The sequence below is a fragment of the Denticeps clupeoides genome, unplaced genomic scaffold, assembly GCF_900700375.1.
Source record: "Denticeps clupeoides unplaced genomic scaffold, fDenClu1.1, whole genome shotgun sequence".
In the NCBI taxonomy this organism is placed as follows: Eukaryota; Metazoa; Chordata; class Actinopteri; order Clupeiformes; family Denticipitidae; genus Denticeps; species Denticeps clupeoides.
The window spans coordinates 222,331-275,386 of record NW_021630101.1 but is presented as its reverse complement, the minus strand read 5'-3'; the positions used below and the strand labels follow the sequence as shown (position 1 = coordinate 275,386).

At 47.9% G+C, this 53,056-nt stretch overlaps 4 protein-coding genes across 7 annotated transcripts; 2 read left to right on the top strand and 2 right to left on the bottom strand.

The window, feature by feature from the left end:
* Positions 1–20,290: 20,290 nt before the first annotated feature.
* Positions 20,291–26,928, bottom strand: LOC114783547 (E3 ubiquitin-protein ligase MARCH9-like). Its single transcript, XM_028969038.1, has 4 exons — positions 25,974–26,928; positions 23,742–23,897; positions 21,839–22,031; positions 20,291–21,448 (listed from the first exon to the last, which is right to left on the bottom strand). The coding sequence occupies exons 1-4, from the start codon at positions 26,316–26,318 to the stop codon at positions 21,114–21,116; spliced, it is 1,029 nt and encodes a 342-aa protein (XP_028824871.1). The 5' UTR covers positions 26,319–26,928; the 3' UTR covers positions 20,291–21,113.
* A 3,280-nt stretch (positions 26,929–30,208) lies between these two features.
* Positions 30,209–33,595, bottom strand: LOC114783540 (tetraspanin-31-like). The gene is made up of 6 exons (XM_028969028.1): positions 33,317–33,595; positions 31,742–31,909; positions 31,506–31,586; positions 31,234–31,365; positions 30,696–30,806; positions 30,209–30,612 (listed from the first exon to the last, which is right to left on the bottom strand). The coding sequence occupies exons 1-6, from the start codon at positions 33,377–33,379 to the stop codon at positions 30,538–30,540; spliced, it is 630 nt and encodes a 209-aa protein (XP_028824861.1). The 5' UTR covers positions 33,380–33,595; the 3' UTR covers positions 30,209–30,537.
* LOC114783538 (arf-GAP with GTPase, ANK repeat and PH domain-containing protein 1-like) lies at positions 32,991–45,257 on the top strand. 4 transcript variants are annotated; one of them, XM_028969025.1, is made up of 19 exons: positions 32,991–34,581; positions 39,552–39,610; positions 39,738–39,825; positions 39,918–40,003; positions 40,106–40,247; positions 40,336–40,470; positions 40,913–41,028; positions 41,109–41,240; positions 41,451–41,534; positions 41,644–41,748; positions 42,138–42,297; positions 42,398–42,514; positions 42,616–42,753; positions 43,034–43,093; positions 43,205–43,356; positions 43,466–43,556; positions 43,662–43,884; positions 44,291–44,558; positions 44,821–45,257. In XM_028969025.1, exons 1-19 carry the CDS (start codon positions 34,419–34,421, stop codon positions 45,028–45,030), a joined length of 2,529 nt encoding a protein of 842 aa, XP_028824858.1. In that variant the 5' UTR covers positions 32,991–34,418; the 3' UTR covers positions 45,031–45,257. The 4 variants fall into 4 exon arrangements, with proteins under 4 accessions (XP_028824858.1, XP_028824859.1, XP_028824856.1 ...); XM_028969023.1 differs by lacking the exon at positions 32,991–34,581 and adding an exon at positions 36,792–38,124; XM_028969026.1 differs by lacking the exon at positions 43,034–43,093.
* Positions 45,258–45,910: 653 nt separating this feature from the next.
* On the top strand, positions 45,911–52,832 carry LOC114783539 (zinc finger and BTB domain-containing protein 39-like). Its single transcript, XM_028969027.1, has 3 exons — positions 45,911–46,126; positions 48,560–50,009; positions 51,191–52,832. The coding sequence occupies exons 2-3, from the start codon at positions 48,588–48,590 to the stop codon at positions 52,121–52,123; spliced, it is 2,355 nt and encodes a 784-aa protein (XP_028824860.1). The 5' UTR covers positions 45,911–46,126; positions 48,560–48,587; the 3' UTR covers positions 52,124–52,832.
* The last annotated feature ends 224 nt before the right edge of the window (positions 52,833–53,056 follow it).

The following is a 53,056-nucleotide window of genomic DNA, read 5'->3' as shown; positions in this document are numbered from 1 at the left end:
GTGAAAGGTCAGCAACAATGTTTAGGTAGGTGGTACGTGAGAAAGTAGCATCTACATAAATGCAGGACCAAAGGTTTCTCAGCAGAACATTGGCTGAAGAACCATACCTTATTTCTGTAATGCACCATGTTGACATGGATGAGAACACATCAGGCCGTTCACATGAGTTTTATAATAAAAAAAATCAAGGTTAATATGGTTTGTTTTAAGTGATCTGAGTTCTTTAATATGGTCAAATCATTTAAATGTTGAGTTCTATAATAAAGCAAACGGAAATGTTCTATAATAAAGTAAACAGGTTCTTTAATAAAGCCAAATAAGGTATTCTGTGTTGAAGTCAGTGTTCTTTGCATTTAAACAGTATTTATATAAACCAAAGATTATGAAAGAGTGCACAAGAAACTATGAATGCTTTGAAAAGACACGACCAAATCCTGGAGTCCGAGCTGAAAAACGAAAATCTCAGCACCAAACGTCATATAGAGATGATGAAGCTCAAAGATACAGTGATAATGAAAATGGCAGAGGAACGGAACAAAGAATGTGAAACAATTTTTAATACAAAATGTGATTCCAACTCGCCCAAAGCTCAGCTGGAAAAGGTGCCATCAGAGAAGATTCCATTACGTAAGAAAATGAAAAGATTTTTTACTAACGGACATAAGCCTGATTCAAACTTGCTCAAACCTCAGACTGAAAAGGCGCCATCAAAGTAGATTCCATTACGTAAGAAAATGAAAAGATTTTTTACTAACGGAATCGAAAAGTTTGTCAGTGGAATTGACCCAGGAGTCACATATTGTTTCTGGGCGAGTCCATTTACAGTATTTGAAGCTTATAATAAACAATCATGATAAAATGGTATTTCTTTAAGTGATCTGGGTTCTTTAAGAAAGCCAAATAAAGTATTCTCTGTTGAAATCAATTAAACAGTATTATATATAAGCCAAAAAACAATGAGCAGTTTGAATTAGAAAAAAATTAATCCAATGAAAATGGAATATATTGATATATTTGCAGGTATTGACCTGTACAACTTGATTACCTATTTGATTTTCATTTGTGTAGAAATGAAACATATAATCCTGATCAGAAAATTAAGTGATGAAAATCGACAATACGCTGAGAAGCTATCTGAAATACAAATGGAACAGATACAGTCCAAAAAGATCATTACGGCACTGGAGGAACGTCTAGTGTGGGAGACACGATGGACCACAGCGTTCGAGTTGGAAATAAGGAGAGACTTTGAATGCATTCAACAAGTAATCAGAAGGAATGCAGCCCTTCAAGCTGAACGTGAGGAAAAGAGTGAGAGTGTGCATGGAAATATGAATACATTGAATAAATACAACAATCCTGAGGTCAGAGCTGCAAAACGAATAACTCAGAAAGAGAATAGAAACCATTGTGCTAGAAGTGGAGGTAAAAGCATATAAAATACGAAAAATGAAAATGGCAGAGAAACATGACAGGGAACGTGAAACAATTTTTATTACAAATAAAAATTTTGATTCAAACTCGACCAGACCAGAGACTAGAGCTGTAGAGATAGAGATTAATGTATCTCTATACATTAATAATGAAAACGGTAGAGGAACGTGACAAAGAACGTGAAACAATTTTTATTACAAAGTGTGATTCAAACTCTCCCGGATCTCAGAGAGAAAAGGTGCCATCAGAGAAGATTCGGTTTGGTAAGAAAATAAGATTTTTTACTAAAGGAATCAAAAGGTTTCAGAGCAGAATTGATCGAAGAACAACATCTTCTTCCTCTAATGCACCATGTTGACATGGATGAAAACACATCAGGTCGTTCACATGAGTTTTATAATAAAGAATCATGGTAAATACGGTTTGTCTTTAAGGGATCCGAGTTCTTTAATATGGTCAAATCATCTAATCGTTCTTTAGTAAAATAAACTGAACGGATCTGGGCTCTTTAATAAAGCCAAATAAAGTATTCTGTGTTGAAATAAGTGTTATTTGCATTAAACAGTAGTTATATAAACCAAAATCAATGAGCGGTTTTGAGTAAGTAAAAATTAATCAGATGAGGATGGAAAATATTGATTTATTTGCAGGTATTGACCTGTACAACTTCATTACCTATTTGATTTTCATTTGTGTAGCAATCACACATATAAGGGCAGAGTTCCTGATCAGAAAATTAAGTGATGAAAATCGACAACATATTGAGAGGCTATCTGATATACAAATGGAACAGATACGGGACAAATGGAACATTACGGAATTGGAGGAACGACTAGCGAGTGAGAGACAATGGAGCACAGCGTTAAAATAGAAAAAAAGGAGGGTCATTGACTGCATTATACAAGCATACAGAAGGAATGCAGACCTTCAAGCTGAACGTGAGGAAAAGAGCGAGAGTGTGCAGGAAAACATGAATACACCGGATAAACACGACAATCCTGAGGTCAGAGCTGAAAATTGAAAAACTCAGAAAGAGCATAGAAACCATCGTGCTAGAAGAGGAAGTAAAAAACATAAAATACGAAACAATCGTCATGTAGAGATGATGACGTGCATAGATGCAGTCAAAATGAAAATGGCAGAGAAAAGGGAAAATGAAAAGATTTTTTACTAAAGGAGATAAGTGTGATTCAAACTCGCCCCAAGACGGCAACAGAGAAGATTCAATTAGATTAGAAAATGAACAATTTTTTAAAATAAAGGATTAAAATCAAAAGGATTCCCAGCACAATTGATCGAAGAACCACACCTTCTTTCTGTAATGATCCCTGTAGACATGGATGAAAATTCACATCAGGCCGTCCACATGAGGTTTATAATAAAGAAATGTTGAGTTCTTTAATAAAGTAAATGGAAATGAGCTGGGTTCTTTAATAAAGCAAAATAAGGTATTCTGTGTTAAATAATGTGTTCTTTGCATTTAAACAGTAGTTATATAAACCAAAATCAATGACCGGTTGAGTAGTAAAAATTAATCAGATGAGAATGGAAAATATTGAGATATTTGCAGGTATTGACCGGTACCAAGCTTGATTATCTATTTGATTTTCATTTGTGTAGCAATCAGACATATAGGGCAGAGTTCCTGATCAGAAAATTAAGTGATGAGAAGCGACATATGTTGGGAAGTTATGTGAAATACTAACGGAAAAGATACAGTCCAAAAAGAAAGATTGCGGAACTGGAGGGAACAACTAGCGGAGGAAAAGACAATGGACCACAGCGATTTAGATTGGGGAATAAGTAGAGATATTTAATTCATTAAAAAAGCATACAGAAGGAATTCAGCCATTAAACGGAAGGTGAGGAAAAGAGCGAGAGTGTGCAGGAAAACATGAATACACTGGATAAACACGACAATCCTGAGGTCAGAGCTGAAAATTGAAAAACTCAGAAAGAGCATAGAAACCATCGTGCTAGAAGAGGAAGTAAAAAACATAAAATACGAAACAAACGTCATGTAGAGATGATGACGTGCATAGATGCAGTCAAAATGAAAATGGCAGAGAAACATGACAGAGAACGTGGAACAATATTTATTACAAAAAACCCCCCCCCCAAAAAAGATTGGTTTGAATAAGTAAAATTGAATCAGATGAAAATGGAAAATATTGATATACTTGCAGGTATTGTTGTACAACTTGGTTACCTATTTGATTTTCATTTGTGTAGCAATGAGACATATAAGGACAGAGTTCCTGATCAGAAATTAAGTGATGAAAATGGACAACATATTGAGAGGCTATCTGATATACAAATGGAACAGATACAGGCCAAAAAGAAGATTGCGGACTGGAGGAACAACTAGCGTAAGAAAGACAATGGACCAGAGGATTTAGATTGGGAATAAGTAGAGACCACAAGTAGAAGACTGGCAGCCGCTCAGTCATTGATTGACATGCGTCATTGAGACTCGGCTCCACTCTACTTTCTCACGAAGTTAGACTGTTTCTGCCGTTATCGCATCCTCTCTCCTGAACTCCTTCCTCTCGTCCTGTCCCGTACTATATTTGTACCCTAACCCTAAGTCAGAGGGAACTTACCTGCGTCCTTGTGTCCCACCGCAATGAGGTTCCTCGTCTCCTCCTACATGTGCTCACGTACATAATGAATGAGTCCACTGTGAATCCCTCTGATTTCAATGCTTTATGTGATCGGGTAGCCGTGCCAGGAAAAACATCAGTTGAATGAGTGTCTGTCGCAGGAGGTTCTCTCCACCTGAGGCAGCGTTAACATGGTGTCCACTGTGCACCGTGAGCATGAAGCGCGAATGCGGCGCAGGGTCTTCTCTTCTCCCTATTATGGAAGGACGGGCCCCACGAATCCGCAGCTCCCACTCCAAGCATGCACCGGGACTCCCCAACCTCTCACCACCTCGTACGACCACCACTCCTCCAGACAATCGGGCGGAACCCGTGCATCTTGGACGGACCCCTCACCATCAGGAGAAAACAGCGGCGTTTTTCTTCATAAGACTTCCTTCTCAACCAACGTTATTTATAAACAATCGAAAAGCGACAAATCGATGAACATGGAAAATTAAGACATAATTTTTGGGTGGTTCAGATTGATAAGCGATTTGTTTTTCTTCTTCATAGTAGTCTGTTAAACAAAGGAATGGATACATAAAAAATACATGAAAAATAAAAAACGGGAAAATGTCAAGAAATTACCCATATTGTAAATGGATAAATGTGAAGGCACTAAACATGGAAACGAATATTGATCTTGAATGAAAACCCGAAGAGGCAATCAAATTATCATAGAACTTCAGGTTGCAAGAGACTAAGACTAAGCAACGGAAAATGCGAATGCAATTAGTAAAAAACACGGCAGAATCCAGAGTCAGAGCTGAAAAACGCACTGGGAAAGAATACGGAAATCAAGGATACATAAGTACAAGAGAGCAAGGCTCTAGAAGAAGCGCAAAATAGAAGAACGTGAAGAAGAACGCAAACTGATTCTTATTGCAGAGGTTTCAATTAGGTAAGAAAATGTCTGTATCATTCTGAACACACCAGCTAGGAAAGTAGAATCACTCCAGCTTCGTCATAGGCGCCTGGACAAGGACACCAGAATGTTTTGTGTACGCTTGTTTGGAATAAATCTTCGCCTTGTACATCACCAAGGTTTAAAGTGAGATACGGTTGTTTTCTGACTGTTCCATGACCAAAGGTGAAACACGTGGAGTGTACACATTTCTTACCTCTACACTCCCTCCTTTTGATCATTTTAATGATCACCACTATAGGCACAAAATGTATATGACCTAAACGTAAGGTGAGGAGTACATAATTACATAATAACACAAAAATCAAAGAATAATAATGATAACTAGAAGCCAAAATTCCAGGGGAAATTTTGATGGGTCTGTCCGGGCATTGGTCACAGCAGCGGGCATGGAATTTGTAAAATGGGGCTTCTTTACTGTGGTAAGTTTTATTTTACAAATCCGTTGTTTCTTTACGTTTGACGGTCTTCGCGTGCGGTCTTTAAACGTTCTTTAATGTTCTTTTTTGCCATTCTCAGCACAATAATAAATGGTCTGTCTTCCTGACAGACCCAATAATAAAAAAACGAAAATATGGCAAGCAGGAAAAGAATGCAAAATAATGAAAACAATTAAAAAAAAAACAAAGCAATAAAGATATAGAATTATTATAATTATTGGAAATAAGACATCATTGTCATCAGGGGTCTGTTGGGGTTCTGTTGGGAATAGAGAAGGTGAGGAACTTTTAAATCTAACGCGGTATCAAGAATCCTGACTAACAATGCTCTAAGACAGGGGATGCAACAGAACCCACAGAGAATTAAAACAAAGGGGAATACAGCAAGGGCCGTGCAAATGGAGACGGATAGATTTTTATATTTGCCAAACATATTTTAGTGTTTTGATAAGTTGAATCAGGGGTATCAAACCCAAAAAAAAAGATCTTTCAGCTAACGAGAGTGAACATAGAAAAAAAGAGACTTCCGATGCAGCTACGGGAAAAAATAGATACAGGCAGATTATGTATGCACAATACCCAATGCACAATACCAACATGGAACAAAACATGTTAAATTGTTACTTCTTCGGCATCAAAAACAGGTTTAGGTCCTACATAGTTGGTGAACAATTAATCTAATCGCAATCGTAATGTGCGATTACATGAATGCAAAAAGCTGCGATTTAAATTATTAGTACATGGATTGAATCAGCAACATATTCATTCTCTTAAAGTTTGCGAGCTGACTGAAGTCTCACTTCAGTCGAATGTGACGTGTTTGGTCACATGACTTTCGATTCTGTTCAATGGAGACCTCAGATTCGTGACTCACATAGACATATGTGCATCGTACGTCAACGTCGCCATCATATTGCTCTGCTGTGGAGTGAAGCATATACATGTCTATGGAGAGAAGTGCATAAAAATGCCTCACTCTTGTGCTGTTTGGGGCTGTACAAACCGCTGTACGCTCCAAACCAGATCCCGGGGGATTACATTTCATAGGTAAGGCTGGACAATTGTTTTGAATATATTTGGCCATTATAAAATCCCGTTTACAAATCTTAACCTTAGCTAAACTAGCAAGCTAGGCTAAGCTAGCGAAGCTATGCATTCCTGAGTTCAAGTCAGCCTCCAAACACGTTTTTGGTTAAACGTAAGCACTATAATACGGGATTTTATAATGGCCAAATATAATCAAACCAGTTGTTTAGCCTTACCAGGGTTTGTCGTTCGACAGTAAGTAAAGAGTTTTTTGTGATTATTTAATTTGTAGAATATTGTATTTTGAAAGCACTGGGCATTTCAAGTTGTGTAAGTACTTTGTATGTTTCACTTTGAAATTAAACATTTCACTATTAGTAATTTGTATGCGACTTTTCATTGATATACAAGCAAGTGCCCTTTATCATATCGCAATCGCAATATATTGATCTCAATAATTGCAATATGTCTTTTTTCCCCAAATCTTGCAGCCCTAGTCCTACAGGTGAAAGGAAGATACCAAGAAGAGCAAAAAGAATCACAAGGTTATAAGTCATATGACAAGTAAAATTCAGTTCAGGTGGAGTGGGAGCCACCTTCAACAATGGTGAGGTTCCAAACATACTGTCAGGATTGGCTTCAGGTGATCACGACAGCTGAAGCCAATTCTGACCGCCTATAAAACACAGTAATTCGGCATTTTCGTGAACTTGACTTGGCGACGGTGTATGTGTATGTATTTTGAATTCTGGCAATCGCCACACGCCTCTCAGGGACCAACCATATATGCGAAAAGGGTGCCAGGGGCGAGGTTGATCCATGATGAGTTGCACGGGTTGGAGGGCTTTCTGGTGGCACTGGAACCCTCTTACAGTGGGACGTGTGGATCCACGTGGCTCTGTCTGCGATTTTGACTACTGTGTGAGTTGTCAGCAGGGTCCTGAAGTGTCCCGTTTAGCGTTGATGGTTGGGGCAAAGTCTCCTGGCTAGAATTGATGGAGTTGGATCTCGAATAGTTGTGGAAGGGCAGCAACAACTGGGAATGAATATCTGGGCATCACAGAATGCATACCCAATGCAAGAAGAACCATCAAGTAGGCGGAAAGCTGATCCATCCACAAAGAGAACAAAAATCAGGATAATCAAGTGGACTTTCAAGAGGTCAGGCCTAGTGTCAAAGAAAGTTCAGATATACAATTCCCCTTCGTGTTCTGTGAAGGGTCACTAGGTTAAGAGAGTTGAATGACCTTCGTGCTGCTAGAGCTGCCCGCAGATCATCTGTCCTTATCCTACTTGATCTATCTGCTGCCTTCGACACAGTTAAGCATGAAATTCTTCTCACCACACTCTCAGATTTACAGGAACCGTACGAAACTGGTTTACCTCTTATCTTCACGACAGGTCTTTCAAGGTATCATGGGGAGGTGAGAAATCTGTCCTCTCTAGGGTAACCACAGGGGTTCCACAAGGCTCTGTCCTTGGCCCCCTTCAATTCTCAATATACACTTGCTCACTTGGTCAAATCATCTGTCTTTCCCACCAGAAGATACCACTATAGCTGTCACGACTACGGACTTACGGGGGAAGGAAGCGCAGAGGTCTGACATGTTGGGAAGGGTTTTATTTATAAACAAACAATAAACTCAAAGAAACAATGGCGCGGTGGCCAAAAACAGTTTAACATAAATCAAGAACTGAAACAAACCCGTAGGCGTGTGGCGATTGCCAGAACTCAAAACACATAAAACTAAACCATGTCAAGTTCGTGCAGAGAGTTCACGAAAATGCCAGAGACCCAGAAAGGGCGGAAACTTCCGACATTTATGGGGCGTCAGGATTTGAGTCAGGTGTGGAGCCCAGCTGCAGGCAATCCTGACAGAGCCCCCCCTCCAAGGGCTACGTCCTCGGAGCCCCAACAGTACCATCAGTGGAGGCGGCGGGGCGGACGGCGGCAACCACAGGGCTCCTGCCCTGCTGTATCCTCCCCTTGGAGGACCCGGGCCCTCGGGCTGGCTCCCCGGCGTGGTCAGGCGTGGCGGCCCCGGTCCCTCGGGCTGGCTCCCCGGCGTGGTCAGGCGTGGCGGCCCCGGTCCCTCGGGCTGGCTCCCCGGCGTGGTCAGGCGTGGCGGCCCCGGATCCCTCGGGCTGGCTCCCCGGCGTGGTCAGGCGTGGCGGCCCCGGTCCCTCGGCCTGGCTCCCCGGCGTGGTCAGGCGTGGCGGGCCCCGGTCCCTCGGCCTGGCTCCCCGGCGTGGGTCCCGCTGGCGGCCCCGGACCCTCGGCCTGGCTCCCCGGCGTGGTCCCGCTTGGCGGCCCCGGACTCTCGTACCTGCACACAATAATCAGGGCCGATCCATCTGGGTATGTGTGGGCCCTGTCTCCACACGTCCCCTCTGACACTTCTTGTGTCACCCCCCTGCACCGCGCAGGGAGATTGTCCCAGAGCCTCCGGCGACTGTTCCAGGCACCCCAGGCTGGTGCCTTCTGGGACTATGCAGCCCCTCTCGCTGCACGGCCCTGGTGCCAAGGGGTGGGCATTGCCAGACCATCCGGCTAGCCCCTTCTGCGTCCGTTGGGACAAGCAGGCCCTCTTCCTGTCTGTCCCAGCTGGGTCCTCATGCCTACCCGGGGGCTCTATGGCGCTCCACCCCTCTGGAGGCAGACGCAGGCCCATGCCTGGCCCGCCCTCCTCACTGGCTACCGGAGGACCCAGCTCCATCGCTTCCCCACCTCCCCTCCCCTCAGGAGGAGTCCCCAACCCGAACTGCACCCCCCCAAAAATTCTTTGGGGGAGCACCCCCCCCGGCTGGACTTAGGGTACCTTGGGGCTTGTCCACCTCGCCTTGGACCAGCACATTCGGGTCGGGAAACCTCCTCCATGGGGTTCGGCTCCGTGGCTGGGTCGCCATCTGGTGGACACAAAGAGGTGAAGTGGGGGCGACATACGGACACATATGCCACGCACACACACACAGACAGAGACAGACAGAATAGAGGGTCGTCTAGTTCCCTCTCTGAGCACTCCGGGACCCTCCTCAGGGGGCACAGCCAGGATCTCGGGAGGCGCGACCTTCTCGTCGCCCCGCCAGTGCTTGGTCTTCTTGCCCCGGATCCTGACTGGTACTGGATGTGGTGGAGGGGCAGAGTTCGATCCCTGGCTCAGGCTCTGGCCGATCAAACTCTGCCCTCAGTCTCTGCTGGAAGTCCCGAAAACTGCTGTCTGTCTCTCCCTGCTGCCAGAGGGCTGCGCTCCAGCCCCATGCTGACCCAAGCAGACACAAGAGGATGGTGGTGGTCTTATCAGTGTCTGCTGCCCCACTGAAGGGTCTCGGGACAATTGGGCTGTCCCACACGGGGCTGGGCACGTCGCTGGAGATGGTGGTAGGTGTGTGGTGTGGAGGGGGGTGGACGTCTTCTCCAGCAGGTGTGGACGCTGGTGCTGCGCTGCCATTGCGCTGGGGAACGTCCGGGCAGAGGGAAGGCGGGTCGGCGACTGGAGCAGGAATGGAGGATTCCCTGCGAGGCAGTCCCGGCAGCGCAGTTGCTGGCTGGCGACATCCCGTCGCCCTCTTCCACCAGCTTTCCTCACACTGCTGGGAGGGACGTGGGTCTCCACGGACCTCGTGACGATCCTGGATGGGCGCGATGGGCGGAGCCATCCCGGCACCGACTGCCCAAACGGCGTCATCCTGGTCGTCGTCCGTGTCCACCTCGTACCCCCGGAAGTCACATGGGTCATCACGGACGCCGCGATGATCTCGGACGCGCACGCTGGGCGGAGCCATCCCGGCACCGACCGCCCACCGAAAATCCACGTCATCATCGCTTTCGTCATCCGTGTCCTCCCACCGGTGACTCCGAGGGTCGTCCACCCTGCGGACATCCTGGACCCATGGCGCGATAAGCTCCCATGGGCAGTACTCTGGCCATTCGGGCTGGAGGCTGCCCACCTCCTCGCTGGAGGAACGCCGCCGTTTTTGCCGCTTCTCACCCCCCTGGAAGTGACGTGGGTCCCCACGGACCTTGCGACGATCGCAGACTGGCGCGATGGGCGGGGCCCAACTCTCGTCTCCCGTGCTCTCGTCATCGTCTGTGTCGTCCCAGTCCACAGGGAGCCTTGCCAGCAGAGCGCAGAGTCTTGGCTCGACATGCCGAAGATCGTGGGGGGTCGCATCTTCTGCGCTCGCTGCCCAAGTCACTTCCCTCGCTGCTGCCGACGCCAACGTCCTCGCTCCGCCCACTCACCCGCCGACGTTGTCGCTTCCGGGTTTCGCGGAGTTTCCTGGGGGGTGACGTCATCACGCGGCGCCGCGTACCACGGCTTCTCGGGGAGAAAACGCTCCACCAGAACGGGCGGCGCGTCTCTCCCCTGGCGTCCGCGTTCGCCGCGCCGGGCTGCGTCCTTCGCGGCGTTTCTTCTCCTCTGCTTTCCACCTCTGCGCTTTTGGGGGGTCTCTGGCATTCTGTCACGACTACGGACTTACGGGGGAAGGAAGCGCAGAGGTCTGACATGCTGGGAAGGGGTTTTATTTATAAACAAACAATAAACTCAAAGAAACAATGGCGCGGTGGCCGAAAACAGTTTAACATAAATCAAGAACTGAAACTAACCCGTAGGCGTGTGGCGATTGCCAGAACTCAAAACACATAAAACTAAACCAGGTCAAGTTCGTGCAGAGAGTTCACGAAAATGCCAGAGACCCAGAAAGGGCGGAAACTTCCGGCATTTATGGGGCGTCAGGATTTGAGTCAGGTGTGGAGCCCAGCTGCAGGCAATCCTGACAATAGCAACATATTGGCATGGAGGTCTGAGCAACTCCTCCAACTCAACCTATCCAAAACTGAGATTCTGATCTTTCCGGGCAACAATTCCCCCTAGAAAAACCTCTCAATTCAAATAGTCTCGCTACTGTTAACACCCACGGCATCTGCAAAAAGCCTTGGAGTTTGGATTGACAACAAACTGAGTCTGAACCATCACGTTGCTGCGATCTTTAGATCCTGCATGTTCACTCTCTACAATATTCGCAAGATTCGGCCTTTGGAATCACACATCACACTTTCTTGCTCTGTTGCCGGGCCGTGCCGTGAGGTGGAGTGGGGGTGGTAGCAGCATGCTGTAAAGAGTGAGTTGGACCTGTGAGTGCCGTGAGTTTTTTTTGTCTATATACTTATATATACTTGATTACCTATTTGATTTTCATTTGTGTAGCAATCAGAAGTATAAGGGCAGAGTGCTGAGAAGCTATCTGAAGTACAAACAGAACAGATACAGTCCAAAAAGAACATTACAGAACTGGAGGAAAAACTAGTTTGGAAGACATACTTAACCACAGATTTTGAGTGGAAAATAAGGAAAAAACTTGAATGCATTCAACAAGCAATCAGAAGGAATGCAGCCCATCAAGCTGAACAACATGAGGAAAAGAGGTCGCTCTTGTGTGCATGAAAACATGAATACATTGGATAAGCACAACAATCCTGAGGTCCTGAGCATAGAAACCATCGTGCAAGAAGAGGCGGTAAAAAAAACATCAAATACGAAACAATCGTCATGGAGAGATGATGACGCGCATAGATGCAGTCAAAATGAAAATGGCAGAGAAACATGACAGAGAACGTGAAACAATTTTTATTACAAATAAAAATTGTTACTCAAACTCGCCCAAACCTCAGAGTGAAAAGGCGCCATCAGAGAAGATTCAATTTAGTAAGAAAATGAAAAGGTTTTTTACTAAAGGAGATAGATAAGTGTGATTCAAACTCTCCCAAATCTCACAGTGAAAAGGTGCCAACAGAGAAGATTTGTGTATATTCGAAAATGATTTATTTTTTTTTAATAAAGGAATCAAAAGGATTCCCAGCAGAATTGATCGAAGAACCACACAGTCAGTGTTCTTTGCATTTAAACAGTATTTATATAAACCAAAGATTATGAAAGAATGCACAAGAAACTATGAATGCATTGAAAAGACACGACCAAGTCCTGGAGTCCGAGCTGAAAAACGAAAATCTCAGAACCAAACGTCATATAGAGATGATAAAGTGCAAAGATACAGTGATAATGAAAACGGCAGAGGAACGGAACAAAGAACGTGAAACAATTTTTGATACAAAATGTGATTCCAACTTGCCCAAAGCTCAGCTGGAAAAGGTGCCATCAGAGAAGATTCCATTACGTAAGAAAATGAAAAGAATTTTTACTAACGGAATCGAAACGTTTGTCAGCGGAACTGACCCAGGAGTCACATATTCTTTCTGGGCGAGTCCATTTACAGTATTTGAAGCTTCTAATAAAGAATCATGATAAAACAGTATTTCTTTAAGTGATCTGAGTTCTTTAATATGGTCAAATCATCTAATCATTCTTTAGTAAAATAAGCAGAACGGATCTGGGCTCTTTAATAAGGCCAAATAAAGTATTCTGTGTTGAAATAAGTGTTCTTTGCAATTAAGGAGTAGTTATATAAACCAAAAACAATGAGTGGTTTGAATAAATTTTAAAAAAATCAATCCGATGAGAATGAAAAATATTGATATATTTGCAGGTCAATACCTGTACAACTTCATTACCTATTTGATTGTCATTTGTGTAGCAATCACACATATAAGGGCAGAGTTCCTGATCAGAAAATTAAGTGATGAAAATCGATATGCTGAGAAGCTATATAAAATACAAATGGAACAGATACAGGCCAAAAAGAATATTACGAAAATTAAGGTACGACTAGCATGGGAGAAACTATAGGACACAGCATTGAAGTTGGTAAATAAGGAGAGATTTTAAATACATTCAACAAGCAATCAGCAGGAATGCAGCCCTTCAAGCTGAACGTGAGGAAAAGAGTGAGAGTGTGCAGGAAAACATGAATACATTGTATAAACACGACAATCCTGATGTCAGAGCTGAAAAACGAAAAACTCAGAAAGAGCATAGAAACCATCGTGCTAGAAGAGGAGGTAAAAAACCATAAAATACGAAACAAACGTCATGTAGAGATGATGACGCGCATAGATGCAGTCAAAATGAAAATGGCAGAGAAAAGGGAAACTGTAAAATAAAATAAAATAAAATTGTGATTCAAATTCGACCAGGCGCCAAAAGAGGAGATTCAATTTGGTGTGAAATTAAAAAAGATTTTTTACTGAAAAAGAAAAGTGTGATTCAAACTGGCTCAAACCTCAGATTGAAATGGCTTCAGAGGAGATTCGATTAAATAAGAAAATTAAAAGGTTTTTTTTTTTTAAAAGAAAGAAGTGCGATTCAAACTCTTCAGAATCTTAGAGTGAATAGAAAATCTTGAGAGTGAATCAGAAAAGATTCGATTTGGTAAGAAAATGAAAAGATTTTTTACTACAAGAAATCAAAAGGTCTCTCAGTAGAATTGACCGAAGAACCACACCTTCTCGCTGTAATGCACTTTGTTGACATGGTGAAAACACATCAGGCCGTTCACATGAGGTTTATAATATAGAATCATGACAAAATGGTCTTTCTTTGATTGACCCGAGTCAAATCATCTAAATGTTGAGTTCTTTAATAAACTTAACGGGAATGATCTGAGTTCTTTAATAAAGCCACATAAGGTATTCTGGTAATCTGAAGTGCAGAAGCTGGAAAGAAGGAAAGACCTGGAAAAAAAGTGTGAACACTTGTGGTGGGAATTTTCCCCGTCTGGGGAGCTGCAATAAAGAAAGTCAATTGAATTGATTTTCCAAGTTTTATTTACCATGTACAGTGGTGTGAAAAACTATTTGCCCGCTTCCTGATTTCTTATTCTTTTGCATGTTTGTCACACTTAAATGTTCTGCTCATCAAAAACTGTTAACTATTAGTCAAAGATAACATAATTGAACACAAAATGCAGTTTTTAAGTGAAGGTTTACGTTATTAAGGGAGAAAAAAAACTCCAAATCATGTTACATGGCCCTGTGTGAAAAAGTGATTGACCCCCTTGTGAAAAAATAACTTAACTGTGGTTTATCACACCTGAGTTCAACTTCTGAAGTCACCCCCAGGCCTGATTACTGCCACGCCTGTTTCAATCAAGAAATCACTTAAATAGGAGCTACCTGACACAGAGAAGTAGACCAAAAGCACCTCAAAAGCTAGACATCATGCCAAGATCCAAAGAGATTCAGGAACAAATGAGAACAAAAGAAATTGAGATCTATCAGTCTGGTAAAGGTTATAAAGCCATCGCTTCAGCTTCAGTTGACTAACAGATGGACAGACATTCTCCTAAGGCTCATCTCAATTTTGCTAAAAAACATATCAACGATTGCCAATGATCTCAATGATTTTGGGAAAATACCTTGTGGACCAACGAGACAAAAGTTGAACTTTTTGGAAGGTGCGTGTCCCGTTACATCTGGCATAAAAGTAACACAGCATTTCAGAAAAAGAACATTATACCAACAGTAAAATATGGTGGTGGTAGTGTGATGGTCTGGGGTTGTTTTGCTGCTTCAGGACCTGGAAGGCTTGCTGATGGAACGATGAATTCTGCTGTCTACCAAAAAATCCTGAAGGAGACTGTCCGGCCATCTGTTAGTCAACTGAAGCTGAAGCGATCTTGGGTGCTGCAGCTTATTAGGTTCAGAGGGCAATTACTTTTTCACACAGGGCCATGTAGGTTTGGATTTTTTTTTTCTCTCTAAATAATAAAAACCATCATTTAAAAACTGCATTTTGTGTTTACTTGTGTTATCTTTGACTAATAGTTAAATGTGTTTGATGATCAGAAACATTTTGTGTGACAAACATTGTTACGTCCTGGTCTAGGTCAGGAACGTCACAACCATTGGAACGAAGTGATTTTTAATAAAACAAAACAATACAAGTCACGCCTTGACACACAGTCAGGCCACGACTGGCCATTCAGGCCATTCACATGAGGTTTATAATATAGAATCATGATAAAATAGTCTTTCTTTGAGTGATCTGAGTTCTTTAATATGGTCAAATTATAGAAATGTTGAGTTCTTTGATTAAGTAAACAGGAATTAAACAGTAATATATATAAACCAGAAGAACAATGAGCGGTTTGAATCAGTTGAAAATGGAAAATATTGATATATTTGCAGGTATTGACCTGTACAACTTGATTACCTATTTGATTTTAATTTTTGTAGCAATCAGAAGTATAAGGGCAGAGTTCCTGATCAGAAAATTAAGTGATGAAAAGCAACAACATGCTCAGAAGCTATCTGAAATACAAACAGAACAGATACAGTCCAAAAAGATAATTACGGCACTGGAGGAACGACTAGTGTGGGAAACATACTTAACCACAGAATTTGAGCGGAAAATAAGGAAAAAACTTGAATGCATTCAACAAGGAGAAGGAATGCAGCCCTTCCAGCTGAAAGTGATGAAAAGAGGTTGCTCTTGTGTGCATGAAAACATGAATACATTGGATAAACACAACAATCCTGAGGTCCTGAGCATAGAAACCATCGTGCAAGAAGAGGCGGTCAAAAAACATCAAATACGAAACAATCGTCATGTAGAGATGATGACGCGCATAGATGCAGTCAAAATGAAAATGGCAGAGGAACATGACAGAGAACGTGAAACAATTTTTATTACAAATAAAAATTGTGATTCAAACTCGACCAGACCAGACCAGACCAGAGTTATAAGTGGAAAGGCGGCATCACTTAAGTCTCAAATAAGTGAGAAAATGAAAATATTTTTTACTAAAGGAAATAAGTGTGATTCAAACTCGCCCAAACCTCAGAGAGAAAAGGCGCCATCAGAGAAAGTTCGATTAAGTAAGAAATTAAGTAAGATTTTTTACTAAAGGAATCACAAGGTTTCCCAGCAGAATTGATCGAAGAACCACACCTTCTTTCTGTAATGCACCCTGTTGACATGGATGAAAACACACCAGACCGTTCACATTAGTTTTATAATAAAAAATATTGGTAAATATTGTTTGTTTTTATGTGATCTGATTCTTTAATATGGTCAAATATTCTATTCCATCTTTAGTAAAGTAAACTTGAATGAGCTGAGTTACTTAATAAAGCCAAATAAAGTGTTCTGTATTGAAATCAGTGTTCTTTGCAATTAAAAAGTAGTTAAATAAACAAAAAAAAAATGACCGGTTTGAGTGTCTTGCTCATGGACACAATGGGAGAAAGTGGGATTTGAACCTGGGTCTTCTGGTTCATAGGTGAGTGTATTACCACCCAGTCTTGAGTTCGGGGACTAAAATCAGCAAAATCATGTAAATAGTCAAATCAGGATTTAAACCAGGATATCGTTTCTAAAGTAGCAAACTGCAGAATCTGACACCTGCTGGTCAGTGTGGGAACTGCAGAATCTGACACCTGCTGGTCAGTGTGGGAACTGCAGGTTCTGACGCCTGCTGGTCAGTGTGGGAACTGCAAGTTCTGACGCCTGCTGGTCAGTGTGGGAACTGCAACTTCTGACGCCTGCTGGTCAGTGTGGGAACTGCAACTTTTGACGCCTGCCCCCTTCTACTGTCAATATACACTCGCTTACTTGGTCACATCACCATATCACATGGCTTCTCTTATCACTCTTACGCTGATGACACCCAGCTCTATTTGTCTTTCCCACCAGAAGATGCCACTTTTGCGACAAAAATCTCGGCCTGTCTCTCAGACATATCGGCATGGATGTCTGAGCGACACCTCCAACTGAACCTATCCAAAACTGAGATTCTGATCTTTCCGGGCAACAACTCGCCTCAGCAAAACCTCTCAATTCAAATTGGCTCGCTACTGTTAACACCCACGGCATCTGTGTGACGTCCCGTGGCAGACTATGGGTGTGTTCTGTTTGTATATGTCTCTCTCTCTTTCTGTCTCTCTCTCTGTAATGTTGCAGGGAGGCTCCTCATCAGCCCATGATTGGACTCCTCCCCCTTCCTGCCATGATTGGTGGGCTGTAATAGGGATGTAAAATGGCGGCTGCTTTGGGACAAGAGGAGGATGTGGTGTGAGGAGAATGTTGTTGGCGGGAAAAAAAAAAAAAACAAACACAAACACTTCTCAATCAATTTATATGTGGCTTAGTCATAAATATATGTCTGACATTTGGTGAAGTGAAAAGAGTGTTGGTGTGAAGTGAAGGATTGTGACCAGAAGACAAGACTACCTTAGACCAGTTTTCTGTGTGTCTTGTTCTTTCAATGTCCTTGTTTGTAATAAACAATTAGCCATAAGTGTTGTCGCGTCGTTTTGGAGTTTCTGCTCCTATGTCCCATTTGTTATGTCCCTGACCCTAGACCGGGGACGTAACATCTGCAAAAAGCCTTGGAGTTTGGATTGACGACAAACTGAGTCTGAACCATCACGTTGCTGCGATCTCCAGATCCTGCAGGTTGACGCTCTACAACATTCGCAAGATTCGGCCTTTTCTCTCACAACGCAGCTGCTCGTCCAGGCAACGGTCATCTCTAAACTGGACTATTGTAACTCTCTCCTGGCTGGAGCTTCTGCAGTCACCATAAAACCCCTCCAGATGGTCCAAAATGTGGCAGCCCGCCTCATCTTCAATCAGCCAAAATACACCCACATCCCGCCTCTTCTCACCTCTCTCCACCGGCTCCCGGTAGCTGCTCGCATCGAGTTTAAATACTTCATGCTGGCTACAGGAAAGTCAATGGAAGGAACAAGTTGTCCTGCTCCATTCGACTAGCCGTGACTACCACCACCTTTAAGAAGCAGCTGAAAACCCACTTGTTCAAAAAGTATTTCAGACGAATATAACACTCACACACGCACGCACACACTCGCAAAAAATAAATAAATACATTTCTTCGTCCAGCACTTAACAATTCCCTGCATGTTCTCTTTCTGACATGTTCGGCCTTATCAGGGCTCTTAGTTTTGTAAACTCAAAATCTATAGAAACCGAATGAGAAGTAGCTTTGGATAAAAGCGTCTGCCAAGTAAAGTAAAGTAAGTCCAGATGCCTCTGTGTATGGACCCGTCCTATCTATAGTTGTTTCTTCCAAACAAGCAAGTAAATGGATGTTCATCTTTCATCATTGAGTCTTTTCTTGTGTACAAATCCATACAAATGCCTGTTGCTTTGGATAAAAGCGTAAATAAAAATGTATAAGTGGCTACAGGGCTTATCATGAAGATTGCCAGGGTCCTTCAGCGAACATCGCAGACCTTTTTGAGGTGTTGGTATTTGCATTGTTCTGCAAGTAGTAGAAGATATGCAGATGAAAAAAAAACGCTTCTCAATCAATTTATTTGTGGCTCAGTCATAAATATATGTCTGACATTTGAAATGAACCAAGACAATAAAAGTTGCTTCACAATTTTGCTGGTTTATGGTTCTTTAAAGACTATCATGATGATTCTGTACCTGAAGTCTCTTTCCGAAATTCAGCCGTGGTGCAGAATTACAGCAACTTTTATCCAGTCCCACAATGAGATTTCCCAGAGTGCCATTTCAGTGTCTATAGCTTTAAATGCTAATGAGGAGGAGAGAGGTGGGACGAGGAGGAGAGCGGCCTATAGAAGTTGAGCGAGCATTCGCGAAAGCATGAGAAACAGGATGTAACCTTTCCCCTTATGATGTCATAAGGGGACAAATTCCAGGTCTGACCAAAGCACTCTTTATCGCCATTTCTAGTGTAAGATTGGGCGTCGCAGGACCATGCTTTTGTCTTGCATAGCAGCTGTCTATAAGAAGAAATGTGACATTCCTGTGCAAATTGTTGTGCATGAAGATTCAGCACCTGTTTTTCATGCCTTTTGTCGGACGGCAACGTGTGAAGTGTCGGTCGTCAGGACCGCCCACTCTCTTTGTCTTCCCCAGATGGGAGGCACCGGGGGGCGTGACATCAGAAACAACAGGTTCTGATTGGTCTGTGACAACTTCCTGTAGGCCAATGACAACTTCCTGTAGGCCAGGGGTATAATGGTCTGCTCACATGTGGGGAGGGGACTCTTTTTCTTTTCTTTTCTTTCCCAGCTGTCTTTCCATCGAAACCGGATCTTCTGGTTTTCGAGCCTGCTCTATCATCTCATTATTTCCCATGACTCTGCCTCTTTCTCTTTCTCCCCTTTACTCTTTCTTCTCATTTTTGTTTTCTCTGTAACCTTGGTACCTTTTTTACATTCAATATTCACATGTAACTACAATAATTATTTACCGGCGTTAATAAATTAGAAACTGTTCATTTTTAACCTCTATTGTGCCATGCCTCTTTCTGCCAGGTAACATCAAGTTGGAGTGGTTGAATAAAGTGCTTTGGTTTGGAGGGAGAAGGAGTTTTCTACACTCTCTTCTCTCATACCACACCACGGTTGTTTTTACAAATTACTTCATGCACAACAATTTGCACAGGAACGTCACATTTCTTCTTGTAGACAGCTGCTATGCAAGACAAAAGCATGGTCCTGCGACGCCCAATCTTACACTAGCCACTGTGGGACCTCAGACAGGCTCTGGGAACTCGTATTAACATTACATTTTTTTTGTAAACATTATTTATTCCTCTTGTTTCTCCTTCTGCATTGAGCATGTTGTTGACAAAAGAATTTCCCTCGGGATAAATAAATCCTCTCACAAAGTCACATTTTCATGTCAGTGAACATGGACAATTCTGTATTCCACCTTGGCCCTGACAGATGCGCTACCCCGTTCCATGATGGCGACTCTGTTGATGTATTCGATCCCAGAGATTTTTCATGTTTAGTTTTTTATTTTTTTTTATTTTCTATGAACAAATGAGAATGAGAACTGTAGGGATGTATGTTTTTAAGTATAATTTTACTAATCACTAGATGGTACCAAATCATTTTCTGATTTTATTTTTGTGTTGGTGTTCTTTAGTCAGAATCATCAGTAATCAATACTTCAATCAAATGTCTCAAAGAAGTCTTAAAAAACGTGTTAACTGGTTGCTGGTTTCACACCAAGCGTCCCACAAGCACAGAATGCAGAATGCACAGTAGTATTTATTCAAACGAGCACCATTCGGAGAACAGACCTGCCATGACAATGAGTGGTGGAGGCATTTCAACGATACCCTCATGCAAAGTTCACTGTAAAATGCACAGACGTCTTTATTGCAGAGAACACAGCGGAAATCTTCCTGGTGGTTTTTATTGCACCCACTCCTGCCCTCGTGCACATCTCTACATAATCTCTGGGGTTTTTTTTTTTCTTCTTCTTTGTGCATGTAACAATGGATCGCTGTGTCAGCAGCAGTAAACATCATTCAGGTTCCCGGGGGCCGAATGAGTGGACCGCGACAACGTGGGACGTACGGGCTTCCGAGACCTCTTTCCTTACAAAATGAACGTAGTAGAAACTGCATTTAAAAAAGGAGGAGTAAAACAGAACGCAGTCAAGTCCTGTGGATCGGCCATGTTGCAGTGATAAACGCACTTTAAAGCATTTTTCAGAAATTGTTTCTTTTTTTTTTTCTCATGAGAATAACACTGACGTGTGTGTGTGTGTGTGTGTGTGTGTGTGTGTGTGTGTAAAAGAGAAGATCTGTGTGCGTGTGTGAACGCTCGTCACACTGTCCTCTGCTGCTGCTCCAGGCACTTTTAACAGCAGTTCTGAAGTGACATTCCCACGGGTGGCGGGAGGAGCGGGACGGCTCGGTGTCCCCTGCTGCCGCATCACCTCCTGTCCCCTTTCATACGGTGGTGACCCTCATGACCACCTCCCGGTTGGCGCCGCCCCCCAGCCGCGCGCCGCTGGGCCGCAGCTGGCTGAGGATGTGCAGGATGGTGTAGCCGCAGTGGTGGTTGAGGATAGTCCTTAACCTCTGGCGCCGCCGCCTGGCCCGGCCAACGCCGGACAAGCCGTGGGCACTGCCGCGTCCGGCCCGGCCCCCGGCCTTGCTGCTGGAGCTCAGCGGGTCGCCCAAGTCCTTCGCCTTCTCGTAGTTCAACACTTTCCACTGCTGGTTGACCGCCTGCCAGCGCTTGAAGATCCGGTACACCGACGAGCCCTCGTGGATTATGAGGCCTGTGGAGAAATATGGATTATTTGCTGCGGGGGTGCAGGGTCTCACATATAAACACACTCGCCTATGAGCCAGAAGACCCAGGTCCAAACCCCACTTACTACCATCGTGTCCCTGAGCAGGACACTTAACCCTGAGTGTCTCCAGGGGGGGACTGTCCCTGTAACTACTGACTGTGAGGGCGTCTGGTAAATTTATTACATAATGTGCAGCTATCTTCTCTGAATGTTTCACAGTAATAATATCGACATTTTGCATGTTCCCTTGGTCAGCTGTTTTTATCACAGCAATAGGATTCATCTGCAGGAACGTCTTCATCGGCCATTGTTTCCTGATTCCGGCATATTCCGGCATATTCCGGCGTATTCCGGCGTATTCCGTCAGGCCCTCACCTATGCACACGATGTCCATGAAGCCGTACATGCCATAGCAGATCTGGAAGAGCAGGTCCTGCCGCTGCCACTTGGCCGAGGGGCTGAGGGAGGACCAGATGAGCCAGGAGATACTGGCGATGAGGAACAGGGAGCCCAGGATGATGGCAGCTATCTGAACCTTCTCGATCACCGTGAGAGAAATGGCCTGCCACTGTGGGATGATGAAGAAGAGGCTGAGAGTCCACCAACCATCTGAGTCCTTCTACTTTTTACATCACTTCACATATTAAAATAAATGAACGGCGTTAACACAACTACGTCGTGAGTGCTGCACACACACGTATGCATCACGCCAACGGAGTGACAACACACAACTGGGCTTAATCAAGTAATGTTCTTGCAAATTCATCCAATAAACATAAAATAATTTAGTGTAATAACTCGATTTGAAGATTTTGTACACTAATTCGGTTAAAAAAATAAAATGTTGTAACGAATATGAAGGACGATTTATTGAGGTTAGCAGTGATCATCGGTCTGACTGTTTCATCATATCAGGTGGCCTAGCAGATACGGAAGGGGACCCGTAATCGCCAAGGTGCCACTGAGGTCCCCCTGATGAAGGTCCCGTCCCCCCACACTGCTCCCCGGGCCCCTGTCATGGCTGCGCACTGTCACCACTATCGCCATTTCTAAAAAAAAAAAAAGTGATTGTCAGATGTGATACACAGCAGCACAGCACACAGTGAAATTTGTCCTCTGCATTTAACCATCACCCTGAGTGAGCAGTGGCCACCATGACTGGCGCCCGGGGAGCAGTGTGTGGGGATGCTTTGCTTAGTGGCACGGATCGGGATTCGAACCGGCAACCTTCTGATTACGGGGCCACTTCCTTAACCGCCAGGCCACCACTGCCCCCTAGTTCTAGCCTCTCGGGGAACTCGTATTAATGTTAAATCATCTCACAAAGTCACATTCCTGAGCGTTTGAATAAATTAAAATGTTTTTCCCGGTAAAAACTCTACACTGCTTCTGTACAAGATGTTAACCGCAGTCGGGCGGTGCTGCCAGATAATGGGTTTGCTGGCGATTCGCCCCGAAAACTCTGCTTCCACCCAATCAGTCCGGCAGCCTTTCAGACTGTGTGAACGGGGAGTAAAAGAACTCTCCGGCCCACAAACCACACAATACACGCCACTTCAACATCGATCAGCACAGCGGGGTAAAAATGAGCGCGGGTCAAAGTTACGATCGGGCGTAATAATTATGGGGTTCTTATGGTGTGTCTTTCTTTGCAGGACTGAAGCTGCTGTCTCCAGCCCACACTGCCGTTCTAATCGATCACCCGAAGGATGACTAAATCAATAGAGCTTCCATCCAGCCTGAAACACAATAGTTAAGGTCAATTATCACCCAATTGTCAACGTTGAAGGGCCTGGTGGACAAAGACTTTCACAAGTTCATGTCCTGCGTTAATATTCTAGAAATTTTAATAAAGGTCAGACAATAAACTCATTCTTTTGAAATAAAGACTTTAAAACTTAAAAAATTTGCAAAGCATTTTTATGTTTTCTCAACTTCTACTCTGAAGTGAGTGTCACTGCAGCACAGCACACTGTGACACAACGAAATTTGTCCTCTGCATTGAACCATCACCCTTGGTGAGCAGTGGGCAGCCATGACAGGCGCCCGGGGAGCAGTGTGTGGGGACGGTGCTTTGCTCAGTGGCACCTTGGTGGATCGGGATTCGAACCGGCGACCTTCTGATTACGGGGCCACTTCCTTAGATGCTAGGCCACTTTGCACTAATGTAGTTGTTGAGAGGACTTTTTATTTATTTACAGTGTACAGTGTACGTACCGTTTCCATCACAGTTTCCATCTGACAGACGGAAAAGCACAGATTCGTCTGAAATTCGTACCTGCAGTGGGTTCTTGGTGCTGATGGCCAGAACCTGGTACTTGAAGTAGCAGAGCTCGCAGCTCCAGGATCCGCGCTCACTGATCCAGCGGATCAGGCAGGGCTGGTGGGTGCAGCGTACGGAGCCGGCGCAGCGACACGGACTCAGCAGCTCCCCCTGCAGGACGGACAAAGGCAGAAATACACTTGCTGTTAACTACGTACGCATGTACGTACAGTCGTGGTCCGTATCATGCGTTCTTTGCAGCGTTTTTAAATTAACGGAACGTGTACAGAGATGCAATACCTGCATAATTTTATAGGGCCAGCGTTGTGAGATCTGCACTCAACAGTTAAGATTTACTTTACTTTACTTTACTTTACTTTACTTTACTTTACTTTACTTTACTTGGCAGACACTTTTATCCAAAGTGACTTACAAGAGGACAACTCCAGCAATTCTCATTCGGTTTCTATAGATTTTGAGTTACAAAACTGATAAGGCCGAACATGTCGTAACTAGACAAATTTTTTATTTTATTTTGTGTGTGTGCACGTGTGTGTGTAAGTGTTAGATTCGTCTGAAATACTTTTTAAATGAGTGGGTTTTCAGCTGCTTCTTAAAGGTGGTGGTGGTCTCGGCTAGTCGAATGGAGCAGGACAAGTTGTCCCACCAGCCAGGGACAACGAAGGAGAACAGAGTCGATTGGGATCGGAGACCGCGTGAAGAGGGAATTTCCGTCTCGTATCGTGTGCAGATCTGAGAGGACGTGCAGGAGTGTAGCTGGCTAGTAGTGTGTTGGTGTAAGAGGTTGAACTTCCATTTACTTTCCTGTAGGCAGCATGAAGAATTTAAACTGGATGCGAGCAGCTACCGGGAGCCGGTGGAGAGAGGTGAGAAGAGGCGTAATATGGGTGCGTTTTGGCTGGTTGAAGATGAGGCGGGCTGCCATATTTTGGACCATCTGGAGGGGTTTTATGTTTAGAGATGACCACTGCCTGGAAGAGGAGCTGCGTAGTCTGTTGTGAAAGGAAAAGGTCTAATCTTACGAATGTTGACCATGACCATGTTTGAGAACCTGTTGAGTGAGCAAGTCGGTAAATATTTGGTTTGTGGCCTCGACACTGATGTCAGGGGGTAACATTTACATGCACAGCGTTTATATCCACAACGCCTTACAGTCAGTAGTGACAGGGACTGTCCCCGCCAGGAGACACTCGGTTAAGTGTCCTGCTCAGGGACACGATGGTAGTAAGTGGGGTTTGAACCTGGGTCTTCTGGTTCATAGTCGAGTGTGTTACCTGCTAGGCCACTAGCACCCTGTTCGTAACTGTTCGTAAACTGTAAACATAATGATCTGAAAATATGTATTCATACCTTCAGCCAATATTAATTCTTTACTTTTAAAGCACGTTTTAGGTATGAATTCAGCACTTACATTAGAGAAATTTTCTTTCGTCGACTGAATGCTGAGTTAAACCCGGGCCCGTCTGCCACCAGAGCGGTAAAGTTCGTCACGGCACCTCTAATTACCTCAAGTCCACCGTTCTGTAATGGGGGTCGTCCAGTACACGCAGTGCGCGGTTCTGGCCCGTCTGCCAGATCCTTCCTCGCCGCGCTAAACAGACACTGGAATTGGCCCTTTAAGACATGACGGCCTTTCTGATCGATCAATACTCTGCTTAATGGTTAAGAGTCCATCAGCGGCTCTAATGAGGCACGTGGCGAGACTTTAAAGTGTTTTTGTGTCATTTCATGTGCTAGTAGCCTTGTGTGTAACACACTCGCCTGTGAACCAGAAGACCCAGGTTCGAACCCCACTTACTACCATCGTGTCCCTGAGCAGGACACTTAACCCTGAGTGTCTTCCAGGGGGACTGTCCCTGTAACTACTGATTGTAAGGCTGGTGGGGTACTGAAAGTAGGGTGGTTGTAGCCTAGTGGGGTAACACACTCACCAATGAACCAGAAGACCCAGGTTCAAACCCCAGGTGGGGACTGTCCCTGTAACTACTGATTGTAAGTGGCTCTGGATCAGGACGTCTGGTAAATGCCGTAAACGTAAATGAAATTTCCCCACAGTTCTGTTGGCCGAGTTTAAATGGTTAATTAATGTGATCAGTCGGGCGAATTCTCATCACGAGAAGGTTGCACCAACAGCGTCGGACTCCAGCTCGCCTCTCAGCCATGGGGGTCGGAGACGAGTGAGAAGGTTCTAACGCGGCGTGATAAACAAGGAGGGTGAGGAGATACCTGCTCGGGCCCCTGGAAGCAGATCCGGCACTGGGGCGTGCGCATGCCGCTGCCGGTGCTGCTGCTGAGGGACACGGCGTCCAGGCCGGCCTGCGGCCTGGGCTCCTTCTCCTCGAAGGCCAGGCTCCGGGGCCGGGGGTCGCTGCCGTAGTAGTCCTCGTCGTCGTCCCGCGAGGAGCAGCCCACGAAGGGCGGCCACCCGCAGCCGCCCACGGCCAGGCCGCGCATGCCGGCGGGTCGGTGGAGGTCGAGGTCTATGTCCGAGTCGGGCTGGCGGGAACCAGATCGCATGAAAACCAGGACCTTCAGTTCGTTGAAAAACATGCGGATCCGGTATTTGAACATGTTTGGCGAATGAACAGTGAATGATTATTGATTATTAGGAATATTATTATTATTACGAGCGCTGGTGATGCTGGTGTGTTTGTTTTCCTTCTGATGCCATGTGTGTGTGTGTGTGTGTGTGTGTGTGTGAGCGTCTCAGTCAATGCAGATGAACGATTCCACCCTCAGCGGGCCAGCAGTCCTCCACCGATCCACGGCCCAGCTCCGCGGACATGGCCCTGCGTGGGGATCCTGGCGCTCCTGGTCTGGATCAGAGGATGAAAATCGAGGACGATGATTTTGGATGAGGAAGAGGAGGAGGAGGATAAAGGAGGCTACCACATCATCTCCACCGTCCTCCACCGCCGCCGCGGAATCCACGGATCTCTCATCTCCGTCGCGGGTCCATGGCGGCCGGGCTCGGCGGTGCGTGATGCTTTGTGAGAGTAAAAAAAAAAAAAAAAAACAGAAGGAAGAAGGACGGAGGACAGGAGAACGCTGCGAGGCTCCAGTCAGACGCTCGTCGTGACGGATCCACATCCGTTCCGGTCCAGGTGGGGTCTCCAGGTGGGATCGTTCGCAGTCCTGGCGCGTATTGACCAGCGTCGCTCTCCGAGGTGCTGATCGCCTCCGTGACGTCCGTGCCACGTGGAAACGACCCCGCCAAACCCGAGACGCCAGTGCGCCTGCGCGCATTTCTGGCGCTGCACAGTACAAACGGGGGCTGATCCAGTCATTCAGGACCGTGTCTCATCGATGCAACCTTAACCGAGGACCGGATCGATCAGGATGAGGGGTGGTAGTAGCCTAGCTGGTAACACACTCGCCTGTGAACCAGAAGACTCGGGTTCAAACCCCACTTACTACCATCGTGTCCCTGAGCAGGACACTTAACCCTGAGTGTCTCCAGGGGGGGACTGTCCCTGTAACTACTGACTGTGAACCAGAAGACCCGGGTTCAAACCCCACTTACTACCATCGTGTCCCTGAGCAGGACACTTAACCCTGAGTGTCTCCAGGGGGGGACTGTCCCTGTAACTACTGACTGTGAACCAGAAGACCCAGGTTCAAACCCCACTTACTACCATCATGTCCCTGAGCAGGACACTTAACCCTGAGTGTCTCCAGGGGGGGACTGTCTCTGTAACTACTGACTGTGAACCAGAAGACCCGGGTTCAAACCCCACTTACTACCATCGTGTCCCTGAGCAGGACACTTAACCGAGATTTGAAACCTTATACGACATGCAGCGCTGTCCGCTCACACCAGCTGCTCATTATCTTGTGCAAATAAAAACGAGTAAAGTTCATTTATTCAAAACGCAAGAACGAGGCGTGAGGCCAAAATGGTCAGGAAGACTGGAACTCTTCACGAAGAGCCTGCAGTGGAACTGTTACAGGGCTGTTCAGGGCTGTTCAGGGCCGTGGAACAGCTGCGGTGGAGCTGATTTATTATTACTGCACATTCCCGGCGTGCAGAAAGTGGGTCGGCCGAGCGCATTAATTATTGAATTGTTCCAAAGTCAGGACAGCCTCACCTTTACTGGCTTGCCTCTGCGCCTGGACCGAATTAGCCGGGCTATTGTTGCACATGGTGCATCCCTGAGGAATCACCACCATATCTGCTGCCGGGCCGAGAGGGGTCATTTACACCCAGGGTTCGACTTCAAATCGCGGCCTGTTCCATTATTTATGTCCACGTGGACGTGTCTCAGGCCCGTCCCGGGCCTCGCTCAGCGTCTTTCAGGCAACACAGCCAACGAGAGCATATTCAGGTAGCAACAGAGCCCGGCGACACCGCCTGCATATTTAACAGGCGGAGACAAGGGATCCATTACATCCTCCCAGCATGCACTGCACCACAGCTCAGCGTTGTGCATGGCGTCGCATCACGTCGGACCTTGTGGATATGAGGAGAGATATGACCACGACCTCCTCTCCAGCCATGTGATCCATCCCGAGTCCAGCATTTCCAAACTTCCTCAGGAAAACCACCACACAGCCTGGCATGGACTTTTTATGTAACAGCTCTTGGCCATTTGGCATCCCTTAGTGCTTCAGGAACACTTAATTATGCAAACGAAAGTGTATTTATTATAACAAGCAGTCTCTAACCATCCAAGAGAATATCTACCTTGGTTCCAGTGTTTTCTTCCCTCCATTTCAGCCTTTGGAGCAACTCATTCACAGCTCTGATATCTAATGTAGGTTATGCCATTACTATTTTAACTTTCCCCAAATTCAGCCTTGGAGCAGAATTACGGTCCCACAGCGAGATTTGGCAGGACGCTGTAGCTTTAAATGCTAATGAGGAGGAGAGGGGGAAATGACGTCATCGACGCCACTCACCAATCACAATGTTTGGCGCAGAAAGGAAGTAGCGTCGACGTTTTTCCAGAAAAACATAAATCCCCTCATGACGACAAATTCCAGACCCGACTGAGCTGCCGCTCTCAAGCAAAGTGAATGTCATTGTGATGCACAGCAGCACAGCACACGGTGTCATCTGCATTTAACCCATCACCCTGAGTGAGCGGTGGGCACCATGACAGGCGCCTGGGGAGCAGTGTGTGGGGACGGTGCTTTGCTCAGTGGCATCTTGGCGGATCGGGACCTTCTGATTACGGGGCCGCTTCCTTAACCGCTAGGCCACCCCTTCCCTCTGAACGGTGAAGCAGAATGACCACCGCGGGACCACAGACAGACTCGGGGAACTCGTATTAGCGTTAAATCATCTCACAAAGTCACATTTTCACGTCAAGTTATCCTTCTACAGAAAAGAAGTCAGACTGTCATTACTTTAAATGGCGATATTAAGAAAACTAACCAACATTTCGGTTTAACATCCAACTTTATTGTCCAATCATTTCGGTTTTCCAGAAACAAAAACGAGCATAAGATAACCAGTACAAATCAGCAGCATCGCTTTCTTTCATCACCGGGTTTCCAAATTAAAGAAATATCGTTTCTCAAAAAAAAACACAAGCAGGTGTTGAGGGAGCAGCACACGTCAAGTTAAAGGCTGGCGTACAAATCTCTCATAAATTAGTCTAAAAACACATCACACAAATGTATTAGAAACAGAGTACTTTTAAGGTCCGAGGGGGGAAAAAATGCATCAGATCAGACGGTACCCTGAAGAAAAAAAAAGCAATAAAAAGGAGTCCCTATGAACAAATATTACACATATTTTAAGGAGGAGTCACACATCAAGCAAACACGACACATTGGCAAAAAAAGAAAGATGGCAACCGTAACAGTGCATGTACATGACATAAATATACAAAAGCCCACTTGGTACTACTGGTTATTCCTAAAGTTCGACTGGAACACTGGTTTGTGGTTGAAAGGATCAGAAGGACAGTGTGTGTGTGTGTGTGTGTGTGTGTGTGTTAAAGGCAGCACGGGGGGGGAAATGGTAGAGGAACAGGTTGGCCGTTAACACTTATATATTAATGTGAGTGCATGTTCCTCAACCCCCTTTTAAGCAAGAAGTTCCAACCTTCTTTCATCCTTCCGTCTTACGGGGAGCAGTGAATAAAACACACAGGAAAAGGGGCTCATTTTACTTCTCGGTCCGTTGAAATGCACCCAAAGAACCACAAACCTGCCATCGGTGGGGCGTAATAACGCTCATCTAGAAAGCGGCCCAACTCCTCATTTAAAGAAAAGACGGCAGAAAGCAGAAAGAAACTGAAAGTGCGCGGGCGTCTCGCCCTCTTCGTGCGGCGCGAGGACTGCAGTCCGTTGGCAAATGAAGAAGTACATGGCTCAGCCGATGGCGGCGCCCCCTCCTGCGCGTTTACCGGGAAGCTCTACGCACACGAACACACACTTACTACACGCACCTCGCCGGAGGACTCGTGTTAGAAGATGCATCAGTAACAGGCATGTTTGTTGGTTTAAAATAATTTTTTTTTGTTATTAATGAGAGCCAGCGGCCACGCGCAGCCCGGCGGAATTCACTCAAGTCAAGGACGCCCCGCGCGAGGAAGGTGGAGCCCGAACCATCCTGCCATCCCATCATACATGAGGTCTCGGCGTGTGACCGAATCGAGCACGACTAACGGCGTGAAGGGGAAGTGTGACGGGCGAGGACGCTGCGAGACGCTCGGGCGCGTTCAGTCCTGCGAGATTCTCCAGAGCGACCGGCTGGCGGAAATTCAGGCTGGATCCGAGTCTGCTGCGGTGCACGTTATTCAGCTGGGGGAGCGGGCGATGGGAGCAGGGCGAACGGGGACTATAAGAAAGCGCTGGGGTTCGCTGCCGGGTCCTTCTGGTTCCTGTAGCGCATGGCCAGCCAGACGCCTAGAATCTGAAGGGGGGAGAGAAATAAACAGTTCACTTATTCGGTTCAACGTTTCTAAAGAAACGAGTCCAACAGACAGACAGACCAACCTCGGTAAAACTAAAGAAAAGTCCAACTCCTCCCAGGATCCGGAGCGCTTCGGAAGCGTGCTGCAGCATCAGGGTCCCACAGGTGCTACAGCTGCCTTTCGGTTTGCACTCCTGCGGCACAGCACCCAGAGAACGGGGCAGAAACGAGAGGGCGGGGCTCATTTTAAAACTCAACATGCGGCCACGTTTCACACAGAAGAATGTCGTAACTCATTATATATTCAAAATAATCTTCAGTCTGTATAAAACCAAATAAGAGGTATATTGGGACCTTCATCAGATCTCTGTTCTGTGTGTGTGAGATGTTACTTGAAGAGAAAATTGATACGTAGAGAACTGATAAGGTCGTCCCTTACTGATCTTCAGGGTGCTGATTCCTATGAAGGTTCATGAGTGTTCAAAAAGGGCTAAAGGTCTCCTCTGATATGGAACTTCAATCTATGTTCCTGTGAAGGGAACCTGCCTCCATGCTAAATGAAGTTCTGGTCTTCTGCAAGAAAAACAAACATTTGAGTGTTGAATAGACGAGCGGTCGTACCGCAGGACAGGCCGCCCAGTCCTTCTCGTACTGAGCTTGGGGCGTCTTGAGGAGGCCGCAGCAGTCGAGCTTGCTCTCCAGGTCTCGGGTGGAGTTGGCCATTAACTCCCAGGTGGAGTTCAGCAGCTTCAGCTGCGACAGTTCAGACACACATCCAAAAATCACACAGGTCCCCAACAGAAGACCTCCGAAAGACCCCAAAGACAGGTGGGACAAATCACTTGTAGCTTAGGCTGACAGACAAATTCATACGAAGCCATGAAAGACCCCACCTGCTGATTCTCGTTCATGGCCAAGCAGGAGCAGGAGACTCCAAACTGGAAGAGGAAGACTATGAACAAAATGACCATGTACTGCGGAGAAAGGGGTTAAGGGACAATCAACACACAGGAATTGTGGTTTAAGAAAAAAAAAAAAAAAAAAAAAAAAAAAAAAAAACATTTTAAGCCCTAATTCAGCCTACAAAAAGAAAAGAAAGAAAAGAAAAAGAGAAACAGATGGTGGATACGAAGAAAAGCATGACTTGGTGGTGATGGATGGCACCAATGAGCCCGACGATGGCGATAAGCAGGAGGAAGACGCCCACTGCGATCACGCCACCGATGATGTGGATGCTGGACACGATGCCAAAGCCCTTCCCCCACGCTGCCACGCCCACCAGCAGGAGCCCTACCAGCTGACACAGGAGAGAAAAAAAAAAAACAGCAGCTCAAACAATCATCTGGCACGTTCTGAAGCACCTTGGTCCTGAACTGAGAACTACGAGCGGCTTCCTATTAAACGTAATTTCCACCAATCACGAACCGTCTCACGGAAGCAGCCGTGAACTACATGAGCAGGAATATCCAAGCAAGTGGTGGCCTAGCGGGGAAGGAATTGGAAGGTTGCGGGTTCGAGTCCCGAACCGCCAGGGTGCCACCGAGGTCCCCTTGATGAAGGTACCGTTCCCACATGGTGCCCACTGGTCACCAAGGGTGTTGGTTAAAGAGAAGTGATTGTCATTGTGATACACAGCAGCACAGCACACGGTGCATGCAGTGAAACGAGTCCTCTGTATTTAACCAGCGCCCTGAGTGAGCAGTGGGCAGCCATGACAGGTGCCCGGGGAGCAGCAGGTGCGGACGGTGCTTTGCTCAGTGGCACCTTGGCGGCATCTTGGCGGTTCGGGACTCGAACCCTCAACCAACCTTCACCGCATCATAACGACAACGAGATTTATAAACCTCTTCGTCCTCACGGCCTGTTCAGAGCAACATTCTGGGCCACAACGTGAACGTTTCATCTGTTCCATCCATGACTAGTGGACGACCTGGTTATTTATCTCCAGCGCAGAGCAGCATGTCAGCAGTAAACAACGAAGGAGGAAGAGACCGACCACACCTAGTTCCAGGTGAGGTATTAAATGGCAGTAAGCTAATAATAATAATGATGATAAAAAAAATAAAAGAAAAATATATAGAAATCCTGCGTCGTTCAGCCAGCAGCTCGGTGTGCCACCATTTTCTACCTCCCCGTCAAATCCTGCTCACATGCAGCTATTCCCCCCCCCACACAACTCTCTCGATTTCCATCTATATGTGGACCGCAGCTCGATGGAAGTTCCCTCTTCGTGACCGGACGTGCTGAGGTGGGTTTTTTATTTTATTTTTAACCGTCCTCCGACAGAATGTGCTGCCCGGCTGCAGGTCGCTTCATCGGCCGACCGGACAGCGCTGGAGCCGGGCGGCACATTCTGTCGGAGGACGGTTAAAAATAAAATAAAATAAAACAAAAAAAACCCTCCGCCGATATTTCACGTTCGGGCGAAAGCAGGGACAATTAGTCACGTAAAAAAAAATACACTAAACTGCAGATAAATCGCAGAACTTCGCTCACCGAATGTTAGCCTGTTAGCCTAGCCAGCTACCGTGGCCGAGCGGAGGATAACGATCGGCCATTCTTACCGGTCGTGATATTTAATATTCATATCACTCCGCCAACATACTTTATTTCTCGCCAGAAACCGCCGCGACAGAAACACGCGTACGAGGGAGGATAATAATGCCGCGGCCGGCGTGGGGTGGCGTGGCGGTCCGCTCCTCACCATGTACACCACGTTGAGCGAACACAGTGCGTTTTTCGAGCAGGTGAAGCCGCCGCAAACCATCTTCGCGTTCCGGTGACCCGACGGGCCCGTCGTTTGTCGGTGTCGCTGCGTGTGGCGGCCGCTCGCCGTTTTTGCGAATAACAGCGACGCGCTGACGTCACCCGGGAGAGGCCTTTACGTCACCGGCCGGAGTCACGTGACGACGCCTCGTCCCTCGGCATGTGAACCCCGCTGCCGACCCGCGACCCACTAATGATGTCTGGTGACAACTGAGGTGCAGCGTACAGAAGGGGACAGTGATGATGATGATGATGATGATGATGCTGAATGCAAGGCAGGAAGTACGAACTGTTCACTATGGTGCTCTTAACGTGGAACAGGACGCGTTGTAAACGAGAGTGTTGACCAGCAGGGGCCGCCGTGGCGACAAGCTGCACCGAGAAGCGTGTAAAATGGTGCCCAGAGACACATGCAAAGACTCGTCAGTTTCACTGAACTCCCAGAACGAAAAAAAAACCCATTTACATGTTCGGCATTTACCAGACGCCCTTATCCAGAGCGACTTACAATCAGTAGTGATAGGGACAGTCCCCCCCTGGAGACACTCAGGGTTAAGTGTCCTGCTCAGGGACACGATGGTAGTAAGTGGAGTTCGAACCTGGGTCTTCTGGTCCATAGGCGAGTGTGTTACCCACTAGGCCACTACCGCCCTCATCCAGAGCGCCTTATAACATCTGAAAGTAAAACGGGCTTGTAAAAGCCTGAAATGAGACCCCCGCTAAAAAATATCACCCTTCTGCGATTGCTGAGTGCAAGAAGTGTCTTGCAGTCCCTATAGGCAGAGTGGCAAGTCGACTGACCCATTTTCAGCCGTTGGAGTCAATTTAACCACAAGATCCTGTTTGTGACAATGTCAAGCATTCAGAAACCGTGTCAAACCAGGAAGCAAATTCAAAAGCAGAGAGAGGAAATTGACACAAGCGCAGCAAGTGCACTTTTGCCGTCCTGCGCGCCACCTTCTGTTTCCTAGCATGGAGGGGGAGGCGGAGGGGACGAATGGTCATCAGGTGTGATTCGTGCGACTTGTGCGGGGAGCAGGATGAATAGCACCACTAAGGTGGCCCACTCGAGTGCCATTAGGGCAGAAGTGAGGCGCCACGAGAGCGTCCAGAACAACGTCAACCGGCTCCTGAAACTGCTGGAGAGGGTTGGGGATCCGCAGCTGAGGACCGGGCTGAAGCTCTACCTGCACAGCATCCAAGGTGAGCCACGCCGAGCCTGAATATTATTGCCATATTGTCCGTCTGCGGGCGTTTCTCCAGCAGAAGATCCTATGTTGGATGTTTAAACACGTTTTGCTGGTAAATGTGTCCGTCATCGTTGTATTTTGGAGCTCATTGCAATAGACACCATGGTGGTGAAGATGCTGAAGTCTGGGCTGTGTGTGAGGTAGGTGGTTCAAGATGGTCTCTGAGAAACAGCAGGTGGGACGAGGTTAAAGACACCACGAGACTTCCTGTCTCCGATGCGTGGGTTTCCCTAGAACAGGCCTCAGAGCTCCTGCCTCAGCTCAGCTCCGCTTCGGAGTTCCCGATGGCCATTTATTTCAGTTCCCGATGGCCATTTATTACAATTCAACTTGGCACGGCAGACAGAGGCTATAACGATGAAGCCTTGAACATGTCGTGTTGTTGTACTTCCTGTGTGACGCTCGGCGGCTGACCCAAAAAGCCACTTCCTGTCAGTCTGCCACCACCTGCCGGCAGAGTTTGTATCTATATTATGTCATTTACACAAAGTAGAAATGAAAATCACAAATTGTATCATGTTATACGTTTAAAGTCTCAGAACATTCAGTCTAACATCAGATATTAATAATAATTCATTCAAATAAAAACTATTACTGAAAAGTAATGGGGCAAAAAGGGTGCTGATTATACATTTTACAGCATTTACCAGACGTCCTTATCCAGAGAGACTTACAATCAGTAGTTACAGGGACAGTCCCCCCCTGGAGACACTCAGGGTTAAGTGTCCTGCTCAGGGACACAATGGTAGTAAGTGGGGTTTGAACCTGGGTCTTCTGGTTCACAGGCGAGTGTGTTACCCGCTAGGCCACTACCACCCTAAGATAAGATAAGATAAACCTTTATTAGTCCCACAAGTGGGAAATTTACACTGTATTTTTATGGAGGTCACTGGATAGCTCACTGGATATGAAGAAGGTCCAATCCATGCTCAGGATTGTGAAGTACACACATTTAAGATTGGTGGTACAAACCATCACCAACCCTGCACTGACACCATTTGCAGGCTCACTCTACCCGGGAAGGGGGTCCCTCTCTCTATCACTCCTTCCCAACGTTTCTTCATTTCTTTTTTCTCTCTCCTAGAGTTTTTTGTGTGGAGTTTTTCCTTGTGTGCAGAAGGGTCAAGTGTGGGGGGCGTCAACTGTAGGGCCTGTCAAAGCCCATTGAGACGTACTGTATGTGATTTTGGGCTATATAAGAAATAAATTTGTTGTTGTTGTTGTGGTGGACTGTCTCCTTGATCAAAGAAATATGAAGAAAATATGTAAAATACCTTATTGTGTCATTGTTGCACAAATCTATTCCATTGAAGTTTCTGTGTGTTTGAGTCAGAAGAGGGTGTGGAACAGTGCAGGAAGCACTGATTGTGTGTGTGTGTGTGTGTGTGTAGACTACAGCGTGATGACGCTGTAGTCTACGGTGTTACAATATCGGGACGACTGTTGATGAGTTAACAGGACTGGGACTCGAAATTCGGCCTCATTGATCTCTGTCCCCTCAATCACTCCGCTGCGAGCCACAACAACCTCCTCGATTGGACAGAAGCCCCCCCTCCCCCTTCTGGCGAGCTATTATTAGCATATCAATTACCCTCCACCAGATGTCCGCACAGACCTGCCTGGGGGTCATGGGGTTAGGAGTCATTTCCTTTTTTCCCCCCGAAGACAACGGGCTGAAATTCTCCACAATTCGAAAAAAAAAAAAGCAAGCAGGCTTGCAGTGAAATTCGCTCGGAGGTCTTCCATTAATCTTCACGCGCGTACGTCCGCGCTTTCGAATGTTTAACTAGCGCAGGAGCCGAGGCGCCGGGGCAATAAACCAGCCATTGTTCCCTCGGGTGGAGAGCAGGTGCCACAACCACCAGGCTGGGAGAGACGCACCGGAACCCACGCGAGGAGACAAGATGGAAAAATCATCTTCCTACGCCAGTTCCCGCTCAGAGTGAAATGATTTAAGACCTCAGTGTGGGGCGGCTGCGGTGCGTGAGTGAAGCAATCGGTCCGGTGACGATGCTGTTAAAGATAAAGGGGGGGGGGGGGGTTTCTATGAATCCTTCAATGGCCTGTTGAGGTGTTTGGGGGGGCTCGTCCCCGCCTTTTTCCCAGCGCACACGTGTGAGAGGGAAGGAGGGGCGGCGGCGGCGGCGGGGAGCGGTGTGTCTGGTGACGGCGGCAGAGCACCAGCGAGAGAGCGAGCAGGAGGGAGGGATGCAGGAGAGGCGAGGCGCGGCGGCGGCGGCGGCGACCCGCAGGAGGCTCCGCATTTTCGCCGGGGGCCGGCCCTGCTGACGCCGAGCGGGAATCTCACGGGGACCGCGTGGCTTCTTCCACAGGAGTCCTGCTCCGTTGTGACTTCATCTTGGAATGGATGAGGTCATATTTGCGCCGCTTGTTTCTGCGTTTCTGACGGCTGTCACCACTTGAGACTTTTCTTCTCGGCTGGTTTTCACGAGACTGCAGCTGTAAAATATGGAGATAGTGGAAGGACGTCGTAGACCAATCTGGATAATGGACTGGCAAGATTGCTGAAGATATTTCCAGATTTTACTCGTCTGTCCTCCAACATCTGACATGAGCCAAGGAGAAGAACTGCAGCCTCGGACCACCTACCTCATCTCTCTGACCCTGGTGAAGGTGGAGGCGGTGGGAGAACATGAGGTGGGGCAACCCAGACCAGCAGCTCAAGCCGTGGCCGCCGAGGTTGGGCAGAAGAGACCTGGGTCGCCAGTGGATGAAGGAAAGCCTCCTCTGATATTGGGCGTCGCAGAGGAAATGGAACAGGGGGCAGGAAAATGTATGAAGCTGAAAGAAGGGGAGAGGATCCCTTCCATTGCCCATCAAGACAGGGGACGGCTGACTTGCAGCAGCCATTTACAAGACCGGGACCAGAAAAATGTCACCACAGTCAGCGGAGATCAGGTTCACAGCCAGGAAGCCCAAGAGAAGAAGAAGAACACCCTGGAGTATGTTGGCCAGCGTCCATTGTCCCTGCTGAGTGTTCATGGTAGTGTCTCAGGTCACCGAGAACAGCGTGACAAATCTTCCAAGAGCCTGGAACGCAAGACCAGTAGGACCAGCCCACCTAAAGCCGGGCCCTGTCGAGCCTCCTGGGCTGAGAGTGGATCTGGCAGCTGCCCGGGCGGGGCAGGTGGCGAGGGCGGAGAGCAGGGAGATCGCATGGTGCCCGGGAGGCCCGGCGCCGCGGGGAGAGTGTTGACGGGCTCGGTGTCTCTGCCAGGTCCGGACACTCTGGCCCCCAGGGCGCTGCGGAAGGGGAAAAAGAGCCGAACGCTGGACAACAGTGACCTGCACCGCCTGTCCGAGGAGCTGTTCCAGACCAGGGACGACCCTTCTGCTCCCAACCACCCACGAGCCACCCAGACCCAGCGCAGCCGCGACCGCAAGATGCTCAAGTTCATCAGTGGCATTTTCACGAGGAGCACACCAGCCGGCCCACCACACAAGTCTGTGCAGAGACACTCCAGCGAGGACGAAGGTACAAGTTTGTGTTTGTACACGCGCGTGGTTTCCAACAGTAGATCGTGATCGCTGTAGCTATCGTTACATGAGCGGGGTCCCAAGAACTAGATTATCTACAATTGCATCAAGAGAACACTCCCACCCATCCTGCTTCTAATCCGGGACGCTCTTCTAACGGGATATAATCCAGTGAAACCCACGTCTAAGGCAGCAGCAGTTACGTCCGGTTGTCTAATCCCATCTTTGACGTCCCGCCCGCTGCCACTAGAGTAGCAGCTCTGGCCTGTTTTCCATCGGTGTTACACTTCTCATCACCGGCGCCTCGAGAATTTCCAATATGCAGGGGTGACACGGTGTTTACCAGAACGTCCACTGCTACATCCACTAGGTGCCGGACAATATATCATCGATGACGGGAACGTGAATAATTAACCAGACCTTAAATGAGCCTGCAGGGGAAAGATAACTAAGTGACTGAAGTTATTGTTCTCTATTTGCAATATTAAATATAGAACTATTATATAATAATGTAGTATACTATAATAGAATGAAAAAAATACATTGCAACTACAAGGGCACAAAAACATAGCATATAAAAAGCATATTTCGTGACATATTTTCATTCTTTTGTTTGTGTGTGTGTGTGTGTTTCATATGCTTGCATCTTGTGGTACATGTGCTCAGAATGTATTTGTGTGCATGCTCTGTGGACAGGAGCAAAAGCCGCGGTTGGAGGAAGGGTTGTTATGGCAACAGGAACGTGCCGGGAGGGATGGCGATTGTACAGGATACGTGACACTGGGTGGGGATCCACCAATGCGATGATGGGAAGAGCATTGATATGAGCTAATGAGGGGAAATTAGGAGCAAGTGCAGCCCAGGCAGCTGCATCGTTCTGATTGTTCTATGCTGTGCTGAAGTGTCTCCACGCAAGACAAAGAGATCCTTTTTACGGACAGAGCATTAGAAAGTTGAAAATTGGAAATGATGAATATGGGCTACATGTCTTATCTTCGGCAGCTTGTGAAGGTATTTAGACTAAAATAGCATCCCTCCTTTTTCTTCGGTAAAGAGCAGGTCTGATGTGCACAGATCGGGCCCGGCGGCCACGGGCTGCGTAATGGCGGCCTCCCGCAGCGTAGCTGCACCACGCCGAGACACATCTGCACTGGTGCAGACAACGCGGTCGGAGGGAGGGAGGGAGACAGCCTGCTGTGCCTGTGCCATCTCTGGCATCGCACGGCTGGTGCCACGACAGATGCCATGGAGCCACCTCTCCTCTCCTCGAACCTCCTCTGTCAGCACCGCCCCACCAGATGCTGCAAAAAAACACAAACTCTCTTTTGTACCACAATGTTGGGACATTTTTGCCCACGTTTGACGCCTCTGACATTGATAAAAAACGATAAAGTTATCCAACATTCTCTCTCTCTCTTTCCACAGTGGCTTGTGCAAATGGTCAAGAATGGACTCTAAACCGCACTATTCCGGAGCTGCGCTTGGTGAGAGAACCACTAACCTCAAAACTACAATCTTTCATATTTTATACTGAAGCCTAGGTTGGTTTTTGGAGACCTTTTCCATTTTAAACGCTTCTGTGAAAGCTTCTGGGCTTTTGTGCCTGCCCAGGGGGTGCTGGGAAGTCTTCGCAGTGGCAAGTCCGCACTGGTGTACAGATATGTGACAGGCAGCTACCTTCCACTGGAGTCCCCTGAGGGTACGGTCCTTAGGCACCCCAACTGCGTCTCATCCTGCCTAGGCTCCCTGCACCCCTGCTCACTTCCCTTTCCTCGTGTTTTTCATGCCCAGGGGGAAGGTATAAGAAGGAGGTGCTGGTGGATGGACAGAGTCACCTCTTTCTGATCAGAGATGAGTCTGGCCAGCCAGACGCTCAGGTATTTATGTCTGGACCACATGCATGAATTTCATACTTCTAATCGACCACAGTTCAAATGAATGTATTTACTGATCGCACCTCCCTGTCTGAATCCCTGCAGTTCTGTAACTGGGTGGATGCCGTCGTTTTTGTGTTCAGCCTGGAGAATGAGGGCAGTTTCCAAGATGTTTACAAGAACTACAAGGAGCTCAGCAGCCATCGTGGCGGTGCTGAGATTCCTCTGATTGTGGTGGGCACTCAAGGTAACCACAAAGACACCCAGTGGTCACGTGACGTGGCGCATTCAGAAGAGTCACAGAATTCTTGAGATCGATTCTGCTCACCTCTCAGATAAGATCAGCAACACAAATCCACGCGTGATCGAAGATAAACGGGCGCGGCAGCTGTGTGTGGACGTGCGGCGCTGTGCTTATTACGAGACCTGCGCCACCTATGGCCTGAACGTGGACCGGGTTTTTACAGAAGGTACGACTAGAAATGCATGAAAGCGTTGTACTAAATATTACTTCATTTGCTTTGGATGCAGTTCTATAGATGCAGTTGAAAGCGGCTGTCAGAGGTGCTGAAATGCACACGTCAGAGTTACATTTACATTTACAGCATTTACCAGACGCCCTTATCCAGGGCGACTTACAATCAGTAGTTACAGGGGACAGTCAGGGACACGATGGTAGTAAGTGGGATTTGAACCTGGGTCTTCTGGTTCATAGGCGAGTGTGTTACCCACTAGGCGACTAAGAGTTCTTGTTGCTGCGTTCATTTAGTGCCAGAAACAAGCACCACTTTATATGGATATTATGATTTAGAAATTGTGTTGGCTGCAGGACGCAGGAGTTTGGCCAGGGATGGTTTATGGCTTGACCACATATATTTATTTCACTTTTTTCCCCTCCTTTTCGGTCCTCAGCTGCCCAGAAAATAGCGACGGCTAAAAAGCAAGCGTCCCTCGCGGCCTCCTGTAAATCCCTACCGAACTCGCCCTGTCATTCTGGGGACTCGTCCACAGCGTCTGGACCCTACCAGGTACAGGTCAAGTCCAGCAGGGTCTGCAGGGGTCATAAAAGCAAGACTAACTAGCCGCTCCAAATCTCTCCACCCTCCAGGCCAGTAATGGAGGTCAGAGCAACGACTTCTCCTCGTCTTTGCCTTCCACGCCCGTGGTTGGCCACAAGGAGCTGCGGGGAGAGGGCGGCTCCCAAAGGAACCTCCCCCGCCGACGGACGTCCCTTTTTGCAGTGAGCTAGTCTGTTGTGTAAAAACCAGAAAACTCTGGATTTTAGGCTAGATGTCGAAAAGCATTGGGCTGTGGTCCAGAAACAGAAATGCAATTAGCATTCCTGTCCCAATCGGGCTTATTCCAACATTTCTCTTATTTCCTTTTATGATTGATCACCACCTTCTTTCCCTCACAGCTCTTGACCCCGTTTCCATCTGTTCCTTATCAGAATCGCAGAGGCAGCGACTCAGAGAAACGGACAGTCGATAATAAAGGTGACGCCGCGGGGGTCCGCTCAGCTCCCATCAAACAGGTTGGTGTGTGGCAAGAACCCCCCCCCTTTCTCATTAATGATGGATATAGTTGGATGATGGACCACATGCTCATGTGTGACCTGGATATTTGTTCTCCCGCCTTGCCAGGGCTTTTTGTGGAAACGGAGCGGGAGTTCCCTGAACAAGGACAGGAAGAAGAAATATGTGACACTAGCCAGCAATGGCATATTGTCCTATTATCCAAGTCTAATTGTGAGTTCAGTCATTATCTGGAGCAATGATGTGTCCTTTAGAACATTGACACGGCTGCAGAAAATGACACTTTGATTTATGTGAACCATTTCTGTCAGGTTTTCAGGACCTTCTAGAGTGTGTTCTAAAGTGTGTTTTAGAGATTTCTTTCTTTTTTGGGTGTAGCACTACACCAACACAAAGACACCTTGGGAAAGATCCCCTACTGCTCCTCTAGCTTATGGTGTCCCACATGGATCAATTAATGGTCCCCTACCTTTCTCAAGTATACTTGGCAGTGTCTTTCATTGTCATGTAAATGACATACGGCAAAACTACCAATGACACTTCACCTTAGATATCAGTACCATACCAGACCAATAGTATGGTGTTCTATGATGTGGTTTTAGGACTACACACAAAACGTTCATGGAAAAGAGATCAATCTGCTGCGAGTGACCGTGAAAGTGCCAGGAAAAAGGCCACCTCGCGCTGTCACCCCTGGTGGCCCCACGCTTGGCCTGAATGGATCAGTAAAGGATGGAACAGCTTCTGATGGGACTATGTCTGGTAAATAATGCACAAAGTTCTTGTCTTTCACAGCCATGAGAGGCCAAGTCTCTTACAACGTAGTCAATGATAATTACAGCAACATCTTCCCATTTCCTAGCTGCTTCCCCCAACTCAGCCAGCCTGTCAGTAATCGAGGGAGCCGGAACTGGCTTTTCTCCCATGGGGGGACTAAAACGCTGCCCGTCAACGGTGTCCAACAAGTCACAGACTCTGGGTGTGTGCATTCTTCGCGCTGCAATAACCGTCAAATTTCCATACTGCCTTGATTCTGGAGGACCTGCACCATTTGAACATATTTCCGTGTAACACTGGCAGACTTCAGCCCTGAAGGTGCAACCAGCTCTCCTCTGGGAAAAGAGAACGTCCCGTCCTCCCCACTCACCAACAGGAAGAAGCCTGGCAGGAAGAAGAGCTTCAACCCAAAAGGCGACGCAGCGATGGGGCAGGCTGAGGGTATGCTGAAATATACCATATTACAGCTTATTATCTAAGGCTGAAATGGAATATCTATTCACTCTAACTGCATAGCTGGCAATTTACACACAAACTTCCTTAAAATTAATATAGTTTTTGCTTTCACTTGATTGTTGCCTTTTGCTTTGGTTGCTCATTCCGTCTATAACTTTCCATTCTTCTTGCTTTCAATTTTTTGCGCTGAACATCTGTACTTTCCACATAACGACTTCTCCTCTTTCCCTCTCTGCTGCTGTGGCTTTTCCTTCTTCCTTCTCAGCCAAGCGCAAAATGTGGAAATTAAAAAGCTTTGGTAGCTTGAAAAATATTTACAAGGCAGGTAAAAAAAAAAAAAATTGTATAAAACCAGACAAGTAAAAATGTGCTAATAATCTTTTCTCCTGGTGTGGGTTCTGCATGTGTAACGGATGACCCTGTCGGAGTTTTACAGATGAGGACAACGCAGATTTCATAATCGTGTCGAGCTCTGGCCAGACCTGGTACTTTGAAGCCCAGTCGCAGGAGGAGAGGGACGCCTGGGTGTTGGGCATTGAGAGTCAGATTCTTGCCTCGCTGCAAGGTTGTGAAAGCAACAGAAATAAGGTACATCGAAGCAAATGTTGCAAATATTGTTTAATAGTCTGTCTGCACTCGTCGTGAAAGGATTTATCTGATACTGTGTTTTTATAAACCCCAAAAAATGAAATTTTAGGCTCGAAGGACCAGTCAGAGTGAGGCTGTGGCCCTACAAGCAATACGGAATGCAAAGGGCAATCATCTCTGTGTGGACTGCGGGGAACCAAGTAGAGATCCTCCTACATTTAACATCACATAATAATAATAATAAAAATAATAATAATAATAGTACTTTTTTTGCTATTATTTGACAGCAGTTTTTTTTCTTCTAGATCCAACGTGGGCGAGCCTTAACTTGGGAGCCCTGATTTGCATTGAATGCTCAGGAATCCACCGGAATCTGGGAACGCATCTGTCTCGTGTGCGATCTCTGGACCTGGACGACTTGTCTCCGGAGCTCACGCAGGTTCTGACCGCCATCGGGAACCACGTGGCCAACAGTGTGTGGGAAAGCCGCACTGAGGGACGGCAGAAGCCCACGCACGATGCATCAAGGTGAATGGTTGTCTTGATCATACACTCGAAATGTCATTGTGAGACGCTGCAGCAGCGCAGCACACGGTGCACACAGTGAAACGTGTCCTCTGTATTTAACCATCACCCTTGGTGAGCAGTGGGCACCATGACAGGCGCCCGGGGAGCAGTGTGTGGGGGCGGGACCTCAGTGGCAGTAACCCTCCAGTTACGAGTCCACTTGACCACCACTTTGTATTCTGTTTTGATAAATGTATTTAGGATACGTTTTGAAATGTGTAAAATGCTGCGTCATCGTCGTTTTATTCTCCTTTTGAAATACATCTGGGTGGCGAATGTCAGTTGCTTTTAGCATATCAGCATCAATGTGAATAAAACATCAGCCATTCATTACTGTTCACTTCCCGACTGCATGCTTGTATCCCAGAGAAGAGAGAGAGGCGTGGATCCGGGCCAAATACGAGCAGCGCCTGTTCGTAGCGCCCATCCCTCCCCAAGACGAGGGCGGCCTGATTGACATGTCAGCCTGGCTGCTCTCGGCGGTGACGGAGCGCAACCTGGCCCGGCTGATGCTGCTCCTCGCCCACAGCACCAAGGAAAAGGTCAACAGGCCGCCTGCCGGAGCGCCACCGCGGACGGCCCTGCACGCTGCCTGTCAGCTGGGAGACGTGGTCATGACCCAGCTGCTGGTGTGGGTACGTGGAAGCTCTGGTTTTAACAGTGAAAGTAAAGTGATTGTCACTTGTGATACACTGCAGCACAGAACACGGTGCACACCGTGAAATGTGTCCTCTGTATTTAACCATCACGCTTGGTGAGCGGTGGGCAGCCATGACAGGCACCCGGGGAGCCGTGTGTGGGGACGGTGCTTTGCTCGGTGCTATGCCACCACATCCCCACGTTTTTACTACTCCCGCATCATTCCTGCCTCACGACCACTGTCGTCTCCCTTCACAGTACGGCAGCGACGTCACAGCGAAGGACCCGCAGGGCAGGAGCGCCCTGGCCTTGGCTCGTGCCGCGGGCAGCAAGGAGTGTGCAGACATCCTGCTGCAGCATGGCTGCCCGAACGAGCTGTCGCCGACCAGGCCCACACCCAGCCTTTCACGTAAAAGCAGCACGGCCAGCCTGGGGCCGTCATGCTCCAGGCGAAGGGACAACTTCTGAAACCTCACGCACGGACATAAACTCCTCCAGTATTTAAATGTCTCAAGTAAAGAACAGTTCTAAGCACAAAACCGTGTTTGTGTATATGTACCTCTGTCTGTGTGTAAGGGAGACACAATTATTATCTGAAGGCATCAGGATCCACTTAAAATGGCTTTAAAAATGCATTAGGTCTATCATAATGAAAATAATTCCTCAAAAAATGAATAAAAGCTTGAATGGACAAACGCCCTGCCCTTGTTTTAAATAAGAAATGTTTACATATTGTAAACTTTTTTTTTTGTTGCTTTTCTGGTTTTTGTTTTGCTCCACGTGAAAAACAGACAACCAGCACACAGTATGTTCATGTTCATGAAGATACGTTCTTTAACCACCAGTCATTCAAGCTAATGAGCTATTATCACAGTGGTCAAAAGTTGTCCGTTACGCAACATCTACACATGACTTTATTTTTTTTAGAAACACACCATGCAATTTCCAAATTGCAAAATGTATCCTTTTTTTGCTTTTTTCTTTTTTTTGTTTCCAGCATTTTTTCAGACAGTGCTTCATTTATCTCCACTGACAGTTATCCAGTGTAATAGTGCATGTTAAAATGACAACTTTTAAAAGCGTCACCTTTTAGTATTTTTCTTAAATGCATTGCGCCCATGGATCATTCCAGACACATGGAGGGAATGCCATGACCATTATAATTAATACAGATTATTCTTTGTTAATCAAATGGGAATCTGATGTCTGATATATTAAATTAGGGCTCTGGACACAATCAAATCCCATTCTGCCTTTTCTGTTCGCAGAGAAAAAAATCGGTGTGTGCCTTGAAAACACGTTTAATACACGTTACACGTGTGTATTTTTAAACGAAAATGTTATTTTGTGAAGTGCCTGTGGATGAAAAGGTGGGGTGCGCCTGACCCACCTGCGGCACCTGCAGCCCGGGCGCGACCCGCAGACACCCCACCCCGGCCGGGCGAGGAGACGGAGCTTCGCGTCCCCACGCTGGCCGGCGGAGAGCGGCTTCCTCCGGCTCTCCCGCGAGTTCGCGGAGCGAGGACGGGAGAAAACGCGGCGGCGGACGAGAGCTCTTCTATGGGTAAATATCGGCGTCGCCGCGGCTAATGCTAATCGGCTAATGCTACATGCTATCCAGCCAGCTGTCTGCTCAACTGTTTTTTTTTTCTTCTTTTTTTGCTCTGCTATTTTTTGTAATAAACAGGCAATTTTGAGTTTGCCTGCGATAAATGCTCGTGTGACCGAACTTGCCGAAACCTCGACGATTATCCCCCTTTTTTTGTTTGTTTCTTGGCTTTTGTAGCCGAGTGCTAAGCTAGCCGCGGCTAACGCCGCAAACTTTTGATAAAAAAAAAAACCTCACAACCCGGAGTCATGCGTCCGGAGGCCGGCCAACACAACCGTACCACGGCCGCGGAGAGAGGTTTTCAACAGCCATTCCGGAGTATTTAACAAGCTCGCGTTGAATAAAGCCCACTGCTAACCGAGCTAGCCGGTGCTCTTGTTCTTTCTTTGAAAACAAAGCTTCATTCAAGCAATAATAGAATAGAATATAATACCTATAAGTATGGACAATGAGATTAAAACCATCTCCATCAGTGCAGACATGTATGTAGAAACGAATACAAGAACAATACGATAAAGTGTCAGAAATTACAAAACGAACATGCATGTGTTGAGAATAAATGGCTGAGTTTTATATACAGTGTGTGTGTTGGGATTGCACGTTATTGCACAGTAATGATGAACATGCAGGGCAGTGAGAATAATGATATTGTACAATATGCAGGCATTGCACAGTATTTCGGCGCTAAATAAACGTTAACGTTGCACCGCTGGAGGACCCAAAGAAGGTAGTCGGGGGTTCGACTGTGTATTCGGTGCGTGTGTTGAGTTAATGGCTTTTGGGGAAAAACCGACTAGTACTTGAGATATTGCAATAGCTTCTTTCCATGGGCCATCAGACACCTGAACACTCAGGAACTTTCCACTCTGGTCTGACACACACACACACTTCCTTTGTCATACTGAGTAGGGTGGTAGTAGCCTAGTGGGTAACACACTCGCCTATGAACCAGGAGACCCGGGTTCAAATCCCACTTACTACCATCGTGTCCCTGAGCAGGACACTTAACCCTAAATTGTTCCTGGGGGACTGTCCCTGTAACTACTGATTGTAAGTCGCTCTGGGTAAGGGCGTCTGGTAAATGCTGTAAATGAGTAATATTATCTACTAACGCACCGCTCCATTTTGCACAGCAACATTTGCACTATTTTTCCTTGCACGCCTATTATTCATTTCACTAGTTTAGCGCTGTCTGTCTCATTGTTGTCTAGGTTTTTTTGTTAAATGTTACTGGTGCACGGCCTCTGTTTGCACCTTACGTAGCCCAGTCTGTCGGTGTCGCACACGTGCACTTTTATGTCAGTACGTAACTTTGTGTAATCGTTCAAATGCTACACGTGGCACCAGGTTCCGGAGTATATAACATGTATATAGCTGGAACTTCCACTTTATTAATTTATTCAGTCGCTATTTGTTTATTGTCGTTCGAAGGTAAGCAGGCATATTTTTAAGACGTTAAGATGTTAAGTTATGATACTTTTGCATTTACATTTACGGCGTTTACCAGACGCCCTTATCCATAGCGACTTACAATCAGTAGTTACAGGGACAGTCCCCCCCTGGAGACACTCAGGGTTAAGTGTCCTGCTCAGGGACACGATGGTAGTAAGTGGGATTTGAACCTGGGTCTTCTGGTTCACAGTCAGTAGTTACAGGGACAGTCCCCCCCTGGAGACACTCAGGGTTAAGTGTCCTGCTCAGGGACACGATGGTAGTAAGTGGGATTTGAACCTGGGTCTTCTGGTTCACAGTCAGTAGTTACAGGGACAGTCCCCCCCTGGAGACACTCAGGGTTAAGTGTCCTGCTCAGGGACACGATGGTAGTAAGTGGGATTTGAACCTGGGTCTTCTGGTTCACAGTCAGTAGTTACAGGGACAGTCCCCCCCTGGAGACACTCAGGGTTAAGTGTCCTGCTCAGGGACACGATGGTAGTAAGTGGGATTTGAACCTGGGTCTTCTGGTTCACAGTCAGTAGTTACAGGGACAGTCCCCCCCTGGAGACACTCAGGGTTAAGTGTCCTGCTCAGGGACACGATGGTAGTAAGTGGGATTTGAACCTGGGTCTTCTGGTTCACAGTCAGTAGTTACAGGGACAGTCCCCCCCTGGAGACACTCAGGGTTAAGTGTCCTGCTCAGGGACACGATGGTAGTAAGTGGGATTTGAACCTGGGTCTTCTGGTTCACAGTCAGTAGTTACAGGGACAGTCCCCCCCCGGAGACACTCAGGGTTAAGTGTCCTGCTCAGGGACACGATGGTAGTAAGTGGGGTTTGAACCGAGTGTGTTACCCGCTAGGCCGCTACCCCCCATGGTTTGCGTGGTTGTTAATTATAAGTTGCAGTGCGGGAAATGTCCATATTTGTATATTTTTGCGCTCTGCTTGAACAGGATCCGCCTCTCAGACTGATCTCCAGGGATGCGGATTCGGCTGCAGGCTCCCAGCCATGCGGCGCACCTCCTCTCCGAGCTCAACCGCTGCCGCCTGTCCCGGCTGCTGTGCGACGTGGTGGTCCAGGTGGGCGGCCGCTCCTTCCCGGCGCACCGCGCCGTCCTCGCCTGCGCCGCCGCCCACTTCCGCAGCATGCTGTCCCGAGGGCCCGGCGGCAAACTGTCCCTGGACTTCGTCTCGCCGGCCAACTTCGAGAAGGTGCTCACCTTCATCTACACGGGCGAGATCTTCGCGGACCTGATCGACGTGGGGGTGCTGTACGAGCTGGCGGAGAGGCTGGGGGTGCGGGAGCTGGTGCGGGCGTGCCACGCCACGTTCCCCGACCTGCAGAGCTCCGACGGAGACCTGGACCCCGACGCCGCTGCGGCCGCCACCGCGGTGGCCTCGGTCTGCTCGTCCTCCGCCGCCTCGTGCTCCTCGCTTTCGTCCTCCGCCGCGCCCTCGGCCACTCCCACCCCGGCCGCGCCCTCGCCGGTCTCCCAGGGCAGGACGTCCCGGCAGTGTCGAGGACAGGTAGCCTCCGTCTCGGTCTCGCTGTCGCCCAAAGCTGAAGATGCGCGTTCCCTGGCGGCCGCCAACAAGCAGCAGCAATGCAGCCCGTCCTCGGACGGCCGCCGTCCCCAAGCCGCGCTGGAGGCGTGTCCAGGCCTCGCCCTGCAGCTGAAGACGGAGCAGGAGGAGGCGGGCGTGGCCAGAGAGGAGGCGGAGGTCAGCGGGGCGTCGCCCTCCTGCCTCGCGGACGCCAGCTCCTTCCCGGACTCCTCGGCCCCGCAGCTGGGCGGCGAGGCCTGCGCCCCGTCCTCGTCCTGCGCCGACCCTCTGGACGGACTGCAGATGGGCCCGGTGGAGGGGGGCGTGTTCGAGGACGAAGAGGAGGAGGAGGAGGAGGGCCGTCTCCGGGGGGCGGAGCCCCCGGAGGGAGGGGAGCAGTGGAGGAGGCTGGCCGAGGAGGTCATAGAGCTGAGCGACGAGGACGAGCACTACATCGAGGACGAGGACGACGAGGACCTGGTGTGCGTGGGGAACGGCAGCGACGCGGGCGCGGCGTGCAAAGTGTGCGGCCAGACGCTGCCCGCCGATGCCGGCGTCATCCAGGCCCACGCCGAGACGCACCTGACGGACGCCGGCACCTGCCGGGTGTGCGGCGCGGCGTTCCCCGAGCGCGGCGCCCGCGCCACACACGCCCTCTCGCACGTGGGCATCCTGCTGTTCTCCTGCGACATGTGCCAAACGCAGTTCTGCAGCCAGAGCAGGCTGGTGCGCCACCGGCGCCAGGCCGCCTCCCGCTACAGCATCCCCCCGCCCCACCAGCTCGCCGGCCCCGCCCGGGGGCCCGCAGGAGAACTACTGTGCGCCGTCTGCGGTGAGAGCATCGGCAAGGACTTCAAGGTGAGCGGCGCCACGCCGGCAACCCAACAGAAATACCAGCCGTTTCAGCCGCTAAAACGACCGTCTCCCTGTCGAAGGTGTGAACCTTCCTGGTCTCATGAGTTCATTCGATTTTGTTGCGATGAAAGTGAAGTGATCGTCATTGTGAGACACAGCAGCACAGCACACGGTGCACACAGTGAAATTTGTCCTCTGCATTTAACCCATCACCCTGAGTGAGCAGCGGGCAGCCATGACAGGCGCCCGGGGAGCAGTGTGTGGGGACGGTGCTTTGCTCAGCGGCACCTTGGCGGGTCGGGACTCGAACCGGCAACCTTCTGATTACGGGGCCGCTTCCTTACAGGCGCCCTGGGGCAGTGGTGGCCTAGCGGTTAAGGAAGCGGCCCCGTAACCAGAAGGTTGCCGGTTCAAATCCCGATCTGTCAAGGTACCACTGAGGTGCCACTGAGCAAAGCACCGTCCCCACACACTGCTCCCCGGGCGCCTGTCATGGCCGCCCACTGCTCAATCAGGGTGATGGTTAAATGCAGAGGACAAATTTCACTGTGTGCACCGTGTGCTGTGCTGCTGTGTATCACGTGACAATCACTTCACTTTTTTTTTTTTTTTTTTTATACACACGCTAGGCCACCGCTGCCCCCCTATCTTATTGGGGATAAATCGGTTCCCATGACTGAGTAGAGGTGTGAACCTTCGCTGGTCTCATGATTTCATTCGATTTTGTTGCCTCGGTTATTGACGCGTCCCGTCGCTTTTTCAAATACGTCTGAACCAGGCGTGCGACGTCTTTCTGGCCGTGAACATCTGCTGAAATCCTGACTAAAGTTAAGCAGCGTGTGGCGTTAAACCGTTAATCGAACGCGGCGCAGTAAAAACACGCCGATCGCTTCGAACCCCTATGCGGAGCAGCGCTGTACTCCGATCAGGCCGCCACGCCCGGCGCTCATTTACATTTCATTTACAGCATTTACCAGACGCCCTTATCCCCCCCTGGAGACACTCAGGGTTAAGTGTCCTGCTCAGGGACACGATGGTAGTAAGTGGGGTTTGAACCTGGGTCTTCTGGTACCCGCTAGGCTACTACCACCCGCGCACTCGTCATGTTATATGTATATAATAAATTTTTCTGCGTTGATTTTAGCGATTTTAACGGCTGCTGTACGTCTGGTTCTTCTTCTCAGGCCGTTCGAGAGCATCTCCTGACCCACGTGTGCGCCCAGTCGCTGCGCTGCGGCGTGTGCCAGCTGCCTCAGCCTTCGCTCTGTGCCCTGCTCTGGCACGCCTTGACCCACCTCTCCCTGGCGGCCTTCTCCTGCCCGCAGTGCGCCTGTGGCTTCCTGGAGCGCCCTCTGCTGGACCGGCACATGGCGCTGCACGCCGAGGCGGCCGCCGCCCCGGGCAGGACGGGCGAAGAAGGAACGAACGGCCTGGAGGAGGAGTTTTGCTGCTTCCTGTGCCCGCAGACGTTTAGCTCCGCCTCCGCCTTCCAGAACCACCTGAGCGCTCACACCGGAGGCGAGGCCCAGGGCGCGGCTCCGGGCTGGCAGGGGAGCAGGAAGCGCAAACTGGACCAGGCCCTGGAGTACTCGTCCTCGTGCTCGTCCTCGTCCCCTCTGGAGGCCGGCGCCGCGGGCGGCCTGAGCAAGCTCGGCGGCCTGGGTCTCGGCGTGGGCTTCGGGCTGCAGGGGCCGGTGTCCTGCTTCCAAGGGGGACTTGTCCCCAACGGCGGCTTCCCAGCAGGCATGGGCCCAGCTCTGGGCGCCGGCGGCGCCAAGCAGAAGTGGTACCGCTGCCGCTACTGCGGCAAGCGCTTCGCCCACTCCGGCGAGTTCACCTACCACCTGCGCATCCACACGGGCGAGAAGCCCTACCAGTGCAAGGTGTGCCTGCGCTACTTCCGCGGCCGCTCCACCATGATCTGCCACCTGAAGACGCACGCCGGCGCGCTCATGTACCGCTGCACCGTCTGCGGCCTCTACTTCTCCACGCTGAAGCTGGTCTCCTCGCACATGGAGCTCCACAAGGACCACCTGCCCCCGGACTTCAACATCGAGCAGACCTTCATGTACAACGACCATTCCAAAGAGCCCCTGCCCAACATGGACGCCACCTGAGGCTCCGCCTCCCTCTCGTGCCTCGGTTTTCTTCTCGTGGGGACCACAGCCGTTTAGGTATAGATTAGATGTAGAATATTGCCCCTGCGAATACTGTTCCGTGGCGTGCTGTTAGCGTGATATGGAGAGTCGGTAAGAACTCACATTTTTATGGTCCTGTTTGTTTTAAACCTGGTTCGTTTCTTGAGGGACGTCGATGATGATTTGGCCTTCATCTGCTCGGTAAAATGTACACGGTGGAGGCGACTACAGTGTCTGTTAAATTCCTCGTATTTATATTTTTAAAATATCTTCTTTTTTTTTTTTAGTTATCATCATCGTATGAAAAACATGTCGGTCAGTCAAATATAGAACTATATGTATTAAAACTACTAAACAAAATTACAAAAAAAGGTGACATTTTTGAACTATGTTGCTTTTGAATATGTTTTTCGAAAGCCATTAGTTTAGCTCCTCCTCCTTTAACGGTCCCCTGACATGACGTTTTTTTTTTTTTTATTTTATATTCGGTCTTGTTTGGAGGCCATGACGGTCGGTGGAGGGAATGTTTTAGGGGCAGGGCCGCAAAACCAGGTAACCTTTCCCCTTATGACGTCATAAGGGGACAAATTCCGGATCCGACCGCCTGAGGACTCCACCCCTGCAAATGAGCTCCTAATCATTTTGATGCTGAATAGTCATGGTGCGGCAGAATAAACGTCTTTATTTATCAAGTGTCCCCTGGTTTTCGCTGTGGGAATAGTAAATAGAATTGTATGTCCGGTATTAAGCCATGAATGGACCAAGTAGAACGCGTGTTGAGGATCACCGTGGTTTCCACACTGCCTACCAGTGTAAAGTAGTGGACGGGACAAGTGCCGCGTTGGAATATGGTTGTGTCGAATGCACAACGGAAAGCTTTAAACACACATCTGTGCCGTGCTCACGTCAGCG

Coding starts and splice junctions, on each gene's coding strand:
- LOC114783539 (XM_028969027.1), top strand. CDS start 48,588: ATGCGGATTCGGCTGCAGGCTCCCAGCCATGCGGCGCACCTCCTCTCC. Junction 50,010..51,190: donor GCATCGGCAAGGACTTCAAG/GTGAGCGGCGCC, acceptor TCTTCTTCTCAG/GCCGTTCGAGAGCATCTCCT.
- LOC114783547 (XM_028969038.1), bottom strand. CDS start 26,318: ATGTTCAAATACCGGATCCGCATGTTTTTCAACGAACTGAAGGTCCTG. Junction 22,032..23,741: donor GCACCAAGAACCCACTGCAG/GTACGAATTTCA, acceptor ATCATCCCACAG/TGGCAGGCCATTTCTCTCAC. Junction 21,449..21,838: donor CATGGACATCGTGTGCATAG/GTGAGGGCCTGA, acceptor ATTTCTCCACAG/GCCTCATAATCCACGAGGGC.
- LOC114783540 (XM_028969028.1), bottom strand. CDS start 33,379: ATGGTTTGCGGCGGCTTCACCTGCTCGAAAAACGCACTGTGTTCGCTC. Junction 31,910..33,316: donor CGCTCAACGTGGTGTACATG/GTGAGGAGCGGA, acceptor CTCCTGTGTCAG/CTGGTAGGGCTCCTGCTGGT. Junction 30,807..31,233: donor ACTGGGCGGCCTGTCCTGCG/GTACGACCGCTC, acceptor GCTGTGCCGCAG/GAGTGCAAACCGAAAGGCAG.
- LOC114783538 (XM_028969023.1), top strand. CDS start 37,200: ATGAGCCAAGGAGAAGAACTGCAGCCTCGGACCACCTACCTCATCTCT. Junction 41,029..41,108: donor CAGCGTCTGGACCCTACCAG/GTACAGGTCAAG, acceptor TCCACCCTCCAG/GCCAGTAATGGAGGTCAGAG. Junction 44,559..44,820: donor TGACCCAGCTGCTGGTGTGG/GTACGTGGAAGC, acceptor CTCCCTTCACAG/TACGGCAGCGACGTCACAGC.